Raw genomic sequence first — 72,089 nt, forward strand, 5'->3', positions numbered from 1 at the left:
AAATTTGAAAAGAGCTACTTTTGGTTAGCATTTCAGTTTGTATCTAGATTGATTTCTTCCCTAACTAAAGGTTTCAACATGAGAAAACCAAGCGAATCAACAATGCTGTGGGAAATGAGCATTGTAGGCATTTGTCCTTTTAAGTAATAAAATAACCTGCTGAGCATTTTAGGAAAAAAAATATTACAAGTCTTTTTTTAAAAAAAAAACAAAACAAAACAAAAACAAAACAAACCACTCCAAACCCAACAAGTCAAAATCTAACATCTTTGATGAGGGAAGATGAAATAATGCAATGGCAATTCTAAAGATAATCTGTATTTACACTGCATATTTCAGCTTCCCTTGTCCAGCACAAATTAAGTTACAGAATCTTTCAGTGACTGTAAGCATCTTCCCCTTTGTTTTCTCCTGTAGTAGAAAGTTTTGTTTACACACAGACTGCATGAGAAAAAGAAATTACCATACTGCACCTAATTCTCACAAGCAAAGGCAAATGTCTTTCCTGTTATACTCATTCACATGTGTGATTTTGATCCCAGGGCAAAGATAGATGACAGACTTTTGTGGATCACCAAAGAGTTTTAATGGAAATTGTAAGTTCAGAGATTTCATTTTTACCAACTATGGCCTACAGCAATAATACATCATTCTCAAAGAGTGCACTGAATAAAAGATAAGTACAAATATCACCAGGATCAATAGCCTGGGGTTTTATCATTGTACTGTAATTACTAACATAATTTAGCTTTAATGTTATCTAAAAATGAGTTTAATTACCTAAAGGGAATGGAACAATGAAACAGAACACAAGTTTAAAACAAAAACCAAAAACATTATTTTCTACTTTAAAAAAAAAAAACAACAAATATTCAGCTGAAACTATTTGCTAGCCAAATCAGACACTGAAATCTCTATTTGATCCAACATAGTCAATTTAATGAGGTAAACTGGGAAAGACTAGGAAAATGAGTTTTCTATATAGTAAGTATTTGCTAGAAAACATTTATGTTTTTCATCAATGTTTACCTTCCTATTTGATACTGAAACTATTACATTTGTTTTTGCTAAAGAAATTCTATAGAAAAAATCCCGTTGTTATTCTGTTAGTAACTCTGCCTTGTACTGCACCATCACACTTCAGTCCTGACCTGTAAAAACGGTCTTTTCTAGAAACAAAAGTAGTTGAGTCCACATACTCAGAGGATTGAAGACTGATGGTCGTCCTAATCATTCTGATTTTTTAATTTGTGTTACTAACTAAGCAAAGTTAGTAACAACTAACCAAATCAACTAAGAACACAATACTTGTTTTTAAGCATGACTTTTTTGCAAAAGCTAGTAAAATAGCATACTAGTTTGTTCCATGTAATACACTTCGAAAACAAACATAAATTGCCCAAAGTACACTGAGGTAAATTTTTGATAACATGACAACTCTTCATCACTGTGATATTCAAAGCAAGATTAACATTAGATTTAGTCTATTTTCATTATTTAAAACTATATGCATGGCAAAATGAATGTTTCCTATCCCTGCTAGAGCAAATATGTGATTTCTACTAACTTCAGGAAAAAGATTTCTATAAAGTAAAATCTTCATAAAGTAATAAGCTAAATAAGAAAACTCTGTGCTTCTCATATAAACAAACCAGAACTATTAGAACAACTCATTAACGATTAATTTATGCTGATCTCCAGTACTATCTTTGAAGGAAAGAATTGTTGGCGATGCCAATATTCAATGTAAAACTAAAATAACCTGATCTAACTTACATTTCCATAGCTTGCCTTTAAATACGAACATCAGAACTAAATACGCTACTCTATTTCTATCCACGAATGAAATGCCATAACCTCAATTTAAGAAAAAATGTTCTGAAAGAGCTTACCCCAAATCAAAATGCATTTCAAAATTGCTGTAATAGAAACAAGCAGGAAAAAAATATAATAACAGGTTAATGGAGCAAAAATCAGATGAAACAAAATTAAGGAACATGATATCGGGAGATAAATCATTACATTATAGGACAAGAAAGCGAAATTCACTTCTGCATTTTTTGGAATACAGGGGCAGCTGGAATAATTGAGGGATAATAGCTTAGAGATTTCTGATATTTCCAGACTTTCTTCTCCCACTGTAGCACAATAGGCAGCCATTTCTGAAATGTTTTTACACTGAGAGAGCTAAGCCCTTGACAAGTGGGAGAACAAACTGCTTTGCTTCCCACACTACAGCGTTTCAGCACCAGCACAGGTAGTTCCTTAGTGTATTACCTGTCAAGACACATACACATTTGTTATTTGTGATTTAAATACTTGTGAGAAGGTGAGATGAAGTTGCTTAATCTAAATAGCAGAGGAGGTTGTGATGTGACTTACTGTAGGTTCTCAGTTATTTTCTCTTGCAATCTCTCTTAAAAAGCACATTGATAGTCCAAGAGTCATCGATATTCAATGATTTGCAGACAGTTGACTTTCAATGCTTTTCCCATTTTCTTCCTAGAGTTTTCTCTGCATCTGGAAAATATCTGATCTCATGTTGTTTCCTTTTTTATTTACTTTAGTTGTCTTTAATACTAAACACTGAACTGAATCCCTGACTTCAGTAACATTTTATTGTTTTGACATGATGAGAACTATCAACATAGTTTGTTGTGAATGTAATGTTTCATACTTGTTTACTCAGAAACTACAAACAGTAACACTGTTTGATAGAGCAAATTCTCAGCTACAAAACTATTTTTCAACGTAGTCACCACTATTAGCTCTGTATTTTCACCAGCAATGAACAAGAGCCTGCATGCTGTGCTTGTAAAAATCTGCATGGCAATCCAGAACATGGCTCATGTTTCCTGTTGCTGTTGACATTGTTAAAACGCACCACCCACCTCATCCCTGTACTCACATCCACTGTTTGGTCTCATAAAACAATGAATATCAGTGGGTGCCATTCTTTTCCTGCATGGAGGAATTCAGTGACATACTTTTGCTTCATATGCACTACGACATCAAACACCATTCTGTCAGACTGCCCCTCCACTACCATGTGTTGCATGAATATTGGTGGGAAGGTTCAACCTCTACTGTCATTCCCCCACCATCTGCCTCTGACATTGTGGACCAGCATAATAAAACAAGAGATATTACTTTTGGAGCAGTCCTCATAAAAACCTCCAGTGACAAAGAGCTGACAGAAGGAAGCTTTCGAGATATAATAGGTAATAGGTATGAAGCCACAAAAGGTAGGTGACATGACAGTAAGTCTTGCAAGTGACAGCTTGGTTGCTTCATTTTTCTTTTGTATGTCACTTTATCAGTGCCTACGTAAGATGATGATACGCAGTTCTAAGGTAAGAGCTGAAGTTCCTTTAGCTTCTGAGTACTTCTGTATTTGTAATCTCAGAGACACATAAATTCAGCTATTTTTTCTCATTACAAAAGAAAGCATATATATTTCCTCTATCCCCTGAAGAACTTTCGCCATTACATGTAGTTTCTGCTGTTTCAAAATAATGTTTTCCCTTTCATATGTCTGAGAAAGTGATAGTCAATTAGTTTCTTTGATAGAAACTAAGAGTATTTCCATTAGGAACGTCAGTACAAAACTATAAATATTTTTAACATTTAGAATTAAAGACTTAATGTATCCAATTATTTTTCAAATAGTTCTGAACAAGATGGTCTCCACAGACCTCACAAATTAGAGCTACTGCCATTTATTTAGAGAAAGAAATTAACAGATAATGTCAACAAACCAGTTTTCTTCCAAAAAAGTTTAAAAAAATATACATCTTTCTACAGCAATTAATGTCTCTGTGAGATCAAAATTTTTTGAAAAACAATTCATGTTTCTGGAAGCAATTAGATATTAATTTAATTAACAGGATTCGTATTGAACATTTAACATTTCCCACATGGTAATTGCAGCTATCACTCATGTCTATCCATGCACATTATTTGAATGGAAAGAAATAATCCATTATGTATAGTAAGAATGATAGCTTGTAGATAAAATAGTGAAAAAACTAGAGAAAGAATCCTACAACGTACTGCATCCCAAGAGAGCCTACAGCTTTGAATTTTTCATTTTATTTCACTTAGTTACTGAGAAAGATAAGCTAATACTTTCCAGAGACAGCAATCTATTCACACAAGTCCCTCATGAAAAATATTCATTTATTTCATAACTCGTGTTTGAAAAGATGATTGCTGAAGTTGAAAGCTATTGGTATATCACTGAAGTCTGCTAAACAATCTGTATCAGAAGACTGGAAGTTGCCACATGCTATGTTTTATGTAGATCTTTCAAATGTTAGTTTTGAAAAGTTCTATGTTTTTAACCCTTTCTTACCAGTTACACATTAGCTCATAAGGTTTGTACAAGTCCTCTATCCCTTACATCACCACTGTCAATGCTTTCATGCTAAGTTCTTATCTAGATGCAAGACGCATCCTGAGGGAGGAAAACCATCATCCCCTGAATTCCAAGAGTGAGGTATTCTTGCATGTAAGAACATGAGAGAAAATCTGTAACAATTACTACCAGTTGGAGACTTATGCAAGTAGAGATACACAAGACTTCTTGATTATCTGTGTTTGTAGCATATCCATAGATAAACCCTTGTTGTTGCATAAACCAGACACCTAACATAATATCCCATAATACCCAGATTTTGCTGATTTTCAAGTATTCCCTAGTCAAATGTTGTCTTCTCTATAGAAGGCCAGCCAGAAAAGCAAAAGCCAAGCTCCTACTCATTTCTGCACATTTCTCTAAACTCTCAGTTACACAGGAAAGAATAACAACTACGTACAAAAGTAGTTCACAGGTCCCAATCCCAAAACAAATGCTATTTAATACCATCTTTCTTAATTCTGCAACAGAATCATCTACGAAAAGTCCATTCTTTACTTTGATTTTTGAAGAAAGTATGTTAACAGAATTCACTGAAAACAATTTAAGTCAAATCATATATTTGTCAACATGATTAACTAATTTAGAATGCTATAATAGAAGTTATAAGAAGTATTGACACAACAGGTAAGAGAGCTAAGTTGATGTGAAGGAAGATAAGTTCCGCCTTTTTTTTTAATGGAAAATAGCAATGGTTTCAATGGTTAATAATCTTCCTACTGTTCTAGTTAGGAAATTTAACTTCAGTATTTTTCCTTTTTTTTTTTTTTTTTTTTTAAAGGAAGTATTACAGTGCAGCTAAATGGAAAAGAAAGTGACAATACAGATAGAATGGCCAAATAACAAGAATGCCTATAGTGGTGTTAATAGATTTATATACTATTACTATATAAATTCAGCCTTTAAAAATCAGAATTACCTTTAATTCATTCACAACTTAATGGCTGCAAGAATTATGGCTACATTGAAACAGGGGATGAAAACTAAGTTGTTTGTATTTTCCTTTAGATTTTGTGTGGGTGGGAGTGTAATTTTTTTCTTACCATCCCCAACTTCAGACCCTTAAGAACTACAGAGAAATATTTAAACAATTACACATTTATCCCCCTCATCTCCTTTTGAAGCTAAAATAATTTTGTTGGATATGAATATTTCTGAAGAGCTCCTTCCAGGAGTAGCTTCAGACAGGTTCACTTAAAAACTGTTTTAGCACTTTATGTTATTTACCTATATATTCTAAGGGTACGTTTAACACTGTCTACATTTTATTACCATCATTTGTCTTCCCATAGGTCACTTGTAGAATAAGCTACCATGGGTACAGTAAGCCAAATTCTGAAATTTTCTCCTTAAAAATACTAGTCTCTGTACAGATTGCCAATAAACATGTGAACTGGGCACTCCTTCCACAAATAAAAGCACAATTTTTTCAATGAAACAAACAAAAAAAATCGCTATTATGGAACAAATATCTTCTGACAGACTTTATTGGTCTATAATATACCTGTGGAAAATATGGTTGTCATGGTTCATTCATTAGGCAGATACCAAGACAGAAAGCTATATGACAGAGCATGTATTCTTAAACTGTGGCAGACAATTTACCTCAATATCATAATCTTTATTGAAAAGAAAAAGGATCATTGAAAAGGAAGATGTGACTTCTACTCTCTACACAAATCATATTTTATTGTTATTCATATTTTTTTTTCCTACATGGGCATTTGAAAGGTATACATCATAAATTTTTATGATTACATGAAGTGGGTAATATTCCAAGAAGGTAATAACTTTATAAATTGTAGAGAAATGAATGGCAAATAGATTGGCACTGCTGAGTTTTAGATAAACCCTCCAATAACATCAATCACTTTAAAAGACTTTTATCCAAATGCTTGTGTTCAGAAGTCTTCCTCAACACAGAACATTAATTAGTTAATGCCAATTCTGATGGACTGTCCTTTATTGCTGATGGCATTTTCCACCTCTTATTGTAAAATTTTTGGCCAGTTTTTTTTTAATTAGAGGACTCAGATGAACTACCAGGAGAATTCAATCACATGAACACAGAAGTTTCTGACCGTGATAAAAATGATACGTACAATATGTGGAAGCATACTTGGATTCTGTTGGAACAGGCTGCCCAGGGAGGTGGTGGAGTCACTGTCCCTGGAGGTGTTCAAGAAACATTTAGATATAGCGTTGAGAGACATGGTTTAGTGGGGTTATTGGTGGTAGGTGGATGGTTGGACTAGGTGATCTTGTAGATCTTTTCCAACCTAGCTAATTCTATGATTCTATGATTCTATAAATGGTTCTAGCATTTGTCTATAAAGAACCTCTCTCATTAAAGTGAAAATCTGCTGTTGGATCTGTGAAATGTCATTGTTTTGGGTTTTTCTGGATGAATGAGTTACAAATCTGTATGACAATGATAATATTCAACTTCTAAGACATTTTGCACATAGCCAAGTGTGCCACATGTTCAGTTAACCTATAATGGTATCACATACAGAAGCAGTATCAGCCATGACACTTGTTAATATTTCTTCTATTATAAGACCTGTTAACACATTTAACTTCCTGATAATAAATGAAAGTATCTGACAAATAGTGTCCTCCATAATTTACATAAACAATACAGGTGATAAAAAACAACCCTGGTCTGCTGTCTTCAATCCCTTACCTCCATAAAAACAAAAACATACAACTGAAATGCCTGCTTGACACTGAAATCTCTCTACCATTCCGCTCTCCCCTTCCAGAACTCAGCTGTCTAGTTTTGAGAGGACACAGCTGAAAGTACAGAAAATACATAGACTACAGCCAAACTGGCAAGAGTGAAAAACTTGCAGAACTGCAATCAGAGTTAAGTGTAGCAGCAGCTAAGGAATTCAACAGGAAACTACCAGCATGCAAATGTATAACTTTAAAGAAAATACAAAGATTTTGAAGATGGCAATCCAGCAACAAGGATGGTCAGTCAATTCTAACCAGCAACACAAATCAACCCTTCCAGATCTTATTGACAAAAGCTTGACCAACAAGTATTTATTTGATATCAGGGCAAACACATTAGTATTTAACCACTAACTAGCTTAGTCAAATCAGGCACACTTACCAGAAAGCAATTGCTTTGCAGTTTTACTCATTATAAATTACTTCATTCTTTCTGTTCACAAGGCAAGAACTGTCCAAAGTGATTTGGACAGTGAAACCTACACCCAAGATGGCTGTCACAGTCAGGACCAAGACTAGCCATTATATATAGCCAAAACCCATATCCCTGTTGACCTCAGTTTTTTCCACTCTTTGCTACACTATGCAAATCTCTAAAATCAGAGAGAAATTACCACCAGTAAATAACTTGCAGGAAATCTCTAAAATACTCTGTGAGCAAGATCTGGTGCTGAAATTCATAATGATACTTGCTTAACGTCTTTTTGTTTTTCTGTTCACTTTCTTTTCATTTTTCATGCCAATATCTTGGCTTCCTATACCTAGGATATATTGAAGGTGTGTAAAGATTGTTGTAAGGCCATCTCAGATGCTCTGCTCAGGTGCAAGAAGAAATAGGGTCTATGATGAATAGAAAAAGGCAAACTGTGGCCTTCCCTGTCTTTCAGAAGTTTCAAGCCTCAGTTTTACATTGAACCACTCCCATCAGTGGGTAGTATAATAACACTCGTCAAACACACAACTGACAGATAAGTGTGCTGTTCTGACAGAAAGCTATTCAGTGAAGAAGAGACCAGAATATCAAAGAAGCTTGGAACATTTTTGCTTATTAGTGATTCAAAAGATAGTCTTTCTAAAAGAGTAAAGAAAAGAAGGGACATTAAGTATTTTTATACCTAAACTAGGCAGCTGAAGGGAATACTAACCAGGAGATACATTGGAATTAAAGCAGCCTCAAATAATCTCAAAAAAAAAAAAAAAAAGGATTTTGCTTTGGGAATTTGAGAGAAGTCAGTGAGCTAGAGGATTAAAGAGAAGCCTGTTAGTAGACAGAGGACTGCTCCAGGCAGGCAGAGGAAAAGCATTTGCAGTCATGTAATTATTACAGTCAGCCCTTCCACACAGAGCACTCCTTTCATTTTATGAAATACTGAAATAAATTTATGAAGGTCTGGTTCCTGTTCTGCCCTGGCTTCTGGTATTCAGGGAAGAAATTCTGTATGTCTAAGTCTCAGCTTTTCTGCTTGATGAGCTAGAGAAGAAAACAATCCTTACAGTTTCTATGAAAACAAACAAACAAACAAAAGTAAGCATTACAACTTTCATAATACAATTTATCCTTGTTTGCAATCTGCAACAATAAGCGAGACTACATAAAGCTGAAATTCCAGGCACTTCTTTACTTATTTCTTTATATCAGCTATAGGAGAATTACCAGCGTCAGAAAAATATTTTTAGTTTGAATATGCTAGAATCTCTCAGTTACAAGTATAAAGTTTGAAATCTGAACTTCCCTGAGGCCAGCTGAGTGATTTCAGCTCCAATACTCAGATCCTGTGTACTTCCATAAAAGGTGCAAGAGTACAGTCTTGAATTTTATCTATTTCCACATTACCAGTCTAGCAAATTATTCTACGCAGTATGTAAACTTAAAATGGACCCCTCCACTCCTATAATTACAAGCAATTAAAATGCAATTAAGAAGTACTTCAAGGTATAAACTGTCCATGAATTAAAATTACTAATTAATTTTTATTCATAATATCTCCAACTCTCTTGCTAATTTTTGTTGTTAAAAGTTGACTTTTAAATAATTTTACGGTCATTGTATCTTACTGGCAGTGTGGCTATGCTGAGCAGACCTCATGCATGGTAAAATAAGAATAAGATAGTAGATGTGAAAAAAAAGTTAAGAAATGTGGGCAGTTGTAAAAAGATCATATATAGATGTTTCATAAATCTATTACCCTTCAAGATGTGGTTAGTAAACAACAAATAGGATTGGCCTGTGACAAATGTTTAATTGAAGCCCTAAGAAATCTGGCAACTTACTTGGATAGATTAATACTGGGAATTGTGGGAACTGTCTCTCAAATAATAGAGTCTATTTCCTCACTGATTTTGTAATGTTATAAAGTAAATACCATCACAGATGTTGTTCTGCTATGGAACACAGTGGTAGCTGGAACTGTGTTAAGGAAGCCAAAAAAATTCAAGTAAATAAATTAATATGTCATACCTACTACATTGCATATGGAAGGGCTAAGGAATCCTCTGATGCATTTGCTACGTCAATACTCCTATTGCACTTTCAGTTTTTTTCACTTTCTATATAGATCTTTGTCTTTCCCGATAAGATCAACATGGTTGTAGAAATGTAAAATTATAAAGGGTTGGTCTTAACAGCGGGTTTCATTAACTAAAATATCTGTATCTGATGATATTTACATTTGAAGTTTCATCTTCATAAGAATTTCAACCAATTTAACAAACCAATCCTTTCACTGAGGAAATCAGACATTTAAAAGGTCCGTACTACCCCTGGGAACAGAAAGATGCCCTAATAGTAAGTAATAATTTTACGCTTCTTTACCAAGAAAATATCAACTAAGCACATCTATATTTAATTTCAAATGATCATGAATAAGAAAAGCTAGAGGACCTGCACAGACACTGAAGATTTAATTAGATATAGCTTTAAGAAACAGCTTTAAAATTCCTGTAGTTGCATCACTATTTTTTCCATTAGATAGAGAATGTTTTTCCCGCCATGGAGCACTGTACCACAAACAGTTGTTATTTCTTTTTTAATGTAGGAAAGTTGCTTCCAAGTACTGTTTTCTGTTGTTTCTCCCACCTCTCCAAAAACACTCTTTGTTTGATATCTTTTATAAATAAATCAACTAAAAAAATGATACCAACAGCTAGCAGAACCCCTGATTCACTATCCATTCAGACTATATGTGATTCAATTACTTACAGTGTTAAAAGTATCAGAAGTTCCTCAGCTCATTAACTGTATACAAAGAATTGCAGACTGTAGGTCAAGTAGAACTATTTGAAAACCAGATTTCTCCCCAGTATTATTTTTTTTCCTTAAATTTTATTGTCTCAACCAACTATTTCAGAATCTGTCTTCAAATACAGGGTATTTCAGATGAAGTAAGTAGGATTTACTTTTTTCGTAGAAACTTCCAGTCTACTTTTTTGATTTATTAGTAACACACATCTTTCAGTCTTGAGAACACCTTCATTGGAGAATTTTATATAAATTTAAATATAGTGATTTTCTGCATTTGAGTATCAAGTAGAGTTTCATTCATCACATTTCCACCAATTAATATATTTCTATAAAAAATTAATAAGTCTAAGTAATAAAACTAGCAACTGTGCTTCTAAAGAAAAAAAATAAAAGCCTTACAAAGGTAAATTCATCCTTTACATACACTCTACTGCTAAGTTTCAAACTGGCCTGGCATTATTTTGAGAACTGTCATTAACTATGTGTACATCTTTAAAAACTACAAGTCATTCAGTAATTCTAAGTTCTCCCAAATTCTTTATAAAATTTCAGTGGCCAAGTCTCATCAAATCTTATTCTACACACAGCTTTAATATTAATATCCCAGAAGAAAGCAGTCTATTTCAGCTATTTAAAGTATTGTTAGAATTCAACATTCAGCAGCTGTTGGGTCAATTTGCATCATATCAGGGTTCTCTGCTCCCCAGCACTCCATGAAATCCGAGGCAGATTTGTTCTTCTCAAGAACAATAGGAGCTCTGACTCTGCCAAAGAGCTGGGGGCAGGGGGAATAGACACAATGATCAAATCGTAAATTTAATATTTTAACTTTTGAAGTGCAACGTAATAGAAATTAATCATCCATTTCATTAAAAAAATGCAATCTTTGACATTCAAAAATGTAATATTATATAGCAAATGCATGTATTGGTCAGATATTTATTTAAAGTATAAAACATACCGAATCAAAAAAAGAAAATGCGTTTAAAGATAAGTTGTGTGCCAAGGCATTATATATTTTGGATTCTTTCTTTTTGCCAAAAGAAAAAAAAAATTACTTTTCTTCCTTTTCAATTTTTACATCACTTTTAGCAAAATTTTTGAATTTAATTTAATACAAAATTTCACCAGTTTGTTTTTGTAGCTGTAATTATGCAATTGACTGAAAGCTGGTGAATCTAAGCAACTGAATAAACTCAACAGCCCATGAGAATGGCCTCTTATAGAGAGGAATAGCTTGTACAGCAATTGGCTATTGGTCCTGGAACAGACAGGGACAGACTTGGTAAACGCATCCAGACCTTCACTTCTTCATTTATTTTTTCTACTATTACTATGTAAGAGTTATCATTGTTGGAATTCTGGTTATCTCATTGTCCAAGATCACTGGGATGAACCCTGCAGTGCAGTGGCTTTCATGGCAAGCAAATACAGTGAAGGTACAAGAGGCACTCATGGGAAAAGCAAAGTGCTACGAAAGCTTACATGAAAAGATCAGAACTAATCTGCCTCTATGGCAGCACTACTTATTCGCTTCACTTTCCTCTTCCTAAAGTTACACAAGGTTATCGAGAACTATCTTACACCATTTTTCTGGGGATAGGAAAGTGATGATATCAGAATCATTTAAAGACAGGACAAAGAGAAATACTTCCACTTCAAAAATACAAGAAAAGGAGTTTCTACCAATAACTCCACTATCAAATTTGTCAATTATTGCATTACAAAGCAATTCTGCAAGTACCCACAATTGATAGGACCCACTGCCATCAACCAGTCAAGAGACTTGCACAAGGAGTATTCTCTTTACATCACTGAATGCAAGAACTCATCATTAAGATCAAAAATCTGCTTGCCAGCAATTTCTCAACATAGCACCAAAAAATAAACCACTAAAGAACTTGTCAGGTTGGTATTTTGATTTTTTTTTCCCCCCACTTTCAGATTAAAGCCTGTAGATTATGTTTCAAAAGCTATCATAGTAAGCAATACGAAGATTGACAGGGATTTAATGATTATTATACATCTAACAGTTCATCAGTTCTGCCAGACTTACATCCTTGATCTGTTCTATTATCCACATTCTTATTGCTAACATTTTTTATCCACTCATTTAGCTGGTTATTCTTACTCAGAAGCATAATTTTAATTTTTAACTTCAGCTATTTTCATTGAAGTTTAAATTATCATGACAGTCCATTTATGGTAGTCTTTCAATATCTTAGTGTACAAATTTTCATTTCCTATCTTATTGATATTAGTGATTATTTAGGTCTGCCTACACCTCATGGGAAGAATTAAGGAAAGAAAACTATCTTTAAAAAGTCTAGAACCACATAACAAAAGAAGTGTTCTTTGTTAGATAAAATGCAAAGCACTTTCTAGTTTTGACAGGTCATTAAAAGGTCATAAAGTAAATAAACGTTCTGTATAGGAACACAGATAATGCAATCTAAGAATTTTATTATTTTTGTAGATCTGAAGATCATTGAGTTAAAGTTCTAGAGGGGTCTGCTTGTGAGAAGGTAAAGTAAACAACCTACCAAATACTTGAATTTTTCTTTGCTAGTTCTTTGTAGTGTACAGCTAGAGAGTATACATTACTTTCTCTCTGACCTATTCCATTGCATAGGTCCTCTCCCTTGTTCCCCACTCCCCTTGCATCCCCAGTGCTTGTATACTATCCTGTATGGCTTCTTCTTAAACCTTTTCAATCTTTTTAAGCAAGGTCAAGCAGATTTCAGTCTGCATTTTGGCTTTTTAATATTTTTTATTATTATTGATTAATGATAGAAATATCTCATTGAATTTTCTAGAAAGGAGTTGTTAATTTTTCTTTCTATATCTGACATTACAGGAACATTGCTTAAGTGCATATATCTCTGTGACTCATTGAAGAAATAGGAATATTTTATTTCAGTGAATATTTCCCCTCAGAAAGGTATCACAAGTCTGCCCTCCTTTTAAGGAATACTGAAGATTTACTTCCTGTAGAAATGCATTCTTACTGACTTTAGGACTTCAGCGCAACGCTAACATCAGTACTTGAATATTTCCCTTTTCAAGATACATAAAAGAAAAGCCAAATCAAAAATAACTAAAATAAACAAAAAAACAACCCACTTCGGTGGAATTTCAGAAGCAGTATTTTTGAGCATAACAAATTTTAGCTTTAGATTTCATACAGGCCTGTACAGAGTAGCATCTTTACAACCACAGAAGATTTGTGTTCACCTACAAGTACTTCAGGAAAGAACTTTCCAGTGACTAACAGCATTTCTTCCAAGTAACATCCCCGTGTTTGTGATCAACTCACACACAGCTGTCTTTTATTCCTTCTTACCAAAGCTTTTGCAGCAAGGTGTATGAAACATTATTATATTTGTTTTGAAAAATCTTACTGCAGAAGGATATTGATTCCATTTGTTCAGTTCCAAAAGAGGTTTTGCAGATGAAATTGCATTAAACAGCACAGGAGCGTGAAGAACAATTTTAGGACCTTATTTCCACTGAGATATACACTTGCCTAAATGTACAATAGTGGGCTGCTGGTACACGTAAACACTAGCTATGATATTAAATAGTTATGTCAGCCTTTCCCTGTAATCCTGTTGTCTATAAGATTTTTTTTTATTTTACGTGTCAACGGCAGTCTCTTTGAAGGAATAACCGCATGTCATGCGTTTGACCAAACAGTTCATGAAAAAAACATCTTAGTTTGTAGCAATGAATAAAATGCTACAGGAAAAAAGAAAACATTTTAAGAATAACTTGCAAAAAACAACATAACAATCTGCAATGTGAAAAATGACCGCTGGTAGTAGTGGTGGACACTGAGGTAAAATCTAAAACATCAATTAAATAAAATCTATATAACATAGTTAACTTTACTTAAATTTATTATTTTAGCAATAATATCAAACCAGAATTCAATATGTATGTAAGCTATTTAGTTTAACAGGAACTATCATTTTCTGCAGTAGTTACTACATTTTGTTCTTGTCTGTCAAAAACCCTCCAGTCCCAACCAATTTCATAGTACTTGAAGGTTTTATTCCCCCATTCCTCTTTAACTTTGTTTTCCCAGGTTATCACTACTGATGGATAAGGCAATTACACTGAACTTTTGAAAAACTGATTTACATCAAAATCTCTATAAACACCGAAACACTGGTAATAGACAAGTTGGTGTGCAGCTTTTCCCAATAGCAATTAAAGATGTACAAAATGTAAAACGTTTGATTATCTAATGCACTTGGGAAAGGAGATTGGGTACATGGAGAATATATGTCACTGTTCAAAATATCCTTCAGACTTTTCTTGGTCCGCTTTTTACCTTATGCTAGTGTAGACCAGTTGAGCCAGTATTTCTCCTTGACTCCCCATACATCACTCAGATTTCTGAGACCTTCTCAAGCATTTCAAGTACTTCTTTGCTTCAGTGGACTGATACTTGAAACACTGACTAAAGTGAGTTTCATGGAAGTCAGCTGAGCCAGGAGTTTACAGTACACTTCTATAGCACAGGCCGTGTCCTCCTGAACTGCAAGAGCAAGTCAGCCAGCTCCATGAACGTGTTCAGCAGGTCAGAAATTAAACTATTACAGCCAATTCTGGATTCTGCTTGTATTACACGAACCTTTTAGCTTTCAGAAGCTAACCTGCAGCTTCTCCCCCTTCACCCACACTCTAATGGGAACTCACAACTGGTTATGTTGTTGGTATACCTGATCTACATAGTAGCATCCAGCAGCATACCTTATTGCAAGACAATTTGCCATTCAAATGCAATACCGTGCAAAGTCCCAGAATTTATCTGTTTTAATAGAGATTGCAATATATTGTTGCATTTATTACTTCATTTGTATTTATCCAAAGAAGAGTAGTTAAAATTAATAAAACTCATGCACTTACCTTGCATAAAAAGTTACAGCGATAAAGTAGCTCTAGGTTCTAACATTTGCCTGTTTAACTGAGGAGTTAAATATAGCACAATAAGTTCTCAACACATTTTCATACTAACTGTACTGTATCTGGCTTGTTAGTTTCTGTGCATTAAGCTTATTTCTAGCTCTTATTCTATTTCTCTGACCAACTTTTCTACAAATCTTATTAGTCTTGAGGCTAACTTGTGTTACAAGCCATTTCTCTTACTTTCTATGTGTGTTCTCCATCCCATTTACTCTACAGTCACTGCAGCTTGCATTTTTTATGAAAAACTGAAAGTGTTTTAATTGTAAAGACACATAAATAATTACTTTTTACAACATCAGCTCAATTTCTGTACTGGTTCATGTATTTATGTGAACAAAAGTATTTTTGCAGGTGCGTTACAATGATCTTTCCTGTCTCACATCTGGATTTTAAAACATCATCTTGCAGGTCTTCTGAGACAACTAGAAAAAAATCGAACTCATTCTGCTCCATCTGTAAATATATGTATTTTAGAAAAAGTGCAAACTATCACCATATATATTTTTAAAGCTACTTGTGACAAGTGTTACACTGATGTTAAAAAAAGTAATAGTTCAAAGCTTTAAATTCCACACTGTCAGGGTAAGATGGAACACAGATAGCAATATGAATCTCTAATTCCTCAAAGTTCTTTGGTTTCCAATATTAGACTGCTTCAAGTCTAGTATTTTACTTCTGAGAAGCTCTTAACTTATGGGTTTATCAACATCCTTACTTTCCAGAATACACAGATGATTACTTGAATTTGTGAGGTTTTCCCCTTTATTTTTTTCATATAAACAGCACGAACATGGGTCCCAGTGATAGTGGCATGCATTCATACAAAGAAATTAGCAAATATTTAGTCCCTACTACACACATCTCCAGTCTGAAATCAATAATGTAATCATGGATTGTGATGTAGCACAATGGAAAAAATTTTACTAATTCATGACTGTTAAAACACTTTAAAGTTCACTGACACTGCAGTTCCATTCCCTGATCAATAGCCTGAACCACTAAACAAACTTCCTCTTGATAGCCACCTGGCTTTTAGTTACTAAAGGACTACATGCATGTTATTGGAAACAATGAACATATTCTCAGCAGGCTTTTGCTTGTTTGTTAAATATATAGAACACCAACCAAGCACAAGTGGGAAAAGAATCCTACGTACTGACCAAGCCAGTGCTTGGTGATAACACAAATTAAGTGACAGAAAAATATACAGAAAAGCATAAAGAGGTAATCACATGGATAAGCTACAGTTATAAACACAACCATGAAATGACGACTCCTTTTCCTCTTTATCTGTGACTTAAAGACATCCATAGAAAAAAAGGATTAAAGTCTGTTGTAAGACATTAGAAAATATTTTATAACACATTAGAAAGCATTTAATGCCTTTCAATTTTTAAACAGAGACACTTTACAGATATTTAGAACTGTTTGTAGCTACTGCTCTATGTGTTCGGTTATAACAAGTAGCTAGATACAATTTATAATTTTAGGCTCTTTTATTGGTAAAAATGTTTCATGAAAACATTCCCAGTGAAAATTTTCTAAACAGATATTTTTAGAAAATAATCATCCCTAAATCTTCATTGAATTTTAAGCTTGACAGAAGTTCTAGAAAACTTTTTAATTAGCTTAAATTGAGGCAAATTTGACAAGAGGTGAAATAGATGCAGAAAGGGGAAGCTGTCAGATGTGACATGCTCCCGTGTTTTCTAAATGTTTATCTCTCACAGAGATTTTCTCTCAGTTAATTTTCCCCAATTTCATTAAATTCCTCTTTCCCTTCTATGCTGGTTTTCCACACCAGCATACTTGTTTTCCCTCCTCATATACACATTCAGTGTATTAATTGTATACTTTACAGAGAGCAGATAAGTAAAATAAAAAAAACAAACATAGAAAAAAAACATAGAAAGTGTCAGAATATATTTTGAAAAATTAGGAAAGTATCAGTATATATAATAAGCACCATAAAAAAATTATGAACTTGCACAGCTCTGGGAAAATAGAGCTTCAGATTACATTTTCCATTTTATTCTGAAAAAGTAATTAATTTTCAGTGATACATTCTCATGAAAAATAAGTACAAAGTGAAAATAGTAGGATGCATCATGCAGGCATGATACAAATTGAACACATGGGGGAAAAAAAGGCATTTATAAAATTTGTGTTCAACTGAGCTGCATAATGAACACTTTAAAATCTTCTGATTAAAAAAAAATATGCAAATAACCACATGCACTAAGAGATTCAGCTAGTCGTTCCAGGGTAAAAGAAAACAACTATGCAATCAGATATCCACTGGGATATATACAATTCTGTCTAATCCCCTACGAAACAAAGAAAGATGTGCGATAACAGGCTATCATTAATCAGAAGATAAGAACAGTATCAACTATGGAAAAAGAAAGAAACTAGCATTACTACTCCTAGTTTGATTTTTTCCTTAGAAATATGTATTTTTGAAATAATTATTTAAAAAAGCATGTCAAAAAACCAATTACATCTGTTTGTTCTTTCACACTTCACATAATTTGGTATTTCTGCTACTATTTTAGACTAATTTAAATGCTTCCCAGCACTGAAGAGCAGAGTACTTGAAAAGGCAAAGACTTGATTATCTTAATTCATCAGGTGGGGAAAATAAGACACTGAGTGACAGAGGGCATTCCTGAAGCCATTATACTAGAGTTTTATACTTTGACATCTTTGTGGCAAAGAAAATGCACGATTTTTTTATCAGTTTAGTTGCATCTCTCAAACATCTTCAGTCTCAGTTCTTTGTTAAAGAGTTGTTTTTCAAAGCACCGTAGAAACAAGAAGGTTTCTCCCTCTCCTCTGCAACTTTTTCCTCCATGAAAGTTGCATAAAAATGTTTCCGTAGCGTTCCTTGCTTAAGACCATCAGTAAATGTTTTAAGATACCTTCAGTGTCTACTGCAACCACTGAAATGGACAACATATATATTATATTATTATCTATTAGTATAATATATATAGGACCTGAAAGCAACATGCAAGATAGCAAAGTAACATTACAAACCCCAGAGAAAGTAAATAGCTAAACAAATCTGTTTCCAAGGAAGATTTATTCCATTGAAGTATTGAAATTCTTTTAAATGAGAGAAGTCTTGAGCTTCATCTGAGTATTTTAATTACATGGAAATGCCAAAATCCAAATCTTAAAATCATAGTTCCAGTCCTGAGTTTCCCCAGGCACTAAATGTGGTATGATAACATGTCAGAGTGGAAGGGAAAAAAACAACAGGAAGCATTCAATGCATTGTTGAGCAGAAACACTCAGGAGTCCTATGCATGCACTTATCACATAACTTAAAACAGAACTAATTGAAAAGTGCGTAGTGTAATCTGATCTGCCAAGCACTCCTCAAGGTTTTAGTGATAAAACCCTTTGGAGATATCTTATCCTTAATAAGTCAGTATATACAACAGAGTGAACACTGAATTCCAGTTTTTACTGTTAACATCTCAGTATATTTACCTATACAAGTTCACGAAGACCCTCTCTTCAGAGAATTGAAGTGACAGTCAAAGTGAAAACACAAAGTTCCTAAAACATAAATAAATCACAGAACCATAGGGGATGGAAGAGATCTCTGAAGATCACCTAGTCCAACCCCACTGCTAAAACACATTCCCTAGAATAGGCTGCACAAGAAAGCATCCAGGTAGGTTTTGAATATCTCCAGCAAAGGAAGCTCCACAACTTCTGTGGGCGTCCTGTTCCCATCCTCTGTCACCATCAAAGTAAAGAAGTTCTTTCTCACATTCAGATGGAACTTCCTGTATTTCCAGTCTGCACTCGTTGCCTCTTGTTATAACACTGGATATCACAGAAAAGAGCTTGGCTCCATCCTCTTGACACTTGCCCTTTAGATCTTTATAAATAAATATTCACACAAAGCTTTTCAAAACATATTCTTGAATTTGCAAGCTATATATATCTTTCTTGAATTTGCTAAAGTCAAAAGTACACTCAAAACAAATATGATCATGATTAAATTTTTACCTCAAAAGTTGGCAAAAAAAAGTCATAATAATAACACAATATTGGTGAAATAGTTACTTAGATCTGAATCCCAACTTCTTTCCTCCAAGTTTAGCTACTGTACTTGCTGCTAGAGTCAAAGAATATCCCCAGTATTCAGGAAATGTAGTTTTGTAGCCTTCATTGTAATGCAGATGTAATTCCAGTTTAGCATTTATATCTTTACTAGAGTAAATTCTCCCACAGGTAAAATTCCTTACGTTCTGTCAGCCATTCTACCCATATGATACATAAGCTGATTAGTGTACTTGAGTGCCCTTTAAGCAACAGGTGACTTAGTGGAAAATGTTTCCTCTTCCAGCTTACAAATCCTTCCTAGAGGATTAACCTACACAGCCAATTTTACAGAGCATTCTGACTAAGATGTCCCACATGCACACTCACAAGATCCAACTGATTAGCAGTTTGACCTTAAATTATTAATAACATTTGAGAAGTTTGAGCTGATACAGCCTTAATTTGAGACTTGTTTTTGCCCTTATTACACATCTTTTATTCTTCTCAGGAATAAACAGTTGGCTGATATCAAAGGGTAGTAGAATGAATAAGATGTAAAGAATGCAAATGAAAATCACTGATAAAGAAAACCATTATACTGGAGCTGCAGACAAAGGTTAAGAGAAATATGCTATTAACTTTGAAGTTAAGAAAAAGCGATGTTCATAAACAGATGGGCCATATTGCTAATGTTTAAGATGTTCAGTCCCAAGCTTCCACCATACCATGTTAAAACAGCACGTTCTTCCCAGAGAAGACAGTGGCCTCCTTTAACTACTGAACCCTAACGCTATCTCTTGCCAATATGTTCCTCCCCAAATATTCATGAGAATTACTACAGTAAAAAAATTGGAAGATCTTTCTAAACATCAAATCTTGTGGAAGGAGGAATCTTTCTCCCACTCACAAACTTTATGAATAAGCTTTCACTGTGAAGCACTATTTACTTCTCTACTATTTCTGTAACAAAACAGCTAGCATAGTCTTATTATTTTTAAAGCTTGTGATCTTAACCCACATATCAGTATAGCTGTATCTTTAATTAATCTACCCCTTTTAGGGAAGAAACTACTACTATTTTACTTAGTCTCAGTGAATTCAAGATCAGAAATGATTCACTTAGTTCTAGGACTCCCTTTTCTTTCACAGGACCTACACTGAGTTACTTGCAGCCAAGAAGATTCTATTTGCCTTGTGTTTACTTCGTTTGCTCCTTTCTATCGTCATGCTTTCATCACTGCCTGTCTTAACCTCATTAGCTAATCTGTTTGGAAATTCTCTCGCATCACACTTATTCAGAACAGTTGAGTTCTACTGCATGGACCTGATAAATCAAAGGGAACACAGACTTGTTTAGAACAGATTTTGTTTCAGATTCTCATCAACAGTTTTCCTAAGGACTGCCATGTCATATACATACAACCTCCATCAGAGAAGCATGTAACTTGTAAGGAAGGTTATTCTGCACTCAGGTAGTGCCTTTCTGATGGATTCCAGTTGTTCTGGAAGTACTACTCCTCTATTCCTAGATACTTATTTCTCATGACAATTTAAAAATAAACCAAATCACTAAAACATGAGGTATGAATAAAAGAACAAATCTAGGCAGGAACTGAGAAATTATAACATGGAGATACCAGAGCATCATTCAGCTGTTGCTGGACAGTATGCCACCATGCTCAGGATCCTGGTGTTAAAGTTTGTCTAGGTGGTTGTGGTGTGCCACTAGTGAAGTCTTTATCCCACCAAGTGCTTGAGCAAAAGTTTTAAACAGATAAACCCACTCACTTGCTGAATTATCTTTTCACCAGCCCAGTGCAAAGATGAAATATACCTCTTCTTTCCACTAGGGTTATCAAAAAAAAAAAAAAAACAACAACTAACTGTCAGATTCAGTTCGACAATGCACTGTTAAAGACAGATACTTACATTTCTCAAAGCAGGTGTCAAAAATACATTTCTTGATTAACAAGTTTTACAGCAAACATGCAGAGAGCCATTTGACAACATGCGTAAGATTTTTTGTTCACATTTCTGAGTATGCTTCCTCTGTGGCTCCACCAGCCATAAGCAGTGTTACTCAGTCCTCCCCGCTGCAAAAGCAATAAAGCATAGTTTCCTCCCAGATCTGGTCCCCCACCATACACCAAAATACTTATGCCATTTCTGTAACAAGTTTACTTTTGGGTGGGATTTTAATGAAATAGTAAACTAAGAAACACTATGAGAGAAGATATGTGGAGGGTTCAGTGAATAGCTCAGGAGGGATGTGTGCAAGGGGGAGCTGTTAATTCCACTACCAAACTATCAAAACTTCCCAGTTCCCTCAAACATCAAAGCCATAAAGTAATCTCCGCTCCCCATGCTCCCCCCACTTTTGATGTGGGGAGGTAGGTGGGAACAGTGAATTTCAGATTTGGCTCATGCCATTGAAAAGCCTTGAACCAGCTTTCAGGAAAGAAGAGTCTTAATTATTCTCTAATTATTGTCTAGACATATTAAGCTAGGCTGGAGAGCAATACCACTATTAACTGGGGACTCACATCCCTGAATCCTCTTCTGGATTTAAGTATCTAAATCCTTTCTTTCATTTCAAAAAAGCTCCCAAAGTTGATAGAGGTCATTCAGCTAACAAACAGAACAATAATTAAGCCCAATGTACTAATTCATTTAAAAAAAAAAAAAGAAAGAAAGAAAAAGGAGAGACTAAGACCTGGTACAGTATTTTGCTATTTGTTGCTGAATTTTGAACTTCCATTGAAATTCTGGACAAAATAACCATGATTGATTTGTAAACCAAGAAGCTTTGATGAATCAGATCCTCAGCATAATGTACATCACAACCCAAAGTGATATCTTGACATTTTTCCAGTAAATACTAAGCAAAGAACTTAAGTATTCATTTACCTCACAAAAAAAAAAAAATTATGATAACCATAGGAGAGATCATACTTCGATTTTGGGTGGTTGTTTTCTAATCTTTGTAGGGTAAAAGTTCTGAGCCAAGTAAATTCTGGTTTTTACTGACCTAACATGACAGGAAAAGAAGGAACGATGACATTATCTTTCAGCAAGACAGACATATCAAGAGAACAGGACAGTTTTGCTTTACTACCAGCCAGCCTAAAAAGAACTGTGACTCTCCATTTAGACTCTTTCAAATTTTTTAACCTGGAACTAAATCCAAGTATGTCCCTTGATATGGTAAGGACATTCAATCTCATGAACAGAACAAAGATCAGGTTCTTATGCACTTACAACCACAAGAGTGCATGGTACACATCAGAAAAATAGTTTTGTTCATTGCTGACTCTCAGATAAGCCTGCCCTCCCCAGCTCTCTACTTCATCATCCAAAGGAAGCCTTGCAACATAGATCATCGCTACTGGAACAGCTGAGCAACTGGCTATGACCTCCAAACAGAAGAAAGAGTTTAGTGTACATTGTATGGGCATGTTGTTCAGTTTATTGGATGAAATAGTTGCCATCCTGCTGACAAACCTGAATAAGCACTCTGACTTTCATTTATACAAGTATTGTGAAAACAAACATGAACTTCACACTACTCTTCAAAGGTACCCAGTCCCACTTTTATAGATATTTATGAGCTTAGCCATCACTCAAGCAGAAATCAATATTTTCAACTCTGCCTAATCCTGGAGGAAGCCCCTTTGCTGGTTGAGAGTACAGCTTCTTTTCTGACCCTTCACAAGATAAGAAGATAAAACATGGAAAGGGTTGTATCAAAAAGCATTCCCTTAACAGTTTTTCTAGGCCTGATTCTAAGCGCTCTCACTATACCCTTAAGCTACATGCATTCACCAAAGGCAAGCTGTGCCTGGAATGGTTTCTCCCTTATGCTAGCCTCATAACTAGAATACTTCTCTAAAGAGTTGAAGATGAAATTAAGATCTCTTCTTCAGGAAAGCTCCCAGGTATTTCTACACTGCAATCAAGATTTAACAGCAACTCACTTATTTGGATCTACAAGCCAATTTCAAAAACACAGAGGTCATTACTGTAGCAGTGTAACTACACAGTACTGAACTCAATACTACTGGGGTTCAAAATGCTGAGTTACATACTGCCAAAAGTTGCTTGGCAGTATCCAGGTGGCCAGTTGTAAATGACTTGGTGTACACACAGATAAGTTTTAATTGCATTCACTCTATTTGGAAGAAGAAAAAACATAATAAAACATTAACTTTTTGAAAAGGGATTCCAGATAAAAATCTCATAAAATAAGCACCAGTAAGATTGACGTGCACCAGGAAAGGTAGCAGAAAGTATCATAAGTGGGAAAGTGTGGAAAAACAATAAAAAATTCCCATGCCACATTAAAAAGAACATTGTTAAATGTGATGTCAGACAAAGTAAAGCAGTCTTTATAAGAATGAAAGGGCACTGTTAGGTTTGGGAAGTGGCATTTAAAATAGTTAGCAAGGTCACAGATAAGAGAGATCTAGCTGATAGAGTCAGCTTCAAGTCTTTCAACAAGATTAATTTTTCAAAGCCTCTTAAAGAAACTAAGTAGTCATGGGATAAAAGAATGGTCCTAACATGAGTATACAATTTGAAGATTGAATGAGGTGAATTTTCATAACAGACAGGCTGTGAACAGGGTTTCACATGTGCTGGGTTACATGCTGTTCAACATTAAAAACAGATCACATGGAAAAGGAAAAAAATAATGTTGTGACAGAGATGATGAAATTATATTGTTCAAAATAGAAGAGCTGAAGACTGACTGCAAAGACATGCATAAGATTTTAAAAACTGGATAATAAATTGGCAAATGAAAATGAACTTAAGTATGAAGTGATTCAAGGTGAGGAATAGCTGTCTATGCATAGTCAGTGCAACACAATTAGTTAAGGCCTAGCAGTAGTCACTACAAACTTAAGCATTAGGAATTTGGTATATCCTTGACATTATGATATCAAAAATCAAAACAGATCTTAAAGGGCTCAGAAAATGCAGTATAAATTAAGAGCTCAGAAAAAGGCACATTCTAAAAAATATTTTCAGAACACATTAGAAGCCAGCTACAAGGAAGGACTTTTCCCAGAAACAGTAATGTTAACTTACAAATGGTTGGTGAAGGAAGTCTTCCAAACACAGTGCAACAGCTTGCTCTGATCATAGAAGCCTTCATGTATGCTCTGTGCAGTGCTTACATGGTAATGAGAGACTAAATTTATATCAACAGTAATTCTTTAGATGTTTAGATACCAAGATGTTGCAAGAACAATAAAAAATAACAAAAGTGAGCATTGTTTGATTGTCAAAATAATTCTACATGTTCACAAATAATGCATCTCCTTGAATATTTCAAGTGAGGAACTTTAGATCTATGTTTTAAAGGGCCTATTTGAAGGACTGTTGAATAAAAAATGGTGTCTATCATAGACAAAAGTCTTACTGAAATTGGTTGGACTGTTTTGTTCATCAGGCTGATGAAACATGAAAAACGTTCCTTATTTCACTTTGCAGTCATACAGAAAAGCAAAGAACGCAGAGGCAAGAAAACCCATTTGATTTCAACCCTCCCTAGTTAGAGAAGAGAAAGGAGGGATGGGAAAGCTCATGCTTTGACGTTTGCATATAGATGTTTGAAAATAAGCAATACCTTCAAGTTCCTTAAATTACCAAGTCTTCTGGATATCTGAACAAAAATCTTCCACTTTCCACCAGGTATTACTTAGTACAATTTTCTTGTATCTTCATGTAATGTAAAAAGATCCCTTATACACTAGCTACTTAAAATCCCAAATAAACAGAGATAGAATGTGACCCCCAGTCACAGTACAAGTAGTCACTACAGACCACAGTGTTTGCAAAGTATTGACAGCTCTAAAGACTCACAAAACACATCTGTGAGAAGAATGAGGTATTTTGCTGAACTTCCAAGGAAGGAAGCAGAGAAGGCAAGACTTAGTAGATTAAGGTATTATGCAGACTGTTAACTCTATGATACATTTACTTCTATTCTAGGTGCAGTAACATCTGCAACCACCCCAGGAGGATTTGGCTTACCTGGAAGAGCCTTTAATTAAATCTACAAGGAGTACAAACTTGCAATTTTTTTTCCCTGACAGTTGTATTTTACAACATAAGCTCTTTTCCAAGGCTTATGATAAGACAGTAGAGAATTCTGATCTATAGCTGCTTCTTGAAAATTATTTTATGTATGCTAGTTATTAAAGAAACAATATTTTTTCAAATGATTTGATAGTGTCAGTTACTGACATTTTTTTCAAGCTGTGTTTTATTTGCATTAAGGAGGAATACATTTAATTGTATTGCATTTCACTTTTGCAGTGATCTGAAAAGTATGTGACTGCTTGACCTTTGTACAGGTAAATCCTTGCTTCAGGTGGATAGATACTGCGTGAAGTTGTTCTTATCCCCCTTTGAGAGGAGCAAGGGTACCAAAGCCTGGTTTTGAGGTTGTAGTGGAAAAGATCCTAAGTTAACTCACGCACTGCAATATTCCTGGTAACTCTTCATTTTTATCTCTTGTCATCTTTGTTCCTAGAAATGCTTTGCTTTATCTTTCTCTCAACTTCCTTGCATTCAGGCTGCAAAGAGTACCCACCTCAAAGCAAGGGGAGACCCTGATGCTGTCCTGCCTGGCACCAGCAAAACTATCAACAGGAAAAAAAATAACATGAGGTGTGATGATTAACACTAGCAAAAGAAGGCACCAACAAAATCAACCTGCAAGAAGTTGGAATCTAATGCTAGAGTTGGATTGGGGAACCTTAGGACTATAGGATCACAAAAGGTCAGCAGCAGAGGTGCACTCTCTCTTTAGCTCACTTGAAGAGAGCTAGCTCATATAGAATTTTCATTTTAAATGAATGAGAACTCCAGTGAAAAAATAGCATTGCTTTTTCCTTTCTCACAAACATGAGCAAGAGCAAATCCTGGGAAATCTTGTTTCCCAGTTAGTCTCACATCTTTTGTTGTAGCTGTCATCCTTAATAGTAATCTATGGCATGCTTAGTAAACCTGTTCTCCACAGAAATTCTATCATTCACCACCATCATTTATGGAGATCCCTTAACAGCAATCAGTAGATGTTGTTCGGTCATACGGTTTTACCAGAAGATAATATTTTCTGTATAGTAGAACTATTCTGGTGCCTGCAAATGTTTTGACAGACACCTAGAAAGAGCCAGACAAGCATTTTCTTTATTTTTTTAAATGTCCTTTACACATTTTAAGAAATCCAAAATTCTTGGCTCATCAAAAGACTTTGATTTAAATACTGGTTTCACCTCTTAAGTCACATGACATGTCTTTATTGATTCACTCCCAGCCAAAATTATAAAAGCAAGATCATCTTTCTTGATAAGTAGTTCTGTGCTACTATTGGTAACGCACACTTGGTGCCAAAAAGATGACTTGAGTATAAATGCCATACTTAGTATTCATGCCTTGGTCAAACAGCAAGTGGGTGATGCTCAAGTCAGTGCATAAACTGTAACGTTTGCTGGAAGATTTACACAAAGCAGTGATGAAACCAACAGGGAAGGATTTCTCTTCCTCCAGAGCAATTTCTGAGACAGAAAAACAAAGCTGGAAACTTCATGGCATAAAAATCCTGTGGCAGTACACAGAATTGCTTGAGTGGGAAGGCACCCTTAAAGGGCATCTAGTCCAACTTCCCTGCAATGAACAGGAACATCTGTGGCTAGAAAGGATAACTAAATATTTAGTATTGCCAAATTGAAAACAAGTGATTTTGTATAAGACTTCACAATATTTCCATAATAAGTAATAGAAACTTCTAAGTTCAGGATAGTTTTAGACAGCTCTCTACTGTCAAGGCATGCCTCACAGATTTATAAATCATCTCTCAGCAATCACAGAGCAAAATAAATCCCAAGGAATAGTGCTAATCAATGCAGAAGTGTCACAGGGTGAGCCGTCTGCAGCACTGTAAAGGACTGCTTTGTTCTGAAGCGCAACTGCATGTGCATTTGTGCCATTACACAGTGAAATGCCACAGCTGCTCTAATAGACTCAACAAATCACATGAAGGTTGTCACTCCAACCTGGGACAAGAAGCGATGCATATCTTCCAGATAATATTATTTTACAGAATGAAATCTATGGTACGTCTCCAAAATCATCAGCGAAATAACTTGTTACCTTTGGTTCCCAATTTGCAAATATTAATAGCAATCCATAACTTTCATCATTGGTGCAACTTCCCGCTACCATACTTATAAGCTTTGTAACATTTTTTATCTATTTTTCTTGAGTAATTGATAATATTATGTTGTTCAGTACATTGGCTGTTCTAAGTGTTACAGCTGGTTTACTCTAACCACATTTCAAAGTTTCAGGTCATTTCATCCTTCTACTATAGAATGTTTTTCTGAACACTAAAAATCATAGAATTTATCTATTTTCCTAGCTAAAGGAAAAATCATGACCTTAGCTGTGGTATACATCATTATAATACCACGGCCAGAAGTTGAATAGATTTGCTTCAAGAGCTCATAAAGTTCAGAAAATATCATAGTTTAAAAAGTACACTATTATAAGCTAAGGAAATCCTACAACTTTAACTGGATAAACATTACTTGTTGAAGTTACAGTACATTCAGTGTTCAATCAAAACGTTTCTATTTATTTACACTTCAGTGATCTTTAAAACTAATCTATATGTAAAAGGTTTTTTTGAACTGGAAAAAGGTAATACAAACATTGTTTGAAAAACAGTCTAAGCATGGATGTCAAAGATCAGGTCATGCACGTGTTCTCTAGTTACTTTCCTGCTTCTCAAGATAAAACCTCACAAGAGAAAGAAATTAGAGAAAAAACTCATACTACTCAGTATAAACTAGTCATAAATATTTTAAATTTAAGACAGACATTCTAAAGCCATGTAAGATTCTGAAACAGCCTTCCAGAGTTATCAGAACAGAGGTTAGTTGTTTCATGAAAAAGCTGATATGATATCACTTCCTGCAGCAAAGACACAGTGCCAACATTTTTTGTACCGATGGATCTTCCGAAGTCGTACCATGAAAAGCAGCAGTTGAACTCTTCATGTCAACACTAAGACCAAGAAACCCAGTGCTATGTATAAGATTTCTTTCCTAACTGCATTCAGGTCTGAATAACATAAAACATAATTTTGTATTACCTTACCTCACATTTCAAACACTGTTTTGACTTCAGAGTTTCCTGAATTCATTTACACAGAAATTCCAAAGCAGCAGATACTCAGCTTTTTCTGGAAATTCCATAAAACTTAGCACTTAAAAAAAAAAATAGTCACTTGTAGAACCCCCACTCTACACTTCACTTGCAGGTAACTCCCAGCGTAAAGATGTCATTACTCGAGTTTAATGATAGCAAACACAAAAGAAGAAAGAAAAATACTAACCACTGAATATCACATCCTGTTCAAGGGAAATAAATGTCCTGCCTTACTAAGCCATAACATTACAGGTTTAGCTTACACAGTTATAGGTCTGAAATTACTATATTAAAAGATATCCATCTTCAACAAACTCACTTGAGTATGGTCTGCATTTCAGCTGATCATCGAAGTAAGAATAATTTCCAGTTAAAACAAATTACTATCAAAAGAAGTAGTTAAGGTTTATTATGTCATCAGAGAATTCTAGATATTTTAAGATACCCTCATGAAAGCAGAGTGTAAGTAAATCCCACCAATATATGCAAGTATCCAGAGGAATTTCAGTTAAGGGAAGGGCTCCAATTTCTACAGTATTTTGTTCTCAGCGTACTGTGACATTCCAGCATCTTCCAGATGAAAAAGCATTGAAACATCCATGCCAAGTGTAAGCCCTAAAGCAAAGGATTACAGTGTTAAAGTCAAGTAGTTGCCTCTGCAGAGCAGTTTAGATAATACATATAAAAAAGAAAAAAAAGAAAAAAAGGTTTAAACACAAGGACAGGAAGAGAACCTCTCAGGCTAGTTTTGACTTTAGCTACTGAAAGCCCCTCAAACCACTAGACTGGTGTGTTCCTTCCCATTTTGCTTACCATGTTCCTTTCAACGTCGAAGGATTACACTGATGGCAAAGAGTACCTGGTAGGTTCTCCTAGTTCTGTAGAACTTAGGTGCCCACATGCATGAAACGTGGAAATCGTAATCACAGTGCTAAGAAAAAGTTATCAAACAATGCTCACATATAAAAGTAGTAAACTCTGGGGAAAGATACTGCAGTAATTTCCCAATGGCTGAGAAAGAATTGATTCCAGGTGTTGCAATTAGTTCACTGAAATAAGCAGATAACAAGAGAGAATACAAATTCCAGGGCTGATTTATTCACAATTATTTGTATGCCTGAGCAGGTGCCTTGACAGCAACATCAGAAGCAATTTTTACAACTCACAGGTGTAATGCCCCTTTCAGATCTCCAGCAAAGGCAGCTGTGTTTGAACAGCTTCAGCCTGCCAGCAAACAGCTCCTCATACTCCTGCTTTTCCCAAGACACTGTTCCCTAAACTGCTGCAAGCTTGTTCCACTCTCTTTACAAGTAAACTAGAGACTCTTTGTGCTTAGGCACAATCATGACCTTGTTTAATGTATTCCTGTTTTTCTGCTGCAAAGGTAGCAGAATCAGCAGTTCCCTGGTATGTACATGAGGATCCTATTTGCAGGCTGAATTCTTCTCAGCTACAAACCATTCCCAACTGCAGTGAAAAGTTTGGGGTTTATCACAGAACTTATCAATCCATTTTAGATGCTCATAAATGCCCATTACCTAACTGCACAATCAATAAGGTATCTACCTTTATGCCATCTCTGTGAAAGACTATTATCCTGATTTTATAGAGTGCGACATGGGAAATTAGAGTCCTGAATGTAGATTACACAACCATGACTTGAATGCCTGTTTCTTAAACAAAGGAAAAACTTGCTGGTTTAAACAGTATTAAAAGGTACCTCACAGCTCCACAGAACTACCTAATAAGTATAAAACTAGTACAAAGCTTTCTCTGTGGCAAAGTTGCTTCATTTTAACATGCAGGAGAACAATCTCAAGTTTCAGTATGGAAACCTATCCTATTCTAAGTCCTCTGGAAGTAAAGAGCCATCAAACAATTTACCTGTGCTCTGTAAGCTCTCAGAAACAACTGCTATACTTCAATTTGTTGTCACTTTCAACAGCATGAACTAAGTTTAAAAGTTAGGTATTTATTTTAATCAAGTACTTGAACAACAAAAAAGAAATTGAGAGGAGAAAAAGGCTCTTTATTACATCTCTAATTTAATTAACAAACATTGAAAGCTATGAGAAAAAACAGTGCTCAAGCAAACTGAGAATCTATTAAAGCCCACCACGACTGATTTACTGGTGAGCATCAGTGTATTAATTCTGACCTCACTCAGCTAGAGAGATGCCACTGGTTTATCATTCCACCAGTTTTTGTGATCTATCCTTGCAAGGCCTCTGTAGTCTACATACAAAGGCTAAGTGCTTTTTGCTGTTGGATATGTGGCCCAGATATCCCAAGGAGTGGTGGCACAGGGCCAGCAGAGAACAAAAGTGACTGTTCACTGAAGGTAGAGCTTTTAAGAGCAGCATTTAGATCTAATGAATTTCTTCCTAACACCTAAGTACATCAGAAGTGCAGCTTCCTCCCATTGTTGTGATCTCTGTTCCTGAGATTGGCAGCTGACTTAACTTTACAGACTACCCCTTGCCTCATGCAGCTTAAAAGCAAGACTTCTGGCTGGATAATACAGATTCCAATGGGAGATCCATCTGTTCTTAGTCAACCATAAGGAAGGTTTTTCTGATGCCAAGATTCAAAGGCAGAATGATGAAAATAGGGTGATGTTGAGGAGCTTCTTTACACTGAACGATGCTTATTATCCCCTAGTGGATGTCTCTTATGTTAAGCTTCAAATTTTCTTCCCCTCTACAGTAGCATGACATGTTCATTAAAATAACTCAATTTCATTATATAATGATATTTTACTATTAAATAAGCTATCCAGTTATAATTACTTCAGAATTTTATTGTAAAAACTAAATAGGCCTTCATAAAGTTGCAGACTGACACCTCCCCACCTCCTCCAAAGTCATCTCCATGGCATTTGTATTAGAAAATGTTATAGAGATTGATCAGATGCTGGAAGTTCAGTCTCACAGCAGCAGAGCCCATGCCCTGGAATTGTCCATTTCATGATCTTGAAAACAATGAAGATGATAAACATGTTCACAGTAACGGATCAGCTGGTCTGCTAACCTATCCTTTGGAACTCAGCTGATAGCATTCTGTTTGTCAGAGCTGACAGCAGCAATGTGGAGTATTTTGAAGGTTCTGAGGTATCTATCATTCACTGTCCTCCAGGGCTCCCTAGAGGACAGGAACACACAGTTTCATGAGAAAATATTGAAGTTCTCATCCCACATTGGAACAAAAAGACAACTTCAGGAGAAGACACAAGAAAAGAGAAAAAGTGATAAACCCAGGTTGCCATCAACGCAGTGGGTTTGAACACCCATCTGGAGCTCATTCTGGCTGAAAAGTCAGACATTCGGACCAGTTTTCTTACTGCTGACTTCTGCATGCCCCACTCCACTGCACTACAGCCTCCAACAAATAAAAATTTTTTATAAAATCTAATAATTTCAACAAAATTGATTATTTTCCCAATAGGGAAAGATTTTCAGGGCAGCTATTTACTCCCTGATTAGTAACTACAGGTTTGGCCCACAGTTTTGGTTGATGATAGCTACCTGAATGCTGTGGCTGTCCCTTAGTTTTAAATTTGAGAAGCTTCATGCTGGCTCCTACTGTTGAAGGCATGTGACAACTGCTGCTACGACAGTGAATGCTTTGTGATGTCCAAAATGTTCTCCTGTACATATATTCAAAGAACAATTAAAGAGCTTAAGATATTTTAAGTATATGTTAAAAATACTCTTTGCTTATGACAGATAAGTTAGAATAATTAGGTTTTCCCAGTGGAAAAAATGCACACAAATACACAATAGCCTTTCAGTCTTGCCATCTACTTTCTGCTCTGATCTTTGTTGTTGCTGTTTTGGGGAACCGACTTTTTTCACCTTCAACTGAAACATTACTTTGAAACGTAGCAATATCAGAATAACATCATGGTTTTCTCATACTAAAAATATTCAAAGCATTCAGTAACGTTAGAACATAAATATTTTAAAATGATACTGTTAAATCTATGCTAAATTAGCTGTATCTACCAGCTTATAATCATTACAGGTCTCTGCAGTACTGTCTGTCAGGCAAAGATCCATTTGGAGATCACATCTCCCAAAGTTAGGCATTTGAGTCTGGTTTCTAAACTCTCATCACAGTCAGTAGAGATATAGCCATGAAAGCTAATGAATTATATAATTTGGCTGACTAGTCACCGCTGTGCAGAACAGCTCCAGCTCATTCTAGATACAACTGGTAAATCACAACCACGTTTATCTGATACTGAAAGGGGAAGAAAAAGCAAACAAGCATAGCAAACAAAGAAAACCTCACCACACACAAGAAGGAACTGGAATCTCTGACAAACAACAAAAAAACCTGACTTGTTATCCCTTTATTTCTCTTTTAGCCAATGAGTACTTTTAACATTTTCTTTTACAGTTTTGATCCACAACCTTATCCATGGAAATCTTTGGAAACAGAAATCTCAAGTTTCCCCCCTTCTGTTCCAAGAATATTCTAATTATCTTGTCATGTACTTTTAAATGAACACAGTCTTATTCAAGTCTCATTTGTAAGATGCATTCCACTTCAAAAATATTTCAGTTAGGCTGATAAAACATGGGATGCTTATGAAGATTATCTTCAGTTTCCTCAACTTTTTAAATGGTGAGATATTGGTCTAAAGTTCATGCTTTCTGTAAGCCACATCATCTGAGGCTCTCTTCTTTCTTAGTTGGGAGGAAAAGTGCATTTTTGCATAGAATATATACTCAGTACGTAGCAGCCCTGCCATTCATTTTCATATGTGATTCTCCCCATCCCTACCATTAGAAAAGCACATTTTATGATTATTTTTGGCCTCCTGCTATTAAGGGGCATAACTTTACTGGGAATTTTAAAGAATGCTCATTATGTACTGAAGAGTGCTGCAAGAGTCTTTTGGAATTATGCATCTCATCTGTGGAATTGAAATATGTTATTTAGAAACACTGTAGCTTCCTCTCATAAAAGGAAGAATATCAATATCCTGTAAGGAGAGATCGGTCCCAGTATAAAAACCTCAGCATTTTCAATAGGTCATATTGAAATATGGTCTATTCAGAGAATTTCAAAGAAAGAAGCACAATGAGAAGAATTCAGTTCCTTGACCGTGGTTAAAAGCAGTTGATTCTGGAATGGGGGGAGGGAGGGCAGTGTTCAGAAAACAAGGGAGGAAAAAAAGGGAGGGAAGAGGATCTTGATCCAGATTATCCCTGATCTTGACCCCATCTTTCTTCATTCTGATTTTACTTTTGTGAAGAATTATTCTTGTTTTTCCTTCATTTTATTTATTTTTCTCCTTAGCAGATTACATACACAAGCACCTTGCTTGTTCTTTATGCTATAAATCCTTAATCTTTTTAATTACAATTACTGTCAAGACAAAGTTTATTAAGAACCAGTCCACTTCACCAACAACTCCACACACACCTCTGCAGTTTGTTGAGCCAAATCACCTCTATGGCCACGTGCTACTTCAGACACTCATTTTATGAATAGCCATATTATCATGTTTGAAGATTTCACTCTCATCTAAGTTTTCTCCATAAACTACCCACAGCTTTGGCAGATACTGTGGCATGCGCTGTACTAATATGTTTTTGCTTATCCAAGGCATTTTGCAAGTGCCTCAGTAGATATACCCTCAAAGGAGATGTCTCTAGTAGAGATCTTAAGGGATCTGTCCTACATTCTATGTGCAGAGATTAAATCTTACTTCTGTATCTCAGATTATATACAGCTGTATGACTTAACTGAGAGTTGAAACATTCCACGTCACGTGGAGCTTTTCAACGGCCTACCACTACACAAAATGTTCTCAGATATTACACCCCAAATCATCTAAAATGCCATGATTTAGTCCTTTCTTTCATCTCCGATTGCTTGCAGGAGGATCATCAGCTCCATTCTGAGACTCTGCCCTGAAGCATCAAACTGTCAGTGGAGGTAGCGCTCTATTTTTAAGAGGATGCTGTACACTTACAGTACTCAGAAACAGAGAGACTGCTAACCACAGACTGTTCAGAACACATTGCACCACTTCAAGTTATAAATAAAGTAAGAAAAAACCATGCTGAAATCCCTGAGACACACATCAATTCAAAGGCAAAAAGTTAACATAAACCCTTATTAAGCCTACTTAACAGTACCCTGATTCTGTTGACTTTTCAGAACAATAATCCTTGACGTCCTTAAAATCAGCAGCTCGCATCAAACATACATGAAAACCTATCCCACACTACAGACCTCCACGTACATCTTAAAGACTCTCAAAATTTCAAATTCTAGCTAAACAATGAAATTATCTTTTAAAAGTAAAGAGTTAAGATTCATTACACAGCTACCTTAGCATCCTCCTGTGATAGAGCGCACCTAGAACTGGATACTTTGCTTTTTGTCTAACACCAAACTGAAAAAGAATAGACCACTCTACTTAGAGGCATATCAAACTTAAAAGAAAGTAAGAAGTAGCCCTCCTTTATTCATTTTAAAATCTTAAAACACCAAAAAAAACCACCTAAATTGCCTCAGCTGTGCAGACACTCCCTTGCAGGAAACTCACATCACAGGTGATGGAGATTTGCAAAGAGTAGACTGCAGTCCCAGGTGATCTTTATGTTCCTTTAAGTGTTTCTATAAAAATTATTTGTTCTATGAAGGAGAAAATACAATATAAAGCAAATTAATTCTCAAATCTAAATCATTTATGTAATCCTTAAGCATAATGGACATAAATCTTGCTGTACATGTCAGTAACAAGCAAGCTCTATAGCCACATAAAAATATGGTGTCTGCTGGAAAATGGCTATAATGAAGAAAATTTTTAACTACAAAATAAAAAAGTGCATTTTCAGAATCAAACTTTCAAGGGAAATTGATTGGTTTCAGCATAACAAATATACATTTTTTTTTTTCTGGAGAGCAGAGTAATGTCCAACAAAAACAAAAGAAATAGGCAGGGGTTTCAGTGTAGCTGGAAAAGATCATAGTTCAAATTTTGGCTTTTCTTTTTTTCTGAGTAGAGCTAGGACCTGTTATCCCAGGCAGTCCCTGTCACAATCACTCACCTACCACCTTACCAGCTGCTCCATTCAATACTCAGCCCAACCAAAGAGAAGAATGACCTGTGTGCTCAGAACACACCTGAGCCAAGGATAAAAATGAATGCTCTCAATAGGCAAGTGCAAACACATGAAGCTGTAATAGAGTTTTCGCAGGTGTTGTAGAAGATATTTTTAACTGTGTTATGCTCTAAGAACATTATCAAGGAAACTACTCCTAAGGATAATATCATTTGTATCAGCCTTAAAGGAAGAAAATGTCCTTAACAATTGGCAATACTAATCATAATGATGGGAAGGGGAATCATTAAGGAAATTTATGAAGCCTCTCACTGACAATGCAATAGGGCAATAAGGCTTCTATTAAATAGCAGTAGTCAGTAATTGAGATGGTAAAACTTGACTGTGGTTTGTTGTAGTCAATGACACAGGTGCTGTTGATATTTCAGTCATGCTGAATGGGGCTGCGACATGAGCCTCATTGTCTGGATGTAATTTCTAGGTGATAGCCTAAGAAATAAGTGTCTTGTAGGTAATCGTGGCTGACAAAAAAAAAAATCTTTCCATGTTCTGATAAGGAATTAGGGGTTTTCTGAATTGTAGATTCTAACCAGAGCTTTATTTTTAATTGTAATTGAAAAATCAGGGCCCAGGAAGTAATACACTTAACATCTGAATAAGAATAGAAAGGAACATTTTTCTGTTTCCATAAAAAGCCGTCTGGTTCTGAAGTTATTTACTATCAATGTCCTGAAAGGAGAATTAACAAATTAGGCCAACTCCTCGAGTACTTTTTAGGCAAGTCACATTTTCCAATGCATTTATTTTAGAGAAAGTACTCTGGAAAATTCCTAAGGAAACTGAAGCCTCTGTAGGCAGTTGGGGAAATAAATAAATAAGGATCATTCAGAATAAGGCTGTTACAAGTGTAACACTAATGCATACATTTTACTCTTCTTTTTCTAAGGGAATCTGATGGACAGACTTGCAGGTTGTCATTATAGCCAGTGTTTGCAGTGTGTTTAATCACCGAAATACACTGACTTAATCCTTCTCTTGAATACTTCTCATGTCCCAGAGGGTTTTTCAGATCGCAGCCAGATTCTGTTAAGCAAATTTCCCACTTGTCATTTGTCCAAATGAATCTACTTTCTAGCTTGAATATATGTTTTGCTCTAGCAGGGAGTAGCTTCTAATACTATATTATTCTGAGGGGTGAAAGTGAGTATTGACAAGTCATTCAGATTGACTGTGTTTTCAGGAGGAATTGAAAGATTGCAGTGAAAGGAAAGGATAAAAAGTGAAATAGGTCTTCTCAATTCTGATATAGAGGTGACAGTGGGAAAAAGACATGGGTATGTTATACCCAGTTGAAGAAATGTTACAGTAAAAGTGGAATACAGCATGATATACAGAGCTAGGAATCTATTTTAAACATGATGTTAACAGTCTAATTAAAATACAGCCAACTGATTAGCGTAGTTACATTAATATTAACACATAGTCCAAATTCTTACTGAAAAGCCTCACTGGTAATGTCACTAAATCTGTTATACAAAAAACTTACTAATCTCTACTGCTTTTCTTTCATGTTATGCTTACCAATCACACATCTCTCTGGGTCACAAGGTTGATGGTTACTAATCCCAATCAAGCAGAGGCAGGAACAGAACTGCAGCAAGTCATCTTCACCCTGAGTTTTTTTCCATTGGGACTTAATTTTAGGTGTGTTGGGGCCCTTCTGCCTTGATACTGGTGTTCATTTTGGCCTATTTTTGCATGCTTTCTTATTATATCTGCTTTTTCCCATGGTTCATAACACAAGTTTGAGAGTTACACCATAGCCTCTCTCAGTTTTATTTGCTGTAAAAGGCTACTGCTCTTTAGACAACAAATGAATACTCAAGTCTACCAGACCTTTACAGCAAAGGGTATTCACAGCACCTATACTAAAAGAAGCTGGGCAATAATCACTAGAGCAGCAAAGAATTATTAAAATAAACTAAAATCAGCTCAGGCTGAGGCAAGCCCAGGCAAGACCTGGGATGCTGCACTTATCAGGTCACTGTGAAACCTGTAGCCTTTTACTGGTAATGTCAATGGTCATAATTGCTGGGCTACAGGTAGGGAAAATATTGCAATAATTTTCAAGAGAAGAAAACTGTGAGGTCAAAGAGACACGTAAAAATATATTATGGCACTCAAAGCACTTTGTAGGTGGAAGAAGATGAAGAATTTATGGATCACTGCACATGAAACTTAGATAGATATGAGATTTGCTTTCAAAATAATCACTTCCAATATCCTAATCCTGAAGATGCGTTTTCTGCTGTTAGGTAAGGCCCAGCCAGAAAAAAAAGTCAGGTTGCAGTTTCACCACTAGATGGCTGTGTTGTTTATTAGAGCAAATCCTCTTGGAGATTTTCTGTGGAAAAGCTTCTACAAAAATAAATTTCTCTCTTACTAAGCAATAACACATCTCTGTGTTCATGGCTAAATGGAAATGCACCTCTGGGAAAAAAGAAAAAAGGAAAAAAGGACTTAACTTGCTATGATAAATCTGAAATTTCTATGCAATGTTAGATTGGATATGAAATCAGAAGCTAGGCTGCTGTTGAATGCATTTCGTGTTTGATATTTCTAATCAAAAAGGAAATTACATTGGAGATTCAAAGACTGATCACATACAACACTGTATGCAAGTTCATGGTTCAATAAAATGGGCTTTAATTCTACATACATATCTAAGAAATATGTCATAATATCTTTGGTCCTGAGTTTACAGTTCCCCTTCTGAGGGGCCCAGTGCTCTGTTTTTGTGCATGAACACCTCAGCTTTGGTAGTGACAAAGAAGTTTTTAGCGTTTCACTCATGACAGTCCAAACCAAGTCCAGAAAGCAGCAAATCCTTCCCTCAGCTTTCCTGAAAAACTCAATCCAGTAGAATGCTTGATTAAAGATTTGTATAGGAAAGACATGGATAGTAAAGTGACAGGAGAAGCACAAATAGGATGAAGTTTAACAGCGTACAGTTCAGGTACAGTGCTTGGAAAGCCATCAGCAGGGCCCTTTTGAATGCATTTTGACAGAGGATGGGGACTGAACCTGGCAGTCCCAGCTCACAGGTGATTGCCTCCTTGAGAGAGGAAAGAGATCAGCTGTTAAACTCTTTCTTCTTCCTTTGGTGAACCTTTCAAAGCGAAAAGTAACTTCCCTCTCTGGTCCTGGAACAAAAGTGTGTTGGCATTAATTGTTACTTACTGCCTGCTCTCCCCACAGTAGCTGGTAGTGAGCTCCAGCTTTGCACTTATGTAGATAGGATTACAGTTTTAGGTTCAAGGAAGGAATTCTACAAAGAATGATCAAAAATGAGGAAATGTCCATATAACTTAAATAGTTTACGGTAATAGATGAGCTAACAGACAGATCTGGTGAATAAAACATATTTTAATCCTCATGGAAATAAAACAGAATCTGGCATTCTCAAATGGATTAGCAAAGTAAGAAAATGGGGATGAGATTCCAAATTCTGCAGGAGCTGAGAGCAGGTGCCTCTACTGAAGCAGGATACCAGACATTTGGCAGAGTCTATGCAAGCAGAACTCCTGGTTCTTGACAAATTCTGCAGAGTCAGTCCCCTGCATCAGCGTTAGCCTTTGTTTCCAGTGAGGCAATACCTTCCGCTCAGGGGAGGAAAAAAAAAAAGAAAAAAACCTGGAAATATCCTGCTGATGGGTGTCACCTTATTTGCAGGTGACCACTTGTCTGAGACAGTGACAAAAGTTGTTGCCAAATTCAGATGCTGTTTGGTATCTTGTGCTGAGTGAGCCCATGGATCCCACTGAGTCCTTGGAGGTTTCCAGGATAAAGATGCTTTCTTCATAATGTCACACTATGTTTCCACTTAGTATAAAAACACAATCCTATGGCAGACAGCATTAGGATTAGAGAATATTACAGGGGAAATACTTTCTCTTTCAGATGTTATAAAACAAAGGAAAGCTAACAGGGAGCACATTGCCATTACTGCAATTGAGGCTTCCAATAAGCTGATTAAAGCCTTTTTTGTCCTAGTAATACCAATGTTTTAACTGGAGTCTAACAGCATGAATGTACCAAATCGAGGAAGCCCCATTTCCCCTGCCTCCAGGGCCTAGTTTGTCTGTTTTTCCAGAGATAAGAGACAAGTCACAAGAGTTACTTTGTGCAGCAGAGGAGAAATTTTAGCACTTGCTAATTATCTCCAGGAGCATGGAAACCATGTGGCTGCTATTGCAGTGAAAGAGTGCAAAGATCCCTCCGATTTTTGCATTGTCATTTATTTATATTGCTTAATAAAAGGAAAACAAAAAGTGAGATCATTTCCTGGTATGGGTTTGTTTCTACCCATACTTCTTTTTTCATTTGATGTTTTAAACTTTATGGGTCTGAAGCAGTGAGAATTGGCTCAAGCTGCCTTTAGACTAGCCCTGACTGCCATCCCTGCAATCCTGCAGGCACTGGCTGGGGATAGCTGTGACTCTAAAGGAGTTCCTCCCCTGTACAGAGATCTCTTTCCTCCCCAATAAAATGTTTGCCTAGAGTATACTTATTCCAGCAATGTATGAATGATGTTAGACGTTTTAGATATTTTCTTTGAAAAAAAATGACGTGTGACTGGATCCTGGGATAGCAGGACACTAGAGACTTCAATGCTAAAGCACTTACATTTTCTCAGAAAACTCCCATTTTTGTGCTGCCAGTTTCATGGTGTGTCTTATGTGCTAGAAGTACAAAACATAAAAATCCCAAGTCCAAAATTTGGATCCATAAAACCTGTGCTTATCTACCTCCAGAACTTCAGCCCCTAAATTATCCTGTGTGTGTCAGCTTCCTCCAGTACATCTTCTGGAAGACAAAATGTCAATTTCAGGGCATATCAAGATCTCACTATATTTTAACAGAGCTAAGCAATTTGAGGATTTATTTCAAGCTTAAGCATCAGCAGAGGGCAGGCTCTTTTTGTCAGAGGGAGGTCCAGTTCTACAGTGTTCGTACCCTGGCTTGACACCATCCTAAATTAGAAGTCTTCCAGTCTAACACACAGATCAAATGAACAAATATCTGTCTAAAACATCCAGTACACAAAAATCTAAAAATACCTCCTAGAAGCTCAGAAATTGGTGCCTAATTTTTTTTATGTTGGGAGGGTAAAATGAGAAAGGCCATTGTCAGTGGTTTACGGGCTGGCTTGGCCTGGTTCCATGACCAGTGGGACCGGGGGACTCATGGACCCACGCCCTGGGATAGGGGAAAGGGTAGGGAGATGGGCCTAAAAACCAAACAGCCACAACAATCTGAGGAGAAACAAACTAATTTACTAAATAAGATATTGGAATGCAAGATAACACAGTATAATACAATATAATAAAATGTAATTGGAATTGAAGTTAATAAAGCAAATAAAATGAGAGAGTGTCCAAAAAACCACAGGTCTTACTCTAATGCTGGCGGTGAGACGGCTAGGGAGAGAGACACTGCCAGGATGATCTGGAAGATCAAAAAGGGGCATCTTGTGATCTGTGTACAGTTTTTATCCTTCCCTCAGAAGAGAAAATGGAAACAGAACAACACAAAGTCTTCTGGGACATGTGGTTCTTCTTCTCTTCTATCAATGATCCATGGAACTGGAGCATTAACTCTTTAACTCCCAGTGCACTACATGATGTTATGATGTGGAATACCGATAACCAAAAATCATAAAACCATGACAGCCATCCAACTGATGGCCTCTATGACTCTTGCTTGAGACACTGGCTCTCCCCATGCTGTGCCAGAGGAACTATGCTTTCAGCTTGGAATGCCACTTCTCCTTCCAGTTTAGTGTTCAGATAGTAAGCTTTGTTTCAGTACAGCCCTTCATCACCTGTGCTTCTTTAGAGAAATGCTCAAACTGTGTTAAGCACATGTAAATTCCTAGATGACAGCTAAACCTGGTAATGAATTTTACCCTTTACCAAGCTAGGACATACATCTGCCTGTTTCAGTTTACTTGGAGGGAACTCTCTGTAGTAACAGAATGGACATTCTCTAGTCATATCTCCTTTGGATGAAGCCATCGTGTTTCTTAGAATCACAGAATCACCAAGGTTGGAAAAGTCCTCTAAGCTCATCCAGTCCAGTAATCCACCTATCACCAGTATTTCCCACTAAATATTCCCTTAGTACAACATCTAAACATTTCTTGAACACCTCCAGGGATGGCGACTCCACCACCTCCCTTCTTTGCATTGTTTCTGTAGTGTGTGGCTTAGCTCCAATCAGACGTGTTTTCACGTTTTCAATCTTTCAATTAAAAGTTTATCTTGGATCAAATGCACTTGAAAAATAGATAAAGTAAAGGTAAAGCTCTCCCTGTGATTCCAAGCGTCCAGGCTTCTTTACAGGTAGGTATAACACTGTATGCCTACACTCTTCTGCCGATGTGTTGTTCTGAATAGAAATAGGAAAGAAAGATACTATGAGGTTTCTGTTCTTCCCAAATGCAGCCAACGGCATACTAGGTTGAGGAACTTTTTTTTTTATCTCCTTATATAATGATTTATCTGAAAAAGTCAAAGGAAAACAAACCATATTTTGTAGTGTTGTCATACATAAATACTTTGCTTACATAAAATGCCAAAGCCTTTCTTCAACACTTCTACTCTAAGCTTCTACTCCCATTCTACTCTAAGCTTCTACTCTTAGACCACCACAACTTTACTGTGTTTTATGCATATTTATGTTCGTATGCTGAATGAAAGCAAGCAGGAAAAATAAGGACAGTCATTTCCCCTACAGGCATATAGGAAAAAAAATAGTAACATATCTGTTACAGAACAATAGATTATAGATGTTTAAAACTGCATTAATTAATTATATTATTTTTTATATTTATATTATGTATATTAATAAAAGCAATGAAGAAAAACATGATAAAAAGTAAAGCAAACATAAGGATTTGTAGCTCCTTTGAGAAAATTTCCTCAGCTTGAACATCACTGTCCTTACTTGAATTGGAATTCGGTTAGACCCTATGGTTTGAAGAGTTGTGCATGACATTTGGTTTGAGAACTGGAACTGATGTTTGCTTTCACCACTTAACTGAGCACCCAAACAATGAAGTTTCCTGCACTGAATGGAAGTTAGTGTTTCAACTGCTTGCCTCTAGCCCCAGAGAAGATGCACTGAGCAACATGCATTCCTCTATTTCCCTGTAATTCTTAGCATCCTGAGTATATAAAATAGAAGGAGGCAAACATGGGATGGAAGTACTGCAGTGCTTATTACTTGTTTGCTGCTACACTGATCTTGCCTGATGTGCTGATATCTCACTTTCACAGAGGTATGAAAATGTCTCTTCAGCACAAGACAGAGGTTAGCCAAGGCAAATGTAGCTTAACAAGGCAAGGAAAGTAAAAGCAGTAATTTGTGGAACTACCATTATGGAAGAAATGGGGGTTTAACAGTTTAACAACATTTGAGAGAAAGTAACAGAAAAAAGTACTTTCAGCTAAAACTACTTTCAGCAACAGATACAACCAGAATAGTCACGCTGATCCTGTGGGAAAGAGGTTCACTGCTACCATAGCAGTGCAGGAGATTGTCTTTAAGTTTGCAGCCAAAAAGAGGACAAGACAGCTGGAATACCAACCCAGAAATCCACATAACTGGAAATACAAAGGAGCCAGAAGTGACCAAGCAGTGGAGGAGAGAACTTGAAGGTATGACAGGCCATGTTGAACAGAGTAAATGATGTAGTTCTGCTTTCGAAGAAATATCAGAAGAAAATCTTTGGAAAGAGTTTCCTCAAGATACACTTGCAAACTGCATCTACGTACAGTTTATAAGCATATCTAATTAGCTAACCTTTACATAATTACAGAAGAAATGGTTACTTATTTAAAATGTTAATTCAAAAGCACCTCAAATCCAATTTTGCACTAACTCGGAGACTTAGCTCTTCTCTCCCTATTTATGCAATAATTTCTCCCTGAGCAATGCTCAGTATAAATACGGAGTCTCTTCTACTTCCTCATTGTGTATGGCTGCATCGTGAGCAGTAATTTGGCGTAGTTCTGCTGAGATGAAAATAGCATGATGATTATTCTTTTCATTCTCAATTATTACACTTACAGCTTGTACTATCTCTCAAAGGGACTGTTCACATTAAAAATCTGCAACGCACAGCTTGCACAGGAAGGTAGGAAAAAATTCTTTAAAAAAAAAGTGACATAATTTTACAGAAATAAAAGTATATTACTCATTGTCATAACATGATGAATTCTGTGAAAAAATTATGCACAAAGTACTCTGCTGATGCATGGCTTTAACATATGTTTCTAGTTATAACATGGTTCATAGGCAAACTTTAATCAGAGAAGATACAGAAAACTTGCAGTAGGTAAAACAGAGAAATGCGTGAGTGAAGGCATGTACAGAGCCTGGTGGGAAATCTTGTTTTAGTCTAGAGGGAGGTGCTGGGAGATGGTAAGTTGTGGATTCTTTCTTTTTCCTCAGAAGGAAAAAATGTTCAAAAATATCAACAATATCAGCAAGAAAACCTTTTTTTTGTTATTTTTTTTTTTCTTGCCATAGGTTGGTTTAATAGACATCTAATTAAAAGGAAGGCATATATGTAAGTTTAAATTACAGGACAAAAAAATATATAAAAATAGATATAAAAAATAACACAGTCAGTGAACTATTGTCCGTTATTCTGAAAAGATAAAGGACATACCACCTCATGAAGATTAAAAATAAGAACATTATGAGGAATAGCAAGAATCCATTTTTTCATCTAGTACATTAAAAGAATTTTAATATTCATAAGCTAGAAGAAGTGATTTTTCATGCATTACTTCTAAATAGAAAAAGGCAATTTCAGTATCTTTCAGTCTTTTACCAGTAACTGAATTTGTCAAACTGAAGTATATAGCTTATCGAAGACAGCTTTAACATCATTTTTAAAGTATTGGCACACCAAACATGGCATTTAACCCCTTTAAGTGGTGACAGATAGGAGAGAGTCGAGTGAAATATGTATTTTTATATACTGGTCATGATTCCTTATAAAATGTATGCCAATAGATTTTCCTGTTCAGCCCATAGTCATGTTAGTAGTTCTGTAATGAGTTATTTTCACATTACAATTTAAAAAAAGGAAATCTAGAAGCTGATTTTAATGACTTCTGTCAAGGAACATAAATATCTCTGTCTTGAAAGTGTAAAACACTAGTTTTACTCTTAGCTTACAGATTCACCATACTCTTCTTTCCACACCATAAGAATGACATAGATTACTAAATTTTTTGTTGCCATTACTGAGTTCTGCTGAATGGGATGCCCACTATGAAACAGTTCTTAATACCAGCATAACTATGATTTTGACCATTTCTTCTAAATTTAACTGTATTTGTGATCCTATGATGTTCAGATTTTTTTTTTTTTTTCACTCTGCCATGCTATAACACATATAATCTGAACAGCTGCTCTTGGAGAGCTGTTACTAAGGACACACTTGGGTGAATGCATTCATATTTGGACATATGCTGCCTCAGAGCATTTGAGACCTTATCTATAAGGCTGTACCTCCTTCCTCTGAGCTATTTTTCAAATGTTTAGAAAGGAGCACTTACCTTCATGTATTTCATCTTGTATAAGACCTATTATCAGCTTGGGACTTCCTGGAAGCCAAGAAACTGTATGTATGAATTGAAATTGAATGTATTTCAGATTTCAAAATGACAATATCCTTGGTTTAAAATGAGATGTTCAGAGCTAAGGATTACAAGTGACAAAACATATTTCTTTTCCAGGTTTTCTTAGGCTATATTTCATTTCAGCCTTGGCACTAGGGCTTTTCATTTGCAAATGTGCATTTGAGTATCTCATGTACAAGTTCAGTCAGAAAGTTAAACAATTGAAATAAATTATGACTGGCACTATTTCCATCCCCAAGTCAGAAAAAAAAGAATTACGAGATAATTCAGGTTGGAAGCTAATAATAGAACTTTTAGAACCCTAGTACAATGCCCAGCTCAAAGCCAGTTCAGCTAAAGGTCCGACAAGGCCGTTTCAGTTGTAATCCAGCTGTCTTGAAAACTTCCATGGGCAGAGACTGCACAATAACCCAGTGCTTGACTGTCCTCACAGGAAAAAGCGTTTTCCTTCTATCCAGTCTGAAACTTGTTTCACTTTATGCAGCTGTGTCTTGTCATCCTAACATGAAGTGCTGTGAAGAATTCTGTTTCCATCTATTTGGTAATGCTTCTATAGTACTGGCAGGCTGCTAATAGGTCTCCCTGAAGATGTCTCCTTTCCAGGCTTAAAAAGCCCTTAACTTCAGCTTCTCCTTGTAGGGCTGAGAGGAAAAAAACAGAAACTAGGACTCCAGTTCTTCCCCTCACTCAGAGCAGTGCTTTCAGTCTGGACATCTGTATTCAAGAAAGCTTTCATCTGGAGCAGGCACGGTGACGACCATGGTGAGTGTTTGTCTAACCACCAAAATAATAGTGATAAGTGTGAAAATTGGTTACACATACAGTCTGGAAAATATCATCAAAGAAGCAGTATTAATTCTGAAGACAGAATAATATTACAACAAATGGCATGGTGGGAAATAAATATAAGTTTCAGTGTTTCAACAGAGCTGGTAGGGTTATAAAGGATTTTATAAATAAATGAGAACATTGGGAAAATAATTTAGTGATAGCAGTCCTATAAATCCTAATATTTTGTCACATGCATTCCTTCAAATAATAGATTTTAAAGGAAATAAAGCTATTGCTTGTATATAGATCCCAGGTATAAGCATTTTTCTAGTTACTTGTGTGAAGAAGGAAGGTATGGGGTTTTTTGTTTACTTTAACAAAGCTTTCACGTCATCCATAATCTTCTTTATACTGAGCTTCTTACTTCCACTGAAGCACTGGATTTGGCCACAATGTATCAGAAACACAGTACCATCAGGCTACATTGCTACATGCTGCTTGAATACCTAGTGCTAAATAAGAGTCAGAAGCGCCTCAGGCTTAGGCAGTGCTGCTAAGCAGCTGTGGAGTGCATTGTTAAGAGTCCTCTCTGCCAATGGAAAACACTGGGTAACTGAATTAGGGCTTAGAGAAGTAGAGCACGAAAAGGATGGTCTAGAGGTAGCTAAGGGAACTGACACAGGGTGTGAGACCCTGCTATGACTTCAGGTTGTTACTCCTCAGCTGGAAGGGGCCTTACTGGATTTGAGTTCAGAAAACCAAAAATTGCCATATACAGTCTTCTGAAGATAAAAGATGTGGCCTTACTTCTCTCTTACAATGTAGATGCAGAAAGAGCAGGGAAAGGTTTCCTCCTTCTTGCACCCAATTCAGTACTGAGAGCACTCATCCAAGAATCAGACTAATTCAAATCCACACATTCATGTAATAAAATTAAATCAGTATTTATATATAGCTCAACAAATACCAAAACTGGTATTATAGTATATATAATACCAATATATATATATAGTAATATACCAATATTATATACCAATATACCAGTATATACCAATATATATATAGTATATATAATACCAAAACTGGTATTATATATATATATATATTAATAGTCTACAAAGCGTACCCACCTGTACTAGTTTCCCCTAAAGTCGTTTGAGTGAACGATTTCCAGAATAACAACAATTGAAAATGCTACTGAATGCAATTCTTTAAATATGCACTAGGAAGTTACCATAGCAACTAACTGATTCATTTTTCCAGAAAATCTTGAAATTCATTACAGATGTTCCTTCAAAATATCTTAAAAAGGGGAAAACATAATAAGTACAGACGATTGGTAGTAATTTTTTTCCAGAATTGAGACCTATCAAATCATTTACCAAACATCCTTCAAGGTATGTTGTTACTGTTGTTTTAATAGATAAAAACAAATGTCCAAAATTAAGCTGAAAATGCTCTTTCAGTTTAAATCAAACTGATTATCTTTAGTTAACTTGGCAAAAATATGGTTTTATATCCATACAACCTTTATAATTTGTAAAGCTGCATGTCTGCAAACCATATTTAGCAATATTTCATTCCTCACTGAAATTTGGATACTATGTAGATGTAACAAAACTGCTGTTCAATAACACAAAGGAATACCATATTCAAACTGAGATATGCTATTTCAAAGAAGTTGAATCTGTTCATGAGGAGTCACTATTTAAAATCAAAATAATACAGTGATAGACTTAAATATTCAATGCTCTCAATCTCTATTCAAGACAGTCTTAGTTCATGATAAAGTATGAGCAAGAAGCTCAGAAAAAATCATACACTTGTATCCTCACTGATATAATTCACAACAATACATAGAGTTCTTTGAAACTTGTTTCATCATTTTTGCCACTGAATTTCACAAAGACATGCTGATACAGACGTATTTTTTAAGTATTTGCAAAAACATATTCATTTTGGACTTATGCACTCTACCTTAGCAAAAGAAACTCCTTTATCACAATCCCTGATGAAGAGCACTGTTGTATCCTTGCATTGCACTTTTCTCAAATTCATTAGCATGAAGAAACACAGTGGAAACTGGGCAGCTGTAACAGAACTTGGCTTCCTCCGTTTCATCTCTGTTATCTCCAACTTCTTTTCTCTAATGTATTTCTGCAAGGAAATTCTAAATCTTGAAGGTTTATAACAGCTTGTGGAATAAAATGTAGGTGTTTACTGCAGATTAACAGAGGGTGTTCATTGCCTCTGCTTACAGCATTAATCAGAAAAGACAGGATTTTAAACTGTTGCTACACCTGGGTTTGTATTAAGAGAGATCTGAAATGTGGAAGACAGTGTTTGATTTCTCATTTGTCAGTGGGGTCAGAACAACCCCTGGATCTCAGAAAACTATTTCAATTCTATAACAAACAGGAAAGAAACTAACCACAGTCTTTGGGCTATTAAATTGAAAATTCAAGACATTGGCAATAGTTCTTTACCAAAATGCCTTAGCTAAATTCAAAGATATTCTTAGGGAGGGACTAGAGAAATTGATTTTAAACAAGAACCCTAAGGAGATTGGGAGAAATTCTATACTAGACAAACGGCTGTAATATTATTGACATAACCAAATCTGTTGGGTACATTAGTAGAGATTTTAGTCTCCTGTTTCATAGAGAAAGTAATACATTTTACCTATATTTTAAAGCTCCTCCGATTGTTGTATGTTATTAATACAAAATAATAAGTAACTGCCAAAACTGACAATTGCCTTGGATTTTGAGATTGATTCTAAGGATCATGCAACATGGCTTTCATTGTCAAAGGAAGAGAAGAGAAGGCTCCAGGCAGACCTAATAGCAGCCTTCCAGAACCTAAAGGGGGCCTGCAAGAAAGCTGGAGAGGGACACTTTATCAGGGAGTGTAACGATACCCCAAGGTGTAACAGTTTTAAACTAAAATAAGGTAGATATAGATTTAACATTCGGAAAAAATTCTTCAGAATTAGAGTGGTGAGACACTAGAACAGGTTGCCCAGAGGAAGTGTGGATGCCTAGAAGTGTTCAAGGCTTTGGACAACATGGTCTAGCAGAAGATGTCCCTGCACATGGCAGTGGCAGAGGGAGGGATGGAACCTGGTGGTCTTTAAGGTTTCTTCCAACTCAAACCATTCTGGGAGTCTTTGATACTATGAAAGCAATTTTGGAATTTCATTACTGTAATGAGATCCAATTCTTATCTTTCATTGTTAGTGCTTAGATCAAGAGAGCCCAAAGCACATGTACATTCCAGCTACACCAAGCAGACTGGATAGGGAGCTATTTAGCTGTGCTACTTGAGTGTTGTGCTTCTTGGTTTAGGCTTATATGTTTGTACAGCTTCTAGATTAAATGTCTTTGGCTTCAGGATCTAGGCATCAGAATAGACATCCATGTACACTAATTATTTTGTGTCTACTTGATTAATTGATAAGCTTTTCTCTGTAGCAGCCAAATAAAATTTCCAGTTAGTTTAACTCTTCTAGAAAATTTTCCTTCCATATTGGTATCATGTATTTTACATATATTTGTTTTACACATACAAAAGGCAGATTAACTTCCTTCTACCTTGCTTTCACATAAAATATGTGTTAAATGCCACTCCAATGTGGCTATATTGGAGCATTCACCAAAATCAGAACTGTTTAAAATTTATGGGGTTTATTCTCCTTTTATCAAGCATTTTCTACATACAGAACATTCACGTGGTGTAAGGTACAGAAGAAAAATGCATGAGACAGACTACTGCAAATAAGTGAATAATGGACAGTTTACATGATGCTTGTTTGTTCACAATGAAGAAAAGTTGTTAAAAAGGAAAACAGATTCAGTACCTAGAAATATAAGCAGACTCTTAATTTAGTTAAATCTACCTACCAGGAGGTTTGTTCAAGCTAAAGAGAGATTTACTGTATCACAAAGGGCAGGATGCTAAATGTACACAAGATTACAATGCTAGAAAATTCCAGATAACTAAATTTACACAATCTAAATCAGGGTAAAATTTTGTTTAAAAAAAGTACTTTTTGATTGCCTTCAGTAAAAGGAGGTCAGTTTAAGAGCTTATAAGCATTCCTTAGCAAAAAAATAATAAAAATAAAAATACTCCCAAACTTTTAAGTCATTGCTCTAAGTCTGGATAGTTGTTTACTGCTGGCTTTCTTATCCTACTGACTATTGTTATTTTATTTCTGATGATGTTATTTTTCCCATTTAGATGTTTACTCGTCATTAAAATTAGAATCCTAAGTTAATAAACTATAAAAAAAATACAAAGTTTTTGTTGTTTTTGTTGGTGGTCGGTTTTTTCTGTTGTTTTTTCTTCACTAATCCAATTGGATGCATGAAATAGAAAATTTGTTGAGTTATCCAAATGGTTTAACAAATATGGGTCAATGGTATAATGAATAAGCAAAAATATTATCTACTTGTTAACTTCAATTCTCTGAGTTTCCAGCTTCCTAAAATGTATACATATTTTTTAAATACCAGTTTTCTTGCCAGTAAAAGTGAAGCTTTGTGTAGCCAGGTATTCAGAATGTGGTTACTCTGAATAGGTAAGTGCAGTGGTTCTCTGTAGTAGAACTCAGACTCCTTGCTGATGGAACCCTGTGACAGCTGAAAAGCCTAACATCTATTCTTTTTCTTAAAAAAAGAAAAAGAAAAGAAAAAAAAAGCAGCTCTCTCAAATAAGACTCACCATAAAAATAAGCTTCTCGAATTGCACTGATCAGAACACTGTGCACTGCAAATATAATTTCTCTTTTTTCTCCTTCTGTGTTCCAAAGAGTGAGACAAAAAATCGATAGTAATAGTTTCTCTCCAATGACAAGCAGTTCTGTAGCCAGAGTGGGAATAAATTATACAATTTCTATGCTTTACCTTTCTTGTGAGACTTTCACTTCAAGGCACAAAAATATTAAACGGTGAACTTAACAAAACAGGACGTCATATTTCAGTTTAAGGAGCAAAAATTTGTACACATCTTATTTTGTGGCTGAAGCAAACCAAACCAAAATTTGAATCATATTCAACTCTTCCATTTACAAATGCAAAGCATTATGTTAAATTCCCTGAAGCTTCATGTTTTTTACTATTTTCTTTAAAGTAATGCATGGTATTTGTTGTCAATTTCAATATTCAGTAATTCCAGTCAACCAACACAATCTTGACTGATAGTTAATAAGTATTACCATTAGCAAAGAGCTGTCGTTTTAGTAACTTTTACATGGAAATTGACTCAAATTGCATTCAAGTCAAAGAAATATCAGGCATAAAAGGGTTTAACAATTTCAAATGAAATTGGTGCAAATTTAAAGAATGCTATAATTTAAGTGCAACGTACTGTAAAACTATTAATTCAGCAAATACTCAACATAGATCCTTATGCTTCCCCAACCCAAATTACTGTGTTGCCTCTCTCAACTTCAGTGATTTCACAATTTAACTTATTGAGGCGTCCATCCAGGATAAACAGAGACTCCTTGGAAGGGGTCATGAGATACTGACCAAAAAGGCCACTGTCTTTTATAAGTCGGTTCTTACTGTTCCAAGGCCATTCACCTGCCTTGACAGGCTCCTTAAGACTCTTCACCATCTTAACCTTGCCAGAGGAGAGCTCCACAAAGAGAACATCAGTTTGTGTACTGGAGCTACAGTAGATGTTGTATTGATGAGCTTCAGTGAATGATGGCTGAAAAGCCACATCAGATATGTGCAAATTTGTGTGAATGTCAAATGCATCCTGTATTTCTCCTCTCATTGTTATGGTCTGGATCCTCAAGAGACCCTTTGCATCATCAATATTGACAAGGTAGTGTCCATCTGGAGAGACATGCGGTCTACCTGTTATATCACCATTGTATCCAATCACAGAATCAGTAACACTATCCACTATAAGTTGTGGTAGGACAGCACCAGTGGTATCAGGTTTACAGTAGATAAAAAAAAATCCTCCAAGATGAGTATAGGCCAGTGACTGAGGAATGCAATTATAATCCTTTAAACTAATTGTCTTGATGTATGACATAGTTTCAAGATCAATTTTCTGGAGCATGGGCTCATCCTTATGAAGAATAAATCCAAACCTGGAAGGAAAAGCACGAAGTCAAAGAATTACTGCGTGCATCATGTACAAATGTGGAAAGCCAATATAACAAAGCAGATGAGTTAATACTTGCAGCAGTGTACAAATACATATTTCAGCTTCAGATGTTTCAGAGATTAAGCACTTTATATTATTTAATATTCAGTGTTCTTGCAATTATATTTTAAATTGTGCCAAACAAAATGTCTAAAATAATCTCTCTGATTAATTGGCAGTGTTTTATTTCTATAGACACTAGGGGGAAAATAAACATTACTCTGAACATCTATCCAATTAAAAATTTTACAAAAGCTAAGAGGAAGAAAATATTAAATATCAATAGATAATAAATCCCACAAGCTTTTATTCACTTCATATTCTTCTTCAACCTTCTTGGGAACACCAGCTTTATCCAGTGCTCATTGTTATTCAGATAATTATCCTAATCTTTTTCACTCTAATTCAGCAGAAATGAATATCATAACAGGATTTAAGTTTATACCTCCCAACTACCCAAGCCCCACATTTCTTACATTTTTAAATGACTCCATGTATTTCCATATATCAAGGAATTCTCACTGAACATGAATAATATGATTAAACCTTAAAATTCTAGAGCTTAATGTTATAACATTTAAAACATATACTATATGACTCTTCTCTGATGTTAACCTGTAAGTTCTGACTGTGCAGTTTTTTGATTGCATATATGCAAAGGCCAGTGCTCTAAATACTATAAAATTATGTCAGTGTATTAGTCTTGTTTATAACCTAAGGACCATTCACAGCACTCCTCTGAAAGAGCTGTTTTCCTTTGGCACATTTCTTAACATCTTACTCGGAAGCTTTGATTCTAAGAATGAAGCTTTCTTGCTGCTGTGTGACCACATATAATCTAAAAATACCTTTCAGATCCTATCCATATGAAGCACTATGAGAATCACAATGATTCAACAACGGAGTTGTTGAAAATAACACAAAATTTCACATTATACTTTGCAAGCCCAATATATTCAGTAATCTCTGATTAAGGAAGAAACATGCAGAAAGATTTCAGGACATTGCTCAGTCAGTTCCTCAGACATAAGACAGGATTAATTACATTTGTTCTCCCTACCAAATTGGTACAATTTTCAGAAGCATTTTTAATTTCAGCTCTGCTTTCCAAAATCATAGAATCATAGAATGACCTGGGTTGAAAAGGACCATAATGACCATCTAGTTTCAACCTCCCTGCTGTGTGTAGGGTCGCCAACCACTAGACCAGGCTGCCCAGAGCCACATCCAGTCTGGCCTTGACTGCCTCCAGGGATGGGGCATCCACAACTTCCTTGGGCAACCTCTTCCGGTGCATCACCACCCTCTGTGTGAAAAACTTCCTCCTGATATCTAACCTAAATCTCCCCTGCTTTAGTTTAAAACCATTCACCGTTGTCCTATCACTATCCACCTATGTAAACAGTTGTACCCTCTCCTGTTTATATGCTCCCTTCAAGTACTGGAAGGCCACAATGAGGTCTCCCCAGAGCCTTCTCTTCCCAGGCTAAACAAGCCCAGTTCCCTCAACCTTTCTTCACAGGAGAGGTGCTCCGGCCCCCTGACCATCTTGGTGGCCCTCCTCTGGACCTGCTCCACGTCTTTCTTGTGCTGGGGGTCCCAGGCCTGGACACAGTACTCCAGATGGGGCCTCACAAGAGCCGAATAGAGGGGGACCACCACCTCCCTCTCCCTGCTGGCCACTCCTCTTTTAATGCAACCCGGAACATAGTTGTTCCTCCGGGCTGCCAGCGCACACTGCTGGCTCAAGTCCAGCTTCTCATCCACCAGGACCCCCAAGTCCTTCTCTGCAGAGCTACTCTCAAGGATTTCTTCCCCCACTTTGTATAAATACCTGGGACTGCCCCAGCCCAAGGGCAGGACCTTGCATTTGGCTTTGATGAACCTCCTTAGGTTCTTGTGGGCCCACTTGTCCAGCCTGTCCAGGTGCCTCTGGATGCCTTCCCTTCCCTCCAACATATCGACTGCACCACTCAGCTTGGTGTCATCTGCAAACTTGCTGAGGGTACACTCGATGCCACTGTCTATGTCACTCATGAAGACGTTGAAGAGCACTGGTCCCAAGACCAACCCCGGGAGGACACCACTTGTGACTGGCCCCCACCCTGACATAGAACATTAATCACAAATCCTTGCATCCTGCTTCAATATCATAGGATCATATTATTGCAGAATAATTTCTGCTTTTTTTTTTCTGGATTAGTATTGATTGAGGGCTAGCCATCACTGTTGGTCATTAATATTACTTTATTATAACGTCTGCACTCTGAAGAATTTTTCTTGCTCAAACTAAAAAACCTCACAACTTTAGACACTGATATAACATGGAAAACTGTACCCTGGAAGGTAATATTATTCGAGGTAAGTACATTAAAAGATCAGCTATGCTAGCAGAATATTAATATGGTGAACTTAAGTAGAAGTTTTAATTTACAAAGCATTTTACAATTATCATAGTGAGTGAAGCAAAAAGCTGAGTGACTTCCCTACAGCGATATAATGATCCACTGGCAAAGCCAGACTGGAAATACAAGTTATTTAATGTCCAACATATTTTTTTACTGATCATGATACAGGTTACCCAAACCACTGCAACTGAGATCTTCAGAGAGACAGATGGAAATAAGTCCAGATAACTAAAATACATCTTTTTGAATAGATAGTCATAGATCATGAAATCCTGCTTCAAAATTTGCTTGGTTGCATACAGCAAGGACCAGTTGCAAATAAATTTTAGCCCACTGGCAATAACCTAATTACTGCTTTCAAACAACCATGTGCATCTGTCTGTACTTCCCTTCTTTCCAGCATTATGAACATGTTGGTATGCCAGTGACAGACTGTTAATAGTACTTTCACTGTCAATTTGTCCTTTGTCTTCCTAATGAGGAGGCAAGAGTAGCTGTACTAAAATAGTACTTCCCAGATTTGCCAAAAAATAGTATTGTAAGACACTAAATCTACCTGGACCTCCATAAGGCCTTTGACACAATCTCCCACAACCTCCTTCTCTCCAAATTGGGAAGATATGGATTTGATGGGTGGACTGTTTGATGGACAAGGAATGGGTTGTAAGACTGTACCCAGAGAGTGGAGGTCAATGGCTCAGCATCCAGATGACGAACAGTGATGAATGATCAGTACTGGGACCAATGATCTTTAATATTTTCATCAATGACATTGACAGTGGGATCGAATGCACCCTCAACAAGTTTGTGGATGACCCCAAGCTGTGTGATGTGGCTGACACGCCTGAGGGATGGTATGTCATACAGAGACCTAGACAGGCTCAAGCAGTGGGCCCAGGTGAAGCTCACGAGGTTCAACAAATCCAAGTGCAAGGTCTTGCTCCAAGGTTGTGGCAATGCCCACTATCAGTACAAGCTGGGGGATGTAAAGGTGGACCACAGCCCTGCCAAAATGTTCTTGGGGGGGTACTGGTGGATGGGAAGCTGGACACAAGCCAGCAATGTGCCTTCACAGCCCAGAAAGGTAACTGTATCCTGGTCTGCAGCAAAAGAAGTGTGGCCAGCAGGTAGAGGGAGGTGATCCTGCCTCTCTACTATGCACTGGTGAGACCTCACCTGGAGTACTGCATCCAGATGTGGAGTCCTCAGTACAGGAGAGATGTGGACCTGCTGGACACATCCAGAGAAGGGCCACAAGAATAAAACCAGGGAAGGAACACCTCCCTTTGAGGACAGGCTGAGGGAGCTAGAGCTGTGGAGAACACTCTGGGGTGACCTGATAGAGACCTTTCAGTATCTAAAGGGGAGCTATAAGAAAGAAGATTCTTCAGCAGGGTCTGTGGTGATAGGACAAAGGGAAATGCTTTCAAACTAAAGGAGGAGAGATTTAGATTGGATATAAGAAAAAAGTTTGTTATGATAAGGGTAATGAAATATAGGAACAGGCTGCCCAGAGAGGTGCTGGATGCCCAATTCCTGGAGACATTCAAGGTGAGGCTGGATGGAGCTCTGAACACCTGATTTAGCTTGTAATGTCTCTGTTCATTGCAGGGGAGTTGGACTAGATGGTCTTTAAGGGTTCCTTCCAACTCAAAATATTTTATGATTCTATGGATTCTAAAGGAAGCTTTGAAGCACACAGATTAGCTGGAATTGAAAAAAAAAGAAAGCAACTCATCTATAATGAAATAGTATAATTTACCAGATCTATAAGCAATGAATTATCAATACTAAATCATTGCCTTCCAGTGGTGTGTATAATCACAACACAATGGGGACATTTCACAAAACTGGTATTAGTGGAGTTTTATTGTAGGATTCAGTAAAAAAAAGCAAGTGAATAAGCTGAGCTTCCTCTATTCCACTATTTAGTTGTCATTTATTTTTTTGTTTGTTTCACTTAATGTAAAGCCATACTATTATGACTGGGTAAAGAAGTTGGCTCTACAACTCTATGTTTCATTCTGTCTTGTGGCTCGCTGAATTCAACCCCCAAAACTACTATAATCTAATAACTTTTCGGAAGTGCTTAGTTTTCCAGAAGGGTTAAAAAAATACAGCCACTCATAATCATGCAATGAAATTGTGCCTGTCGCCTTTGTGCTGTTAGCCTGTTTTTTATGACTAGGCTGTTGGAGAACAAGTGATACTTCAGAGTAACTTCACTTTTCCCAAATGATTTATAGATAGATGGTGGTGTGTTTAATGCAAAATTTCTGTTTATATAGATTGATATGCAGAAGTCTCCCACTGTTCATTAAATCCTGATCAATATCTATGAGAATCTCAACCCTCATGTCTCTTTTATGCAGTGAAATCATATACAATATCTGACAGGCTATAAAGGCATTTGTCAGAGTGCATATTGTGAACTTGGGCAATTCAAGCCTGCAAGATAGGAGAGCAAATCTTCACATTTCCAATTCTTTATTTTACAGTTTATGCATGTGGGAATCTGTAGCCTGTGGGCATAACACTCCAATTGGAGTATATACTAGAACTCAGAAATCCGAGATTGTTTCTTTCTTTACTTACTGCGTACGTATGAAAAATAAAGATTTTAATACCAGATTTTCAAGAATTTCCATCACATCAAAAATTTTCAATCATGTCATGACAAACTGTTAAAAAAGTGAAATCTGAATAATCATGCTTAGAAATTCTTTCCATCTGAGAAGTGCATTGAGTTTGGGTGGGATGGAGTTAATTTTCTTCATAGCAGCTCATACAGTGTCATGTTTTAGATTTGTGTCCAAAACAGTTTTGATAGAACACCAAAGTTTTAGCTATTGCTAAACAGTGCTTATACAGCAGCAAGGCCTTCTCTATTTCTCACTTTTTCCCCTCAACAAATAGGCTGAGGGTGGAAGAGTCCGGGACACAGCCAGGACAGCTTTCTCCAGCTGACCGAAGACATTCTGTGCCATATAACATTATGGTCAGCAATAAAACTCTTTCTAAACAGCCACTGCTTGAAAAACTGGGTGGTCACTGGTCTGCTGGTGGTGACTCATGCTTTTACATCACTCATTTTTTTTTTAATTCCTTCACTTATTAAAATGTCTTTATGGCGAACCATTAGTATTCTCACTTTCAGCTATCCCATTCTCTGCCTCAACTCAGTAAATAAAAGTGAGATGTGTAGTGGCTCAGCTGCCAGCCAGGGTCAACCCACCACACAGAGTCATTAGCTGTCTGTGAAAACTACTGAGCTTTGCAATACCCAAATGAAGGGAAATTGAGAGAAATAAATTGTATGACTTGTCTAAACTAACTTAATGGACAAAGGAAGAATATCCTAAAAAATGCCAACTGCAAAATGCATTTTTTCAATGGTGAAGTCTATAAGAATGAGTGCCTTATTTTCCTGTTTTGGGGGGCAACAGGGGCTGGAGTGAGGAAGCAGTAAAAAACCGACCCTCATAATTAAGAGTGGAATAATTACAATGAATACAGTTAATAATGTTATAAATGATTACAGAATCACAGATTTGTAAGTATTGTAAGGGACTTCTGGAGATCATCAAGTCCGACCCCACTGATAAAGCAGGTTCCCTACAACAGGTAGCACAGGAAAGCATCCAGACGGGTCTTGAATACCTCCAGACAAGGAGACTCCACAACCTCTCTAGGCAGCCTGTTCCAGTGCTCCGTCACCCTCAAAGTAAAGAAGTTTTTTCTGTTTTCTTCCTTCTATTTAGACATACTGCTATTTATTTTTTTTTCTGTAAAGGAGGAATTTCATTGTTATGAAATATAAAATATCAGAAAAATTGCTTTCAGGTGAACTTCACATGAAAATTGACGTGAAATGTAATCACTTTCTTAAACAGTAGTGACATTTGTGTTTAGTAGAAAAATGCAGTGTGGAACAAATGAGTTCATTTACTTTAATGCTATAGATAGAAAAAAAATAAGTCTTGACACTCAATTACTAGAATGTAGCTTAAGAATGAGATTTAGTACTTAGATTAGGGAACTGTAAGCCTGTATGCAATGCGAAGACAGTGAGCACTTAACTTATGACTGACATACAAACATTCAACTATCCTGTTCATCAGCTGTCATGAAAATGTTTACGCTTAATCCTAAGGAGAGGCAGTGTGCTTAGACTTCCATCTAGAATGGCAGTAGCAGAATTTTGTGTAGTTCTGATAGATTTCAAGTAATACAACTTAAAACAAGGGTACTTTAGACTAAGGACATTCACAAAATGATTACACTGCCACAACAGTCAGTGTAATTTAGGATTATATTTTTTATAATCTGGTCTTTTCATCAGTTTATTAAAAAGTTATACATGAACTAGGAAATTCTATGTGACAAAACCAATACATGACAGAGTGCAGGATAATACTGAGACCTGTAACTATAGAATTAGGGAAGATGTAATCTTTTTTTAACAGGAAGTTCTAGTCAAGTAAAGTATGAATTAATAGTGGAATAGATATTCCATACAAAGTTCCAAAATCATGTGAATATCTGACACCACCTCTTCAAAACAGTTTTTTGCAAGGTACCATTTTTTCCAACTTTCATATTACACGTTAGTTTCTATCTCCTATACCCAAAGAATAGCTGAGCAACAAGCTAGCGTGGAGCTGTCAACAAGAAGAAAACTCACAACTTAGTTTCCCAAATGTTGTTATTTTCTTCCTTTAGACAAATCACATACATTATTCATGAGTGCAACTGTATTCATTATAAAACAGGAAATGTCTAAACACTAGTTAAAAAGTAATGACAACACAAGGAAAGCCTGAGGAAAATACTGCTAGAAATGAGGATTATTACTGTTATTATTTCTGAATACTTTAACATAAAACAGTATCAGAGTTCAGAAAAATTGACAGAGTAGAAAATTATGTGAACACTGATATTCTCCTTCTTCTTGTTTCTGGCCCCACATCCACAGATTATTCCCCTTAAGTCAGTAGCCATTTTGTGAAGAGATCTGAGATCAAACACTTAAGTAAAATTATATTCTGAGAACAGAAAGCAAGTAAAAGGTGAAGAGAACTAGATGAACTACAATGAAAATTATTTGTACCAAGAAGAAAAGAGCAGTAGTGTGGTACAAAGTAGTTTTTCAATCTGTAGAACTCAATTCAATAAAATGGTAAGAAACATTATATACTTTACTCCAAGTGAATAACATTCAAGTTTAAAACAATTCAAAATTCTATATATTAGGGACCATCACTCAAAACTTATGCAAAAAATCAATACAGGATAGAACAATGGAGTTCTACTGCTACAAAGCTTGATCAAATTTGCCCCAAGTAAATGCCATTAACTGCTCATGAACAGGCCATTAGGCGACTACAGTAGACTGATTCTATAAACATCTAATCTGGCAACGTGGGAAAGTACTATTTAAACAAAATTCTAAGATAAAAATGCGTTAAATATCAAACTGTTTTTTTCTGATGAAACTGCAAGTAAATTATCCACTACAGTTCTGAAGAAGAAGACATCAGCAAGAAAAGGAAATTATTCAACATTGCAATTACTTTCTTTATTAAAATTACTCTTCACTTTATGTCCATAAATGGATGATTCTCAGGAAGATTGTTTTCATTGATTTTTTTTCATACTTCATAGAGGCCTTGCATTCATACCACTGAAATCATCACAAAGTTAATTCTTCTCACTTTGCAAGAAATCTTTTAAATAAATCTTAATACACAAGATTTTTATTGTCATTTTCTACATAACTACTGTGCTATATTGCACAAATAAAATACTTATCTCTAGATAAATATTTTATCTACAAATTTAGATTTAGATTAGACTCTTAGAAATCAGAATGACATCCAAAATGAAAACTATCAGCATTGCAAGGGCACACAAGTCTTCCCCTCAGGACTTAGAAAATGATTGTTCCTAGAATAGTTCATGGCTGGCAAGCTGCTGAGAAAACATCTTTAATTTCTGCAGTTCAGAAATGGTTGTTTGAAGATAACAAAAGGCTAAGTGGATTTTGTCTGTTGGCTATTGCTCATCAGCATAAAAGTTGTTTTACTTTTGGGCACTGCAACAGTCCTTGACCTTTGAAGTTTGCTTCCCTAATTTTGTTCCTGTTGTTCATTATGACATTATGCTTCATATTTCTGTTTTGTGGCAGAAAAGGCTCCCCTCTGTATCTGTACATAACTGTGTTAAGCACAAAGAATCTTCCTGTCATTGTAAATGAAATATTTAAAACACTGTCATAAAAAGATATAAATAATATTTGTAGCAGTAACATGTGAGTATGATAATGTACCTTTGAAATCTTAATGCAGTAGTCCTAAGAAATAGGAATGAGAAGATAACAGAGTAAGAATAAGAAAATTAAAAGCATAGAACAGAAGGTTGCGAGGTCATCCTGATGGAAAATGAGCAATTTTTGCCTATAAAAACATCATCACTTCCATTTTCGTTAAATGAATGGTCAGTTCAGATATAGAATGAAATTTGATGGCACATCTCTTCCACTGTTTTTTTTTTTTTCTCTTTCAGTTTTAGATTGTACCTGCAGAGCATTTAAATCATATCTCACGAGAGATCCATACAAGTGGAATGGAGTGTAGGTTGAAGAGTATCTCCAAACAACCTGTGTCAAGGAACTATTAAGAAAATTTCTCCATAGCTGGCCCCATGCTATGGTGGATTCTTCAGATAGTTTTTTGGGCTTCACTGGAAGAGCTCACTTCTTACAACACGGCCAAAGGATTGTAAGGATTGTCCTGGTATTTCAGGGTAGTAGTGACGCCAGAGTCCGTGAATTGTCTGAGGCTTCCATTACAACAGATGTATATGAAGTACATTTTCACTGTTGCAAATTGATTACAGTATTCACAAGAAAATGATCCAAGACATTTTATGACAAAGAAAGTATATTTTTAGAATCCAGGAATTTATGAAATTATTTGTGCTTTATCAAAATGGAACTAATTCTCAGAAAAAAAAAAAAGAAGAAGAAGAAGAAAAAAATCTTTGCAGCATCAGAAACAAATGTGTTTTTTCTTGTATATTTTAGAAATGGCGAGCAAGCAATTTAACAACAAAAAAATCACTTCATTGTATAAAGAAGGAAAGTCAAGGAAAGGGCTAGCTACTGACAAAGTGAACAAAAGACATTCCTAAAGATAGCCTTGAATGCCAGTACAAGGAATGACAGAATTAAGATCTGGCACACCAAAAAACACAGTAACAGCAAGGAGGGCAGATGTCATAGAGAATGCACAGGAAAATTTGTATATGCCAAAATAAATAGTCAATACTTGTAGAAAATGAATAATGAGGTAGAGATAAGGAATGTAAAGGTGATAAATTATGTATGTCCAAAAATTCCCAAAAGATCTTCATTTTAAAAATGAAGCTCACCTACTGTGATATCAGGGAATATATGAACATTGAAAACAACAACAAACACTAAACTTTATCACAACTACTTTTTATGCCCCCAGCATTTTTTTTCTTTTTTTTTTTTTTACTAATGACCTAAATTAAAAAAATACTAGACTGTACCAAAGCAGATATTTATTCTATTTTAAAAACGTGATAGGTTTTTTGGCACTTAAAAGCACAAGAGATGATATCTCTATTGCAAATGTAAGATCAGCATGGGAAGAACTGAGGCATGTTGTGGCAAAGTGGCTGTGTTAAATTATTAATGTTTTGGGGTACTATTTTTGTTATTGTTGTTGTTAAGATGGAAGTTAGAATAGCTTATCTACAAGCAAATATTACGTGTTGACAGTTGGGAACACATGGAATGAACACAATCAAAACACAGTCTCTACCACTGCAGATTTTGAAGTTTTCTTTGATTCATATAAATGCACAAGCATCTCAGCATTACTAAATATTAGAATATATAATTTATCATAATATCAAATAGAAAAGAATGTTCTGAGTAATTTTTTTTCTAAATTCTCAAAAAAAATGAATGTACAAATAAGAATCTGCAAATGAATTTTCACTATTCCAAAGTCACAAGTAAAAATACAGAATCACATGGGCTGCTATGAAGAAAAAGTAACTTCATGCCAGGCATATATGGCATAACTTTTAAAATAATTGTGTTCTGGAATTTAATCAGTAAACATACAAAATATTTGTTAATAGCATAATTTTAAGATCACCTCAAAGTTAAATTAACCATTTTAGATTGATTTATTTGGAATACCAAGGAGTATTTAAAGTAAAACATAATGAATTTTCTTGCTATTGCCAATAGTAGCTGAGCAAGTTTCAGAGCACTTTCTGAACTGAATCTCTCAATCTGTACACCCTTCATAATATCTTTAGAACAAAGATGCTGGAAAATTTACTATTTAAGGCAGAAAGAATCAGAAAAAGACTTCTTGCTGTCTCATCTCCTTCTTTCTGAGAAGTTCCTGTCAGCTTATTCTTCAAAAAGAACACACTTAAGGACCAAAACAGACCTCCTTTATGTGGGGGAATACAGAGAGGGAAGGAATGACTAGAAGTTTCTGATCTAACACTACTGTCACAAAGACACAGTTTACAAAGATGGGAGATTGTACAGTGTGAGCCACTAAACCTCTGAGTTTGCACTGCTACCATGGAGGATTTACCAAAAGATTCCACAGTCATTATTAGAAATTGAAGTTAATTGCTACATCTTTGCTGATTGCCCTGGTGCTACTGAACTTCTTTCTCCAATTCCTCAAGCTTTCAAGTTTTCCCCGCTGTGGAAGTACATACATTTATGGCTTAATGATTAAGAGCAGTTTGCAAACTCTCTACTCCTGTAAAACTGCATTTTCTTAATTTAATTTGTAAAATTTTAAACAAACTCTTATCTTTGAAGATGAATTATATTCTCTGCATGAAATATTCAACCTCTTTGGTCTATGTTCATTTCTTGCTGGCTTCACATTTATCATTTTCATTTTTTCTTTTCTTCTTTTTTTTTTTTTGACTTGTGAAACATTTGAATAGTAAGTCCTTTCCGATAACACCAGACCTTTGAAAGAATATTTTGTGTGCATATTTTCATAAAAATATTGAAAATTCTCTCACAGTGAGTACAGAGCTATTTCACATCTCTGTAAATTCTGGAATGAAATGTGAATTTCTGAATCCAAACTTCTGAATGTACTGAGTCACCACCCCACAAGGGTTTCATTTAAGATTCAGAGGAATGCATTGGCAGCATACTCCAATTACCTCTTAAAGAAAAGCTTAGTTTTTGGAATATGTTGTGCAAATGAATAAGTATAATTTTAGAAAGACTGCTTCCCTTATTAGCCTACAGAGAAATAAGAGAGAGAAAAATTCAAACTGAGAATATTCAGATCCTGAACCATCTCCCCAGTGAGTTCATTGTTCACTCTTCCACTTGTTAAGTCAGATAACTGTGTTATGTTTAAAATAGTTGCTAAAAGATTAAACCATCTAAAAAGTTAGAGTAACTCCATTACAGTGAGTTCATTTAATATTGCTTTTGAAACATTTTACAGCAGTGTAATGATAGACCTTAATTTATTCCAATTATCTTTTGTTCACTTCAATTTATGAACAGCGAAGCTGAAATAATCAACCCTTTTGCTCCTTAGGCTTCTAAGAATGTATTTTCATGAGTATTGTACAAGTCATCTTTTTACAGCCTTCCCACATACTAATTGCAAATGTCTATTTTTATGATAAGAAATGGGTGTTAGCAGACAGCTAGGGACAAGATCATTGGTTGCACTGAACTGCCTTGGCTCAAAGAGTACTTCACTGATGAAAATTTTGTTCTCAGTAAATGATTAAGGCAAACAGGAAAAAAATATATGTATTCTCAATTTTTAAAAGGTGGGAATAAGATTTGTATATATATTCCTCAGAAATAACTGGGAAAAAAGATCTTGTGATTTGTACCATCCATTGCAGATTAACAGATTCCACTCTGTCCCCTCTTGTAGCCACAGTATCTGATAACTGCTCAACACAACTGAGTGGGGTGTTGGGAATTTTTTCAAGCAGTGTGTGCTGAAAACATGGACACATTATCAGGGAGGTTAATGGCGACTTTGTTGGTTTTACTAAAACTAGTATTATGTGTTGCTTGTTTCATATATAGTTAATCATTGCAAAAAGACTATACCTCAAAACTGGCTTGATTTCTAATGGTGTTTGTGCAGAACTATTTCTCCCTTATCTCACCAGTGAAAGGAAACAGTTTGACTGGAAAAGGGAGACACTGCTCACACTATCACTCCTCTCTCAGCTAACAGAGGATACAGAACCTATCACCATGACTCTTCAGCTAAAGGTAGCTGTGACTCACCATGCACAGATCAAAGCAACTACTTGACCTGCTTAGACAGAATACCAACTTCAAATAGGTTGAATTTGACAAAATGATTTCTTCACTGTCTTTGGACCAGGCCTATTTTTCCTGGTTCCCTTCCCTATATAATGTTTACCCCATCCATGTCTTTCTTGTTCTAATTACATGAAAATTAATGTGTCTAAATATCAGTTTTGTTTTACTGATCCTTTTATACCAAGAATCTGCATATTACTTTAAATATAGCAAGAATACTTATGATAGAGTAGTTATGATAGAATATTACTGTATGTTAGAATACATATTTTGTAAATAAGTGTATTTGCCTATATCATATAGAATTGTTCAATTAAAAAAAGCAATCATTTGTAATAATTCAAGACAATTTTTTTCGCTGTCATGTATTTGACTCTCAAAGACTTGCATACATGAATATAACTTTAATTAAATTCATTCCACATTATGTAAAAGTCTCCAGTAGGATCCCTTAGCTTAAAAATTGTCCAAGGAGACACCTGAGTCATTTGCTGTAGATGACTACTAGCCTCAACTGCCAGTGCAGTCTTTGGCAATGGATAAAGAATCTGTAGGGAGCTATGCAAGTAGGAATCACCAGCTGTACAATCCTTTCATGATATAACTCAACAACTTTGTCTTCCCAAGGGCAATGATATAATAATAAACGTCAAAGTCAAATAGTAAGAAGGCTAGTCAATCCAGTACGCGGCAGTTTAAGAAGCAGTAGGTTCTTTTCCCTCAAATCATACCTGCTCCAAACATAGCACGATGGATTTTCTATGGTTATGAGTAGGGGCTGCAGATTAGTTTAGGGACACAATATGCATTTGTCTATTCAGTTAAAGCAATGTAGCAGTAATGGCACTTAAAGACACTGTCTATTCAGCTATATAAATTTACACAATCCTTTTTAAATTGCACATGGCTGACTGCTAATTTCCTTGTTAGCTAAGTTTTGTAGAAAATTAAAAATATCCTCTTTCATCAGCAACCTCTTTACGAGAAACAGAATAGTTTTTTGATACAGAAGACTAGATCAATTACAGGTAAATATTCCTAAATTCTGAAAACAGTTGTAGAATCACCTTAAATTTCATGTTTTTACTTTTAAAGGACTATCAGTGACCGAAATAACTAACTGTATCTTTACAGGTGAAGATGCACATTTACATACATGATTTGAGATTTTAGCTAAATGTGCGTGATTCTTTCTTATAACTGTGGAAAAGGTGAGAACATCCTAATAAAAGTGTTTCTATAGAAAGTTGAACTTGGAAGGGTGGAATAAACAAATGTTGATTATTTGCAGAGGCATTTTGAACTGAAATAGGTCTGTGCCACTTTGTAAAGAACCTGACAGTCCAAAGCATACAGAGTGCTAAAGAATATCAAGGCAAGATTCAGATGTACAGATGGCAGAATTTTTCTATTCTAACCAAAAGAAATGTTACAGAAAACATGTCAAACGAAAATGATATTTTGCATTCCTACTAATGTGTTTTGTGGAAGAAAAAGAGATTTTAATTTAAGAGGTACTGGCAAAATTGTTGAAAGATTTCTGTTTTACACCTGGATGAAACATTGATCTCTTCTCACACTTTCTCTGTGCTATGATCTAACGTGTCACACCCTTCCATTCCTCCATAATTGATATATCATTTCTTTCACAGTCAGATCTCGTCTATGCCTTGGTCATATAGACAATGCTACACTCACTAACAGAAATAATTAAGATCTCAAGAATTTGCACTATTACCAGGCATGGATTATACTATAAGCAGTTTTAATACCTTACTTTCATTTTCTCATCACATAGAAGATCAGGCTAATTGTATTCGTGCACCTAAATAGAATTTGCATTGCATGCTCAGTTACGGTTTGTTTTAAAAACAAACAGCCTGATTTAAAAAAAAAAAAGTATAAAGGACACAATGAGTAATAGAAGCTAGTTCACAAAGATATAAGTCATGTTGTATTACAACTCCTTTTAAAACTCCAAAAGCAACTTTTCTGATCCCGTTATCAAAAGAATAACTTGAATACAACATACATTTAATACAATATAGCAAAAAATATATATAGCAACTGCTTTCAGCAGTAGAAGACATTGGTATCATTTCCAAAATAAGACCTATGCTCCTAACTTACAGAATTATCTGAATGTTATGGTTATTAATTCCTCAAGTACACCTCAGATGGTATTACATCTCAACTTTAGTACACAGAGCAAGGGAATTTTTGAACTTTCGGTGAGATAAAGAAAGAAAAAAAACCACAGCAAAATACTCTAATAAATGTGTTTATTCTGATAAGTTGAAGAGCTTTCATTCAACCCATTAGTACTGCATATGAAAAAGAGTCTTCCAAAGCAATACTGAAGGTGCATTGTCTAATATTTTCCAGGTTGTTTTTAAATTATATTTTCTTTGGAGACAATGTTACAGCTCATTTGAAAGTTAAATATAACTCAGCTAAAACTTACCTTATATGGGTAATAATTAGGGTTGTAGCAGGAATGAAAAAGTCATCCACTCTGTCAAACTGCTTTCCCACTGGCTGAGTATGGATTGTGTGATGAGAAACACTTCCACTGGCTTGTGTTATCACCTACATAAAGTAACATTATTACAAACGACAGAAATATTCCTTCAAAGTTTAATCTATATCTAAATAAATTCATACAATATTGCCTCTTCATTCCATCTCTTGTTTTATTCTTCAGCCATGAGAAGGAATGCAAATGACAGTGAATAAAGGTGATCAGCATTACAGATGTCAGAGAACTGTTGCATACCAGACAAGCTATTCTTCATATTCACTTTTGTCTCTCAATTTTTTTTTCTACAACATTTATTCATTTACATTCTATAGAAGTCTTTAGTGCAAACTAAGATTTTTGTCTTTTTTCACACTCGACTCTAGAGTGGGAATAAGTTTCTTAAGCACTTTAGCCCAAGTGAAAAGATAAAATGTTATCAGCTGATCCACAGGAAGCTATGGCTATACATGCTCCTAAGTCTTGTCAATCATAAAGAAACCCAATATAACATATCTTGAATATATTGAATTGGTTGTAGTTTAAACATTTCTTGGGTTGTTATGAATAAACTTTCTTTGAATTCTCAAATCTTGAATGTTATCTCAGGTAGAATTTTATGGGTGAGTAAAAGACAACTTTATACTAATAGCCTCTATGATGTTCATTTATCTGCACTTAAGACTGGATTAAAAAAAAAGAACTGATTATGCATCATGCAAGGGAAAACAACAGTAAAAATGAATGCTTGCTCTAAAAGAGGATAGATCTGACTTAATTATTAGTCATTTTCCTGGGAGGAGTGACAGCTGAACTCCCACAAATTACCTTACTCGCTCACAGTTACTAAGAGTATAAAAAATTGTTTTCAAACGTTACTAATTTTTCTGTTTGAGCTCTACATTTGATTTTTTTCTTATTCTTTATGCATTTAAAAGACAAATACGGACTTTACTAATTTCCAAAGAAAAGGAAAATAAGTTGAAATAAAACATAATTTTGAAATTATGACACAAAGAGTATCACTGTATTCTCATGGGATTACTTTAAATTAGGAGAAGAAAGAGAAAAAGCAGGAAAGCAAGTACGGCTTCTTGAAATGTTTCTTTAGTGTCTGTCCCTAAGCTTGCTGCTGCTGAGAAAGCATAGGAAAAATAAAGATTTTTATTATTTTATATCTAAAAAAAACTCCAAACCCCAAACAATAAACAATAAATAATGTTGGAACTCTTAGCTTGTCAACTCCAGAACATCAATATAATTTTTGAGAAATATGAATATGCCTAAAATCCATGGTATCCTCTGATTAGGAGCAAAAACATCATAAGCAGCATATCTGCTCTCAGAAGACTGTCAGACTAGCAAAACATGCCACTGATTTCAGTTGTACTCTATATCCCTCCATCAAGTCAGCACTGACATTTCTAAGTAAGAGTGTAGAAAATCTCTTAACACTTTTCTAGCAAGTTCATTTGTACCAGGTTACCTGAGAACATTTTGCTGCCCCTGCTGCATCATAATGATGTTTAAAGGAAATACATAAATGTTGCAATTACATAAAGATTCAATTTATTTAGATTTCCTAGCATAGTTTGATCAATATACTCACTTGCAAAGTTGGTGAATTCTTTTCCATATTTCCCCAGCTCTGCACCCACACTTGATCATATGATTTATCATAGTGTAGTTTCACTGGAACAGGGTCTGTACTTACTGCCTGCAGAATAATAAAATGAGAACTCCTTACTCTTAATCACATGTTGAAAAGAAAAATAATACATATGATTGAATTAAAACAATGACTAGACATGCATATCCTGATGTTTTCAGATTATATTTAAAAATTACATTTTCAGATGTTGAAACATCCCTCTGGTTAATTCAAGGTCACCGAATTGCTGAAACAGTGATTTTTATTCATTATGTGTTATAATATTTGGCATCAAAAACATGTTATATTGAGGCTATTAGGAAACTGAAAAAAAAATGTTTTAAATCAAATTAAAAAATGCTAACCTTTCTTCCCTACAACTCTCTCATACCATACATATCAACTTAAAATCTACAAAAAATATTTGAAAACAGCTAAAAAGGGAAGAGTATTCTCAAGCCACATACTGAAGGTCATCCTACTCAGCTCTGGCAAAACAATGTTCCTGCACTCTTCTTAACTGGATATATTGTCTTGAAGTTGGCAATATTATTAACATATAAATGTTTTCCTTACAATTTCTACTTTTGGCAGAAGCGATCAGGAGCAAAATGTTTTCCCTCCTTGAGTTCTGGATCCAAAGACTACAGACCTTTTAGGCATTTGAGATTTATACTTTCTTTATTAGAAGAAGTACTGAAGAATCCAGAAATAGGAAAAGGAAGGACAAAGTATTTGATTAAGAGACATTCTGCACGAGGCAAACAATTGTGGGGATTACTTTTCTATCTTCATCATTAAGGCAGCAAAAAATAAGTGGAAATTGCCTTTTAGTCTCACCATTATGGAGCTGTAAAGCACAGCTTGTTTATCAGTTTGTCAAGGAGAATACCAGCTGGCTAATTAAGTGAAGGTAATTTAAAGTAATGATGTAGATCCTCAAGATAATGCTCTAATGGCTGGCTGAGACTGTTGATGATACTTAACTGTACTCCTGAGGTGCTGCAAGCCACAGATTCATCTGGAAAAAAAAAAAAAAAACCCTACCATTTTTCCTTTTTAAAAGCGGTAAATGAAGCCAGGTTGTTCACCAGCTCATTTAAAAACAAAGATGCCCCTTGAAAAGGTCATTTTTGTTTGATAACACTTTCTGCTGTAAGTTAGAAGACAAGTTGTCTAAAACAATAGTTGGGCCGTTGTCTAGTTAATATGTTCATATGTATCAAATTTCCCTTTGGCTTCCTCAAATGAAAGGTCTGACCCACGCATCGTTGCTGAATGAGCATCAGTTGTGTTCAGGAATTGGGCCATGGTACTGCCTGGAGGAGAAGAAATTGCCTGTGTAGTCAAGCATGGATAATGCAACTTGCAAGAGCATGCTGGCAGCAGAAAGATTCTCAGAGTCTTGAAGATGTATTTTCACAGCTGTTCCTGGCTATCCAGGCTAAACTGCCACCAGCACACTCTGTACTAAATAGTCATGAGCTCTGGTTACATCAACGTGCCTTGAAATCATCCCATTTAATCTTGTACTGCACAATTACGGGTTCCTATGCTTGCTTTCAAGAATTTACAAATGAAAGAAAAGTATCTGGCTAAATCAGAAAATCTATGCACCGCTCATATTCACAGTTTGGAAACATATATTTCAGTGTAAAATGTCTGCTCTAGGATCTTACTTATTTTGATAGCTATATTTATATATCACAGAAACAAAGAAACTAAAATCTATTAGTTATACATATGCACCTGATACACACATCTTTTACATTAACTTTCGTAGTAGAAAAGAATAAGTACAATATATGCATTCATACTAGTACTTCAGACAAGAAACCATAGTCATCAAAAACAAATCAGCATCATTTTTACATAGAAGAGAACACAGTTCCACAACTAGGCTACAGCCTTTTCAATTATGCTTTTAGCTGTATTTGGGGTTATTTTTTACACCTTAATGGAGTTGTTATCATTGCATCCTGCTCAGTTTCAAAATATGAACTTTTCCCCACATTTGCTTTTATCATACCATGCATTCTTGAAAATGTGTTGTCACATAGAAAATTGATGGTTTCCTCTTTAAGAGATACAGTAGAAAAAATAAAAGGTATATAATATCCTCTATGTTAATACGTTACATATTAAAAAAATAAAAGGCAGTCCAGTAAGTAAAATTCTCTTATTTATTAATACCTTGGTATCTATCTTCCAAAAATAATTTGCATTTTGATGTTTTTTTTCGGTACGGGGCAGTACTGTATGTAGTAAAAATAGCCCGATCTGACTGAGAAGTTAAATTCCCTTCCTTGCTTCCTGAGTGTTTATGTATGTGCATATACTACGAGTACAGCAATATTTAATACCTAGAAAAATTCTTGCTGCCTGCAGAAAACAAAACCAAAAATGAACATTCAATAATAAAGTAAAAGGAAGACAGAGCAATGCCTGTTCTGTAATAAAAAAAGATGAGCAAAGCATTACTTGACTTGTCAGCAGATTCCAAATTTGCTTACTTTGATTCTGAAAGCAATCTGTGAATCAGCAGTTTTATTTTTTACATTCTTATTCTATGTACAAGAGATGGTACAGGTTTTGTGCTTTCATGATTCATTCATTTTATTTCCAATAAACTTAACTGTTTTTAAAATAAGTTTATTTTTAATATCAGCATGGTTAAGCACTGCACCAACCAATTCCCATAATACTTTTCACACATCTCTCACCAAATAT

General features: G+C 35.6%; 1 protein-coding gene and 1 long non-coding RNA gene across 4 annotated transcripts in view; both read right to left on the reverse strand.

Annotated features, from left to right (window-relative positions):
* On the reverse strand, window positions 17,887-35,105 carry LOC110398791. 3 transcript variants are annotated; one of them, XR_002438616.1, is made up of 4 exons: window positions 35,000-35,105; window positions 32,177-32,298; window positions 29,130-29,267; window positions 17,887-18,313 (listed from the first exon to the last, which is right to left on the reverse strand). It is a non-coding gene; the product is annotated as an uncharacterized LOC110398791 (long non-coding RNA). The 3 variants fall into 3 exon arrangements; XR_002438617.1 differs by lacking the exons at window positions 17,887-18,313; window positions 32,177-32,298 and adding an exon at window positions 29,466-29,583 and having other exon boundaries at window positions 29,065-29,267; XR_002438615.1 differs by lacking the exon at window positions 17,887-18,313 and having other exon boundaries at window positions 29,065-29,267.
* Window positions 49,914-72,089, reverse strand: part of FSTL5 (follistatin like 5) — a 302,163-nt gene continuing 279,987 nt past the window's right edge. The window contains exons 14-16 of the mRNA XM_021396567.1: window positions 69,318-69,425; window positions 67,655-67,779; window positions 49,914-52,339 (exon numbers count right to left, since the gene is read on the reverse strand). Of these exons, the coding sequence (XP_021252242.1) occupies window positions 51,637-52,339; window positions 67,655-67,779; window positions 69,318-69,425 (936 nt within the window). The 3' untranslated portion in view covers window positions 49,914-51,636. The remainder of the gene's footprint in view (window positions 52,340-67,654; window positions 67,780-69,317; window positions 69,426-72,089) is intronic.

Source organism: Numida meleagris, chromosome 4, assembly GCF_002078875.1.
Source record: "Numida meleagris isolate 19003 breed g44 Domestic line chromosome 4, NumMel1.0, whole genome shotgun sequence".
Lineage (NCBI taxonomy): Eukaryota > Metazoa > Chordata > Aves > Galliformes > Numididae > Numida > Numida meleagris.